Below are 72,089 nucleotides of genomic sequence, written 5' to 3'. Positions count from 1 at the left end.
ACATATGTATTTTGAGTTGTTTATGTTTAATCTTTAACTTACTCTTTGAACTTGTACTAATTAATAATGAACCTATTGATATATGATCTTCATTAAGTAAATAATTTGATATTCTAAAAATACTGAATAACAAATTGTACTAATATCTCAAATCAAATCCAAACTTGAATATCGTAATTTTAAAATTATACTCACAAATATCAAATTAGGTGAAATTTTATTTTATTTTCTCGATCCCTTGGTGCAGGGAGCGACTTTATCAGGCCTTTTACTAGGGTACATGGAACAGGTAATTTTGCAATCACCTCAACTCTTAGCCAAAATTACTTCATAATTTCCAATATAATTTGGGAAATTTATATATTTTTATTTATACAGGGGAAGATTCTGAAAGAGCATCCACCAATGAAATTATTTGTATCAATATCAGGGGCCAAATTTAGGGACCCAAATATTTGTAACATTGCATACAAAGATATGATGAAGGTTAAATCAGTCCATTTTATTGGAGAGAAAGATTGGCTCAAACTTCCTTCACAAGAGCTTACAACAGCTTTTGAAAATCCTCTCATCATAAGGCATCCTCAAGGACACACTGTGCCAAGACTAGGCAAGTGAATTTACAAATTTATCTAGTCTTTTATTTGTTGAAACTTTTAGAAGTTGATATGAAGTATTTGGACATTGAGAAAACTAAAGAAAATAGTTGAATAGTTCCATCGAACGAAAAGGGGATGGGAGATCTTTTTATATGATTTTTGGGCAATCTTTTCTCTTGAGTAAATTTTTTGGTTAATTCTATCTCAAGATTTATGCGCTACGCTCTGGATGTCTAGCCTTAGACATGAACTAAGGTGTTAATTAAGAGTCACACAATTCATTTGATTACTAGCAAGGAACTAAAAATTGACAAGAGTAGATTGTTTAGATGGTACGCACCATCTACCTCCAATTCCGAGGTTAGGAATTTCAGTCACCAAAAAAGTAAAAAAGGTGAAAACTCGTAGGAAGGGGTAAAAAAAATAAAAAATTAATAGGATTAAAATATCTTTCTATCTGTTTTTTTTAAAAAGTGAGTATAATTAATGTTACAGTTTGATACAAAACAGATGAAGAAGCTATGGAGACATTAAAAACTTGGACAAGGGAAATTGACTTCTATTCCAATGAGAGTTGTGTTGGTGGAGGACCAAATGAAGCCTGCAAACATGTTAACATTGAAAATGGTGTGGAAGAAGGCAAAAAACTAGAGATGCCTAATGAAGTAGAGATCCAAAAGGCTCAAGAATAATAGTTCTCAAATTGTCAAAAACTCTTCTCTAGCTATTATCTTCTATTTTTACATTACAAATTGTCAAGTACTCCTCTCAAGTTAGTTTAAAATAAATATATTATGCATGTAGAGACGACTTAACATAGTATGCAACTATTTCTATCTATTTAATTTCCTATCAATTCTCTAATTAATTTTATTTTAATTAGTGTGCAATGTGTTTTTTCCCTACTAGTTTTTATTTAATAAAAATCTATGGTAGATCATCACAAGTAGCCCGTCTAGCTCAGTTGGTAGAGCGCAAGGCTCTTAACCTTGTGGTCGTGGGTTCGAGCCCCACGGTGGGCGTTTAACTATTATTTTGCTTTACATATTTGGCCCTTTACTAAAATTAGATGTTTTGATTTACTTTTTTTCATTTTTTTTCCCGCATACTATAGTGGTCAAAATCAGATTTAAAAGACATCATTTTTTTGTCCCATATATAGAAACGTGGTGGGATTTGATGTTTATTACGTCTTGAGATAGCTAAATATATAGCTTCAAGTTAAATTTAGCTAGCAAAAGTCAACAAGAACAAAAAACTGGACTTCTTCAAGCACAAATTCAGATGATCATCTTTAAAGTATTGAATTATATATCTAGCGAGCATACTTAACCTGAAATATTTCAATCTTTACATGTGATTGGGGTCACGTGGATCTTTTATTTTTATTTTAAATTTTCATATAGAAAGGTAAATTTTTAACAAGTTGGATATATGAAAGCACTTAAATCATATCAATGAATAAATGCATAGTAATTTCCTTGATCAATTTACAACAACAAATTAAAAAAACTACATATTTTTTTTCAACTTTTTAAAATTTTACCTGAATATGTAAAGCAGAAGATTATGCTTTTGATGCTCTTACAATACTATCTGCGCACATCAAAATGCCAATAGAATAGATCTAAAGAAACTGTTTCTCAACAAAAATCATCAAGTTTTGAGCTGCCATGAACTTGGTCCTCCGTTTTAACTTGTCTAGACTAGCACATATGGACATTCATGTATTGACCATTAAAAATAGGATTGCTTCTCATCATGGTAAATACAACTTAACGTCATTGTTATTGTTAATTTCGTAATCTGAGCCACATCAATGGCAGAAATCTTTCAAGTAACTCAGAGAAGAGAAAGGAAACCAAATTGTTTCATTCAGTGTAAAAATTGTGAATCAATGCAAGCTTAGTATTTATACTAGAGTTCCTATACAATTATATCCAGCTCATCATTTTGTTAGTTACAGATCCTAACAGAATTTAATCATCTAACTAACACTACTAGCTAACTACCTCATCAGTTAACTAATTCCAATACTCCCCCTCAAGCTGGATGCTGTAACAAATTAAGCATTCCAAGCTTGTGTAGCAGGTATGCATGTTGACTTCTGCCAAGTCCCTTTGTTAGCACATCTGCCTCTTGATCTTTGGTTCCAATATGATGAGTTCGTATCTTCCCTTCTTTAATCTTGTCCCTCACAAAATGACAATCTATCTCTATATGTTTGGTCCTTTCATGAAAGATGGGGTTAGCTGCAATCTGCAAAGCAGCCTTACTATCACAATACACACTGACTGGTTTCTTTACTCGAACTCCCAATTCATCAAACAACCCCAATAACCAAACCACTTCAGAAGTTGCAGTAGCTAAGCTTCGATATTCTGCTTCTGCAGAACTTCTGGAAACAGTATGCTGTTTCTTTGATTTCCAGGATATCAAAGACTGTCCAAACTTAATAAAGAAGCCTGTGACTGACCTTCTTGTATTTGGACATGCAGCCCAGTCTGCATCACAAAAGCAACTCAATGAATCATCTGCATTACTGCTCAACAAGATCCCTAAACCTGGTTCCTGTTTTATGTACTTGACCACTCTTAAGGCTGCATCCCAATGTGACTTTTTTGGTGTTTGCATATATTGGCTAAGAGTTTGTACAGCAAAGCTTATATCTGGCCTGGTTATAGTCAAATACAATAGCTTTCCAATTAATCTTTGATATTCTGTTACATTTGTCAACAATTCATCACCCTTACTTCCAGTGCATTCATCATGCTCTACTGAAGTGAATTTCTGGTTCACATCTATGGGGGTATTTACTGGTTTTGAACCTCCTAATCCCAACTTTGATATAACTTCAAGAGCATATTTCCTTTGGTTTAGCATGATCCTTTGCTTGGATCTCAAAATCTCTATGCCAAGAAAAAATTTCAGTTCTCCCAGGTCTTTGACTTTGAAACTTCTGTGTAGAACCTCTTTAGTTTCATGTATGACAGCATCACTGCTACCTGTGATCATCATGTCATCTACATAAACCAGTATAATTACTATGTCACTGCCCATCCTTTTAGTGAACATAGAGTAATCATATTTACTTTGGCAATATCCTGCATCTACTAGAGCTTCTGTCAATTTGATGTTCCACTGCCTTGAAGCTTGTTTCAGCCCATATAGAGACTTGTTCAGCTTGCATACCTTTTTTTTCCCTGTCTCTCAAAGCCTTGTGGGAGTGCCATATAGACTTCTTCATCTAGATCTCCTTGCAAGAAGGCATTATACACATCCATTTGACATATGTTCCACCCCCTAGATGCTGCCAGTGCTATAATGGACCTAACTGTAACCATTTTAGTTACAGGGGAGAAGGTCTCATGATAGTCAAGTCCCTCCTTTTGACTATATCCTTTTGCCACTAGTCTGGCTTTGTATCTCTCTATCTTACCATTTGCATGGTATTTTATCTTGTAAACCCATTTAGACCCAATGGCATGTTTACCTTTTGGAAGGTCAACTATATTCCATGTCTTGTTGTCTTCTAAAGCTTTGACTTCTTGTTTCATTGCCTCCACCCACTTGCTATCCTTAGATGCTTCTTGAAAGCTATGTGGTTCAACTATTTCTGAAAAACTGGCCAATATTCTTCTGCATTTTGTAGATAACTTGTGATAGGACACATAGTTGGATATAGGATATAACGATGTGCACTTTCCTTTTGAAGTTACATAGTCCTCATGCCACAATGGTGGTTTAGGGATTCTTCCAGATCTTCTTGGAGCTGTTTGTGTGTCTTCATGATGAGGTTCAACATCCACATATTCAGCTCTTTCATTTCTCACATTTTGATCTCCATGTGCATCTGCATGCTCTACACAATCTTTAGCACCAGTACCATTTCTCACAGTACTATCAGGATTTTCAGCTTCATGTGTATCTGCAGACTCCACACAACCTTCAACAGCATCTGCAGACTCTACACAACCTTCAGCAGCAGCACCATTTTGCACAATACTTTCATGATTATGATCTAGTATCTCATGATCTGTCAGTGGTGAAATATTATCCTCCCTATCATGAGATGGGGAACATACCAAACGACTGCCAGAAGAAAAAGTAAAAGGAAACAAATGTTCCTTAAAAATAACATCCCTACTCACAAAAAACTGCATAGTCGCACAATCAAGCAGCTTATAACCCTTTTGAGTAGAAGAATACCCCAACAAGATGACAGGTTTGGCCCTGACACCAAATTTATCAGACTTCACCAAGTTGGTGGCATAACCAAGACAACCAAAAACTCTCAAATGAGTGATGGAAGGGACTTTATGATAAAGTAATTCATAAGGAGAGTGACCCTGCAGTACATCAGAGGGAAGCCTGTTTAAGAGATATACAGCACCATGAATACATTCACCCCAATATCTAGCAGGAATGTTGGCCTGAAATTTGAGTGCCCTGGCCACATTCAAAATATGTCGATGTTTCCTCTCAACAATGCCATTTTGTTGGGGAGTGTAAACACAACTACTTTGATGAACAATACCATAAGCATCAAAAAGGGTAGAACACTGTTTGTTAAAAAATTCAGTGCCATTGTCTGATCTAATAGTCTTCAAAACAGCATTAAACTGAGTCTTTATTAGGCACAAAAAAGACTTTAATACAGTGATTACCTCACTTTTCATTTGCAATAGATAGACCCAAGTGTATCTAGTGTGGTCATCAACAATAGTAAGAAAAAAATGCTTCCTATCATGAGTAGGGGTTCTATAGGGACCCCAGACATCAAGATGAATCAACTCCAATGGTTTAGCACTTCTAGATACACTATGAGGAAAAACTAGTCTACTCTGTTTAGCTAGAGGGCAAATAGGACAATCTGCAGTTGCAGCAATATCTGAGGAATTCTTGTGAACTAAACCAAGCTTGTGCATAGCATGTAAAGAAGGATGACCTAGTCTTTGATGCCACAACTCAGTAGCTCTTGACTGGTCTACTGACAATGATGGTCTTAGTGCACCATTAATGAAACATGTATCCTTGAAAATTTGCTTGACAATGTAAAGACCTCCCACTTCTTTACCAATCCCCCTCACCCTGCCATTGTAAAGATCCTGAAAAATGCAAAAATCAGGAAAGAATGTGACAGAGCAAGAAAGGCTCTTGGTTAATTTGGAGACTGAAATCAAGTTATACTTGAAATCTGGTACATGTAATACATTATCCACTCTCAAATCTGCTAAAAAATCTGCAGAACCTATGTGAGTTATATCAACAATCCCTCCATTTGACATATGAACCTGCTCATTACTAGATCGGGAAAGTTCAACTACATCTTGCAACATATGGATTGAAGATGCTATATGATGAGTAGCTCCGGAATCTATGATCCAAGTTGGAGATCCAAATTCAGTTAGCAAAGAAGTAACAGTACCTGCTAAATTGATGAGATGATCAGAAAAATGATCATTTCTCTCATTCAAGAGCTCTTGCATCTGTCTGTACTGCTCATCAGAGAACTTAGGTCCAGTCCTCCCATATGATTGCTGGAGATACTTGTATTGGTCATCTACAGATGCACCCTTACTAGACCCTGTATATTCATCAACCTCAGATCTTCGATGATCATTCGTAACATTGTTAGCTGAGAAATTACGTTGCTTATCAAAACGCGGATTAAATGGCTTCTTATCAAATTGTTGGGGGTAAGGTTTTTTATCAGCATTTGGAGGATATTGCTTCTTCCTAACTTCATCAGTGGAGCTCTTCTTTGAGTCATCAGACTGACCAGGACGCCCTACCAACCAATAACAATCACCTTGAACATGACCACCTTTACCACAATAATCACATCTGATAAATGGTTTTTTTCCTTTATAGGCAGGATTTCTACTGAACTGCATAGCCAGTGGTTCTCCCTTACCTGGTAACGCTGGGAATGGACTAGATCTCTGACTCTCATCTTCACTAAGCATGACATAAGCTTGGTTTAAGGAAGGCTCTATGGTTTTCAACAACAATTGACGACGTACCTGTTCATACGATTCATTCAAACCGCTAAGAAATTGAAGTAGCCTTTGCCTCTGCAAATGCTCCATGTATTCCCTCGATTTTACACAATCACATCCAGGTGTAGGAACTAAAGCATCGTACTCAGCCCAGAGCTCCCTCAATTTGGTGAAATATACAGCAATAGAATCAGTTCCCTGCGATAGTGTAGCAATTTCCCTGTGCAATTGAAAAATCCGAACTCTGTTCACTTTATCAAATCGCTCTCTGAGGTCTTCCCAGACGAGATGTGAATTAGATGAATACACAATTCCACTGAGGAGAGAAGGAGAGACGGTGTTCATGATCCATGATAATACGATTGCATTGCAGGTTTCCCAATCTTCATGCAATTCATCACTGAATTGATCCTTCCGGCAAGTGCCTGTAACAAAACCTAATTTTCGTTTAGCTTGCAACGCAATTGTCATGGAGCGTCGCCATAAACCATAGTTTTCCGATCCCGTCAATTTCGTCGGAATAAGCACCGATCCAGGGGTATCGGAGGGATGAACATACAATGGATGTGTATTTGTGATTTTCTCAGCGACTGATTGAGATTGCTGATCAGCGACGACTGTTTCTGATCGTGACTCCGGCATTGTTGAAGAACACGATCAAGCTGATCAAAGATGAAATACGATCCCAGTTACGATTGCTCTGATACCATGTTAATTTCGTAATCTGAGCCACATCAATGGCAGAAATCTTTCAAGTAACTCAGAGAAGAGAAAGGAAATCAAATTGTTTCATTCAGTGTAAAAATTGTGAATCAATGCAAGCTTAGTATTTATACTAGAGTTCCTATACAATTATATCCAGCTCATCATTTTGTTAGTTACAGATCCTAACAGAATTTAATCATCTAACTAACACTACTAGCTAACTACCTCATCAGTTAACTAATTCCAATAGTTATGACCGTTGTCCATATTCTGCTGCGACTCTTCAACAGCAAATGTCTTCTTGTTTAAAATTTTCTTGTCACAATAACAGAAATATAAAATCAATTGCACTATTCCTAAAGTCAAGCCAACACCTGTTGAAATCTGCATAACAACAAAATTCACTAATTAATACTACTAGTAATTCATACAACATGTGAAAATTCTTTTTGATATGAGTGACAGTTAGTTTCAATCTCAGGATCTTTGTCTGCTCTGACTCATCTAAAAGTATACTTTTATTACTGATTTAATTATATTCTCAACAGTAGGAGAGATGTACTTACGCCAATATATGGGTCCATTCCTAGTATGGCATAGATAAACCAGCTAGTGCAAGATAGGATAGCGGCAAATGATAAGAGAAATGGCATGTACTCCACGCTTTTGGTCGTGATCACTAGTCTCTGAATAAAAATATATTCAATTCGTTGTAAAGGAATGATTATAAGAAGGAGTATTTGAGAGTGCTTACAATAATAGACAGAGGAGCTGCATACATAACGATGGAGAAAACTGTGGAAGCAATACCACAAAAGAGCTCTCTAATTTTTCCATGAAAAACAAGCACTGAGATAACCGCAGCTGCAGCAAAAGCAACAAGGACTAATACAAATATTGCTAAGATTTTTCTCTTTTGCTTATTGGGTGCATATAATAAAAAGATAAGCACATATATTAACTCAATTGTAGCTCCAGTCCCGTTGATTGTTGTAACCAGAATATTGTTTGATGTTATAAATGGCAGACCATACCTGCTCATTCATTCATTCAATAACTTTATTAGAAAATAATAATTACAAAGGAAAATTCTAAAGTGACAAAATTAGCATATGAAAATATAATTCATTTAAATTTGAAAGATTGATCCACCTATTTATTAGCTCAGCCAATTTCAATGCATCAAAATTTGAAATTTGCTACATGGGTATAGATAGTTACCATGCAGTAAGCAAGCAGTTCAAAAATGCCATAACATAAGGTATTCCAGAGAATCGTTCTGTCGATTTGTTCTTGATGATCCTCTTGAATGTATACCTAAATTCAATTAAACAAAATATATTTATAATTAAAATTATTTATATTACTAATGTGTATAAATTATAATAGAAATAGTGATCGTGTTGTTCAGAATTATACTTACGTGGGTACTAAAAAGAGAAAGAGAGAAGCAACATTTCCTGTTAATTATCAGAAAAAAAGAGAAGCAAATGAGAAGAAAAACTCAACCAAAAATTAATTAATTAAAGAGAAAAATATACAAAGCAAATAAAATATGGAAATGAATTCATTAAAGTGAAATAAACTCACCAAGAATCCCAAAAACAAATTGTACAGTGTGTACAAGACCGCTCATATTGTTGTGTTCCCTACAAGCTATGAGCAAGTTAGTTTTTCAGTTCAAAAACTTGTTCAATATAAAGAGGAGATGAGTAATAGTAATATTCTAAGAGGTCACATATTCTAATAGTAATGTTTTAATAAAAATAAATAGGAGTAATTAAACCAAGAATATGGAGTACTTAAAAAGGGTAAACTCACCAATAATTATTCATAACTATAGAGGAAGATTGCATGGCTTATTATAAAGATGTCATCATTATCATACATGACTAAAAAAGTAAAAGGCATGATATATAAGCATGTTTTTTAACTTTGTCATATTTATATTCTTCAATTTTGGATTTGTATAAGTAAACACTTAAATTTGTATAGAGTTGAACAAATAGACATACACATCCTACTTGTCATTTGAGGTGGCAATTCATATCCTACAAAACATCTAGCGTGGCCTACTACTTGTATTATGTCACGTCGGACGCGTGTGCCTACTTATTCAACTTTATACCAGCTTAAATATTTTTTTTGTGCATATCCAAAATTGAAAAGCATAAGACCAAATTAAATGACATATTTATGTATCAAGTCAATTTCAAAAGCAAATAACCTAAGTAAAGAAGGGAAGTTCATGTAAATGGAAATGATGAGTTTAAAACAGAGAATGAAGAAGAATGGTGATTTGATTTTGACATGATGTTCTTGGAAGAATAGCCTAATAGGTACACGGTGATAGATAAGTTTGTTGAATTACAGATGACAGAATTGGTGCATTGCTATTGGCCAGTTTAATAGTTAGTTGGAGTTTGTTAGGAAGTTACAACTCAGCTTGAATGGTCACGTGGTTTGCACTTCTGTTAGTTACAATAACTATGATCCTCTATATATAGAGGTATCTATGTAAAATGTTAAGCAAGAAAAAGATGTGAGATTCATTCCAATTTTCATATCACAAATGTAATGCAAGATGTTTCAATAAAATACAATTTTACTTTCTTTTTCCCGTAGATTTCACAAATTCTTTATGGTATCAGAGCACTGATCGAAGGGCTATTGGAAGCTGTAATCGTCGATCATTGCAGCAACAATAATAATGAAACCACAGAGTTCAGATACAGAAGATAATCCGCAGACAAACCATAATCATCCACTTCATCTTCAAACCTCAGATACTTTTGGCGTTGCCTTGATTCCTATGAAGCTCACAAAGCCAGAGAACTATGGTGTTTGGAGTAGATCCATGCGATTGGCACTTCTAGTAAAAAACAAACTGGGATTTGTTGATGGTATATGTGCTAAAAGCTCATACAAAGGAGATTTGGCAATTTGATGGGAGAGGTGTGATGCAGTTGTATTATCATGGATTAGTGCAGATGTAGCACCAGAACTGATGACAAGCATTGTATATGCTTCTAGTTCAAAGAGAATATGAAGTGATTTCAAGGAGAGATTTGATAAATCAAATTTGACTAGGATTTTTCATTTGTGGAAGGAGATCAGTGTATTGACTCAAGGAACAGAGACTGTGACCTCTTATTACTCAAGGATGAGAGATTTGTGGGATAAGATAGATGTAATGGTACCTTCTCAATCGTGTGATTGTGAAGAGTCAAGCTCACATGTTGAACATGTCAAACAACAAAGACTGTTGCAATTTTTGGTTGGGCTGAATGAAAGTTATGCACAGATGAGGAGTTCTATCTTACTCAGTCCTTCTGTTCCCAGTGTAAACCAAGCCTATGCAATGGCAATTCAGGAAGAGATTCAAAGGAAGCTAGGACAGGCAGAAGGAGGAAAGGAACTTTTCACAATGATGAAAGGAAAAGGCAATCAGTCATATAATTACAACAATCAGAATCAAATCAACAACAACAAATTTCAAGCTAAGAAGACACAGGGCCAGACTTCACAAGGCAGGAGATTGGGATTGGTATGTGATCATTGTGGGTATAAAGGTCACACTAAAGACAATTGTTATAGAATTGTGGAATTTCATGCTGATTTAAAGAGTAAAAGAAAGATGTCTGTGAATAAGGCCTATGCAAATACCTCTACTTCTCTGGAATCAGACAAGACTGAAGCTGAAGCACCTAGATCTGGATCATTGTCCCAAATCTATTTCCCAGGAGGTTATTTCACAAAGGACCAATATGAGCAGGTTGCCAAGATGATGGAGTCTCTTTCATCATCAGGAACCTGTAGGGCCAATGCAACAACATGTATGAATCATTTGCATGTAAGTGCTAATGGTCATACAGTAAAGTGGATTGTTGATTCCGAAGCCACACATCATATTACATACTGTGAGAATCTGCTAAGTGATTGTAGAAAATTATCAGAATCCAGTTGTAATAAGGTACATGTACCAACAAGAAGTAAAATTCATGTAGAACATGTTGGCAATGATGTGATTTTAGAGAATTACAGGTTGTAAAATGTTTTACATGTCCCAGACTTCAGGTTTAACTTATTGTCAGTCTTCAAGCTGACTAAAGACCCGAAATGCATGGTGTCATTTTATCCTGATTTATGTGTAATGCAGGCTCTCTCTACTGGAGAGGTGATTGGGATTGGTAAAGATGAGGAATACTTATACATCATAAGACATGATGTCATACCTATTGTTGGAGCAGTGCTAAAAAACAACTGCTTAGTAGACCATAGACTTTGGCACCTTAGACTAGGACATCCTTCCTTGAAAGTAATGCAACACCTTCCTATGTTGCAGAATAAAGTTGATGAGGCAGTGCAAGAAGACTGCATGATTTGTCCTTTGGCAAAGCAATGTAGGCTTAAATTTCCATCTAGTGTTACTCAAACTTTAAAAATGTTTGAGCTAGTGCATTTAGATATTTGGGGACCTCATAAGTGTTATGACCCTCCTGGTCATTTCTGTGTCTTGCCTTTTATGTGTTGTTTAGAGTGTTCCTATAGCGACCCCAAGTCATTTATGACTTGCTGGGACTGACAATTCGATCACCTGGTCGTTCGTTTAGTTATGGTGCGAATTTTAGTGTTTTGGAGCTTATAATTTTTAACGATCATTTTCTATCAAAATTTCAAAAAGATGACATTGTAATTCAATTCTGACGATTCCATTAGCTCCAAAATGTCAAGTTTTCTTTAGATTGGCCCTTTTTTTGTGTCCCGAGATTTCCGATATTTTTTCGAGCCCTTTTGTGGATTTTGACTTAAAATGACATTTGGGTGTGGGACCCACTTTTTGTCAAGATGACCTCGTATGGAAATTTTGACTGTGCTATTGAATCCGAAATATTGAATATGGTATGGTTACATATCTCGTTTGCATGCACGGGGTTCCGAACAAGTTCGGAGCACCCCGTCGAAGTTTTTAAGTTTTAGGGAAAGTGTAGAAAAATCTGTACTTTTGAAAAACCTTAAAAACCTCATCTCTCAATCGAATTAGGCGATTCAAAATGCGGGAGCTTCGTATTTTCGGTGGCTTCGTTGCACAGTGTTCGAAAGTTGTCGGGTGCACCTAGTTCGAGGTAAATTTTACTATAAACCTGACTATTGTACCCTTTTTCGAGCTTTTATTTTTGGCATCCTTGTTTTGGTCATATCTTACTCATTTTAGCTCAATTTTGGGTGATTCGAAGACCCACGTGTTGGGAATTATCGTGGCTACGTCATGGAATGTTCAAGGAGTGTTGGGCACCATTGGATTTTTGTAAATTTCAAGTTTAGACTGCTGCTTGTTTTCTTTTAAGTTGATTAAAGTGTGATTTTCTTACGTGTTGGGTTTTGCTGTGTTTTGTACCCCCGAATTGTGTTCCATTTCGGAACACAAGTTCGGGATACTATTTAGGGTCTCTTGACAGAATCAAATTCGGACAGTTCGGTGTGGGTTCCACGATTCCCATTTTGACTCCAAAATTGACCTGTCTCCGTTTGTTGTAATTTTGGTGTCTAAACGACCATAATAATGTTGTGAGTCTATTTTTGGTAGTGTGGCAGCGTTTCGAAGCCATTCGAAAAGAAAATGCTCCGGATGAGTGATTTTAGAGCGCACGTGATCGGCCTACAGGTAGGCTACGACTTCCCTCTCTTAGATTGAGCTCGAGAGTGTGAATGCATGTTGATTAGTTGGGATTTGGATTGATAGTCATTGAATCATGCATTGGTGTTTAGAAATCATGTTTCGGCCTCTTTCGGGAATTATCGGGTAACTGTGAGCATGCTATATGTTACTAATTGACCTTCCTTGCTATGTGGAGTGCTTGAATGCTTGATTACTGTTTATCTGAAGAATGTTGGGCCTTAGTTTAGGTTTGACTAGGGCTTGCCTTAGAAATACATGATTCGGATCCGATAGACATTAGTTTTGCCCCGACGTTGCTCGGCCAACTTTGATCTCTGTAAACTGGTGTAACAGACTTGAGTCTGATAGTTTGGGCCTTAGGCGATACACTTGCTCCGACGATAGCCATCCTTATTTTCCCCGATGTTACGGCTTCACGAGTTACGTCGACGACACTAGTTCTGCTTCGCTATTTGAATTTGATTTTTGATTCAGTTCCAAGGACTTACATTGATTGGCTAAGTGTGAACGATGTTCCACAGACATTTATGAGCATGTATCAATTGAGACACTTTCAGCAGCTACATTAACACATTTATAGAGCATCCGGTTTAAGGTCCGACCTCTATCGCCCAGATACTTATATAGAATAGAGTTGTCAAAATGAACTTGTCCAACCCTAACGGGCAAGAGATTTAAATGGGTTGGGACGGGCTAACCCTTTTAATTAAAGGGCCGATAAAATAGCAGCCCAACCCAGCTCTAAGCGGGCGATAGGTTAGGACGGGTTGGCCCTTCAACCAAAAAACTGACAATATTTTCCTCTTAGAAAGGATACGAACGTTGATCTTCGATGGACACGACATCAATACATACATAAATTCATTCATGAATTACACATACTTCATTGAATATTTACAAAACAAATACATAATAGCCAAGAATCAAGATACAACATTCATAAGATTCATCTGAGTAAAAAAAATTACATGATAATTATTTTCATAAACAAGACAATAAAGGAGAAGTGAAAAATTAGGCATAAAAACAAACGTAAAAGAGGTCAAAGGTTCATAGTTATAATGGAGTAATGAACTTGGGCTAATAAGAAAATTTAGTGGGCTAATGGCCCTAAAATGTAAAAGATATGTAAAAAATATAGTCTTGATTTTATATTGATATTTTAAAAATATTTATTGACAAAATCTTAACAAGTAAAACACTACTTAAAATATATATAATTAATATTTTTAAAATTCACAGCCTGCGGGTTGGCCTCTGAGGCTTGCGGGTTGGGCCTACGAGGCCAGCGGACCAAATGAGGCTGGGCTAAAAAGCCTCGTTCCTAAACGGGCTGAAAAAATTGAGCCCAACTCCATTAAATTCAAGGGTTGGGTTGGGCCGGCCTAGCGGGCCAAACCCATTTTGACATCTCTAATATAAAGCATCCGGTTAGAGGTCCGGCCTCAGTTACTTGATACGTGTGATTGGTTACTTGAGTACTTTTGGTGAGCATCCGGTTCAAGGGCTGGCCTCCGTACTGTCAGATTCTACTAATTGGGGTTGAGGTTTTGGTTCGATGTTCTCCGTTCTTGGGTTCCCATATGCAATTCTCTTTAGTTATAGTTATTCTGTGTACTCGCCGGGCTTATGGGGGTCCATTCAGGTTTTAATTAAACTTGCGCACGAGTGTACTTTCTGGGCTTATGGGGTCCAGTTAGGTGTAGTTAGCTTATAGATTACTTTAGTTAGTTCTTTCTACACTCATGTGCATTCTATTGTTACCTAGATTTCCGTTCTTGACCTCTGTTTGTGTTATTCCTTCTTTTCATATTGCCTTTACTTTTCAAGTTCAGTTGGCCTATGATGCCTACTGGGTACCTGCTGTTTTGGTACGTTACGCTCTGCATCTGTTTCGTGATGCAGGTTCGAGCACCAGTGGCCAGTGTTGATCCAGTTTGGAGTAGTCTGATCCGGAGACGGGGGTGAGCACACGACGTTTTGTGTTATTTCAATCTTCATCTGTATATATAGACTTGTCTTTTACCTTTCGAGACAGTCCAATCTTTGTGGTCCACTTTTGGGACTTGTACTCATTTTGTTAGTAGCTCTGTACTAGTGACTTCCAGGTTCTGAAAGAGATCTTTATTTGTATATATATTTTTGTTTGCTTCCGCCTGTTTAAATTGTTATCTTAAATTTTGCCTACTCTTGTTTAGTTTCTGCCATTAGACCCATTACTTGTTGTTTCGGGTTACAGGTTGGCTTACCTACTGATGGGTTATAGTAGGTGTTATCATGACTCGAGGAATCAGGTCGTGACAATAGGGATCCTACTTATGATAGAAAACATTATTTTCTGACTATAGTTGATGATTTTAGTAGGTTTACATGGATCTTTTTACTGCACACTAAGAAGGATGTAGTAGTTGTATTGAGAAGCTTTATATCCATGATTTGTATTTAGTTTGATTGTGTAATAAATGTTTTAAAATCTGACAATGACACTAAATTCTTTAATAATCAAGTGAATGATTTGCTATCTTCCTTAGGCATCATACATCAAAGTAGTTGTCCTTACACCCCATAACAAAATAATATTGTGGAAAGAAAACATAGACACATTTTGAACATAGGCAGAGCCTTAAAGATACAATCTCATGTTCCTAGTAGATTTTAGGGTGAATGTGTACAAACTGCAATATACTTAATTAACAAATTGCCTACAGTTGTCCTTGATGGTTATTCTCCTTATGAAAGACTGTTTGGAAAACCTCTTAGATTGGATCACATCAGAGTATTTGGCTGTTTATGTTTTGTTGCTACATTGCCTAGTGATGGGAAGTTTGAAGCTAGAGCAAAGAGAGTTGTTCTATTGGGGTTTTCTTCCACACAAAAAGACTATAAGTTATATGATCTTAATGCAAAGGTTGTGTTCATCAGTAGGGATGTTGTTTTCAGAGATGAAGTATTTCCTTTCAAGGTTATGCAACATCATGATGAAGGTCCATATCCTTTGTTTTCTCCATTTCTAAATGATACAGATGGTGCTCTTGATAATCTAGATCAGGTCCTCCCAATATATTCTTCCTTGCAGCCTCATGCTGAAGATTCTTCCTCACAACCTGCAGACCCAAGAACTGAAATGTCCAGCAAACCATGTGTTGAGTCCCCTATTGCTGATGACTTAGAAGATCTACAAGATGAACCTCATGCACATGGTTCTATAAAGTCAGTGCAAACTACCCCCATTGGTTCAAGAAAGACTATTAGGACTTACAAGCCTCCTCTGTGGATCAAAGACTATGATGTTCCCAAAAAGTCCAGTCCTCACTCTATCACTAATCATGTTTGTTATGATAATGTATCCACAGGTTATCAATCTTACTTACATGTTTTTTTAGCAGTTGTGGAGCCCCAATCTTTTAATGAAGCATCTCAAGACAAGTTGTGTATTGATGCCATGCAACAAGAAATCCAAGCTTTAGAAGATAACAATACTTGGACAATTGTTGACTTAGCACCTGGTGAGAAAACAATTGGTTCCAAATGGGTATACAAGATAAAGTACAAGTCCAATGGTGATGTGGATAGATACAAGGCAAGGCTAGTTGCAAAAGGGTATACTCAAAGAGAAGGTCTTGATTATCAAGAAACTTTTTCACCAGTTACTAAAATGGTTACCATTAGGAATGTCCTTAGCTTAGCAGCTTCCCATGGTTGGGATTTGTCCCAAATGGATGTCAGCAATACTTTCTTGCAAGGTGATTTACTTGAAGAAATCTATATGGAACTTCTTCTTGGCTTCTAATCACAGGGGGATCTAAGGTGTGCAAGCTGAGGAAGTCATTATATGGTCTTAAATAAGTATCTAGACAATGGAACATCAAGTTCACTGAGGCATTATTGATGGCAGGATACTCACAAAGTACTCATGATCACTCTTTGTTCATTAGAAAGGAAGGAACTGACATTGCATTGATTCTAGTGCATGTTGATGACCTTCTAATAACTGGGAATAGTTCTAAGATGATTCAAGAAGCAAAAGACACACTACACCAAAATTTCAAAATGAAGGACTTAGGAAGTCTCAGATATTTTTTGGGGATTGAAGTTTTGAAGTCAAAAGAAGGGCTGTTGTTGAATCAAAGAAAGTATGTTTTACAGCTTATTTAAAAAACTGGACTAAGTGGAGCAAAGACTGTAAGCACTCCTTTGGAATTTAACCACAAATTGACCAGTATATAATTCGATTAGGACATTGGTGGTTATGATGATTCAGACTTAGAAGATGTTACAACATACCAAAGATTGATTGGTAAACTGTTGTACTTAACAATCACCAGACCTGACATTTGTTTTAGTGTAGAAGTTCTGAGCCAGTTCATGCAACATCCTACGATTTCTCACTAGGAAGCTGCACTAAAGGTTGTGAGATATGTCAAAAGATCTCCAGGACTTGGGATAATGCTCAAAAGAGGGAATAATGTTACGAAACTTACTGGATATTGGTGATTCAGACTGGCTTCAAGCCCCAACACATGAAGACCAGTCACAAGTTACATAATACAACTTGGAGATTCTCTTATTTCATGAAAGTCAAAGAAGCAACAAACAATAAGTAGGAGTTCAGTTGAAGCAGAGTATAGGAGCTTGGCAGCTCTTGTTGCAAAACTGATCTGGTTAGCAGGATTACTAGATGAATTACAATTTCTAGTTGACATCCCAATCTCAGTGTTTACAGATAGCAAATCAGCTATACAAATAGCTCAAAACCCAATGTTTCATGAACGCACAAAACATATAGACATTGATTGTCATTTCATTCTAGAGAAAGTGAAATTAGGCTTTATAGATCTTAAACATTTCTGCACTACTATGCAACCAGCAGACATTCTCACAAAAGGGTTAGGTGCTACTCAACATCATCTCCTTATGACCAAACTTGGTGTGTTAGATATCCTCCACCCTTCAGTTTGAGAGGGTGTGTTGAATTACAGATGGTAGAATTGGTGCATTGCTATTGGCAAGTTTAATAGTTAGTTGGAGTTTGTTAGGAAGTTACAACTCAGCTTGAAAGGTCACGTGGTTTGCACTTCTGTTAGTTACAATAACTATGATCCTCTATATATAGAGGTAGCTATGTAAAATGTTAAGCAGGAAAAAGAAGTGAGATTCATCCCAATTTTCAGATCACAAATATAATGCAAGATGTTTCAATTTAATACAATTTTACTTTCTTCTTCCCGTAGATTTCACAAATTCTTTAAAGTTGATGGCCTTGACAAAGTTAGAAATTTCATCAATATATATATATATATACATATATATAATATAATTTTTTGACGAATAGTATCCAACTGGCCACCTTGAGTTATATATATGGCTACGCCACTGATTGATGGTGGCGGTGATTGGCGAAAGGAGGAGGTGGAGTTATGCAGGTGGTGGTGTTACTATGGTGGTTTTTAGTTTTCTAGATATAACTCAGATCATTTAAGAAATTTTTGGCTTTTAAATTCATTTTTTATGTTTGAAAGTGTTTAAAAATACAAAAATGGCTTTTAGAGGCTAGAAAGTGAGTACTCCGTAAAAATAAGTTCAAAATTAAAAGTTAGATATGACCAACTTATGACTTTTAATTTATAAGTGGCTTGAAAAAAGACAATCCAAACACTTGATTAATCCAAACAACATTTTTATATTCAACTGAAACGTGAAACTAATCAAACTTAATAATGATAAATCTGTTAATCCTTAATAAATAATCATTAAAGCATGCAAAACTCACTGAAGCATAAAAAAAAAAAAAAAAAAAAAAAAAAGAGCGAAAAGAATAAGAAGAAAAACTCACTATAGCATGAATAGTTACAAATTGAAAAATTAAATATGAAGAATTAGAGTCAAGGATAAAACATGAAAATTTGTTCAAATATTCAAATTCTAATGATCTATAATTTGGGGTTTCAATCATTCACAAAATAACACCTAATAATCAATAGCAACTTCAACAATATAAACGCAAAAAAATAGATCGGGACAAACTTTATATAATAAAAATCAGAAAAATAAAACAGGGGAAAAAATGAACCTTTATTGAGCCAAGATTTTTAAACAAAGCCTCTAAAATCAGATATCTGTTGCTCAAATCGAATTACGTCAACGTGATAAAAGTTCCTCGATTGTGTAAAATAATATAACACTAGTACTTTTTTTTCTCTGTTATACGTGTGTATTTATATTGTTCCTCTTTTTTCTTCTTTTTTTTCTGTATAAGTTGTGATTTGGTTGAAGATTCATTAGGGAAACCTAAAGGTTTTTGGTTTGAAAAATTTTAGAGGGAAAAAACAGAACGCAGGATTAGGGGGGAATTAGTTTTAGATTAGGACTTTTCCTCCTCCATTTTTGTTTGTTTATTTTTTTTTTGTCTATTTAAAAATATAATATAATAATATTAGCTAACTATTTGGCACTAATTTTTTTTTAAATAAAGTTAATAACTAGACTAAAAAAATTGTTACTTAGAAAATACGAAATTACTATCTTTATTTATTAGGAAATTTTACACAAATCACGTAGCGTAAAGAGCTAATTGCATTTTATAATTATCCTACTCTTGTTCAAATTACAAAAGTCAGTTAAATTTGGTGGAATCCGGATATATCGCGTCCCAATTTCGAATACATCCCGATAATTGTGTCTCGATTTCGGATACATCACTCAACATCCCGATACATCGCTTAAAGTGATGTATCTGACCGATACATTGCGTAAAGTGATGTATCCAAAAACAGAAATTTTTGTAATTTTTTCAAATAGTAGAAAATTTTAGAGAATATGATAAAATAATAATGTAATTAATAACCGAAGCTTCTTCATCAAAAGTGCATGACCAGATCATACAATGTATTAAAGAAATTCATGGAATATATATAAATATTTAAACCATAAACATTAAATAATCTTCAATCTAAGCAACCACACATTGTGAACATAATGCATAATCATTCACATTTCATTCAGATGTCTGATCATTCTTGACATACTTTTATGCTTTTACAATATTATATTATTCAAGTACATCAGAATGTTTATAAAATCTAAAGAAACAGATTTTACACAAAAATCACCAAGTTTTGAGTTGCATATTGAACTTGATTTCATACTTGTCTAGACTTGCTCATGAAAATTTGATTGCTTCTCATCATTGTAACACTTAACATTATTGATATAGCCATTGCCCATATTCTGTTGGGACTCATCAGTAGCCGTTGTCTTCTTATTTAATATTTTTTTGTCACAGTAAATAAAATATAAGATCAACTGTACTATTCCTAAAGCCAAGCCAACACCTGTTGAAATCTGCAAAGTACAAAATTATTAATTAATACAAGTAATTCACAAATGTCCCACATATTAATTAATGTTGATAGTTAGGGGTGTAAATGGACAGGTTGAGTTAAAATAGGATTAGTTCATGATCTGTTCAATTTTACTTTGGATTCAAATGGATTGGTTAAAAATCGGGCTGAGTCATGACTTGTCCAATTTGACCGATTTAATCTCAATAATTTTAAAATATTGTTATTTACCTTTTATAACCATAATTTGAATTTCAACTCAAGAAAATAAAAAAATAATTACAAATTGATAGATAAATCCTAGAAGATATTAAATAGATAGTAATTCATACCTTCGATATGAGAACATACATTACACCAACGCAAATAAAGAGACTTAAAACAGATTTAAATTGAACTCAATTGAAGATTTTATAAAATAAGTTGAGGCTTGAATGATTTGAGATTGACCTAATTTAAATTATCTTAAGCCCAACCTATAAGATTCTGACAAATAAATAGGTTATTTATATTTGAACTCATTTTGACACCGTACTAGAAATTGGATTCAATTTTTAACATATATGATGAATAGGAGAGATGCTAGGCGCAATACTTACGCCAACAAATGGGTCCATTCCTAGCATGGCATAGGTAAACCAGCAGCTGCAAGATATGACAACAGCAAATGACAGGAAGAATGGCATGTACTCCACACTCTTGGTCTTTATTACTAGTCTCTGCACAAATTAATCTTTCCTTCATAAGTACTCTTTGACGAAATCAACGAGAGGGAGTTATTCAGATAGTAAAATATTCCTCATTTATAACTTTAAAATTGTGAGTTCAAGTCAAACATAGCATAAATATTGTACAGATTAATTAATACTAGTAATAATTTTTGAATCTATAATTAAAAAAAATACAATGAATTAAATGATGAAAGCATAAATACTGGATCCACCTAGTTTAAATATTGAATCTACCTTGCGGTTAGAAGCAAATTTAGGATTTGAAATTTGAATGGTGACTTAGAGAAGGAATCATTGCATAACATATACTTCCTTTGTTTTAATTTATTTGCCAATTCTTTTTTCTTTTTAGTATGTTAAAAAACTCTTTTTGTTTTTTCTCAAATTTTAGAACTTTTCATGCATGTTTATAAGATTACAAGATTAAATGATAATTTGATATTTTTTACATATCTTTAGTTCAAGATAAAAAGTTTTCTTTACCTACTTAAACTCCGTGTCAAGTAAAAATCAGACAAATAAAATGAATACAAAGAGAGTATTGAGAGAGCTTACAATGATAGACATAGGAGATGCATACATAACGATGGAGAATATGGTAGCAGCCGTACCACAAAAGAGTTGCCTGTTTTTTCCATGAAAAGCAAGCACTGAAATAACCGCTGCGGCAGCAAACGCCAATATAACTAATATCAACATTGCTAATATTTTCCCCTTTTGTTTATTGGGCGCATATAAGAAGAAAATCAACACGTATATCAACTCAATTACAGCTCCAGCTCCATTTATTGTTGCTATTAGAATATTGTTTGATGTTATAAATGGCAAACCGTACCTATTCATTTATTAAATCAATAACTTCATCAGTAAACATTTGACACAATAATTACAATGGAAAATTACAATTTAATCTATGAACCGATCGAATTGTTTTGAATAAGGCAAAATTTTGATTTTCTTAAATCAATTGATTAATCTCAAGATTTCATTTTGGATAGCAGTTGTTTCGAATATCACAATTATAGTAGTTATAAATAAAGGTCGCCAAATATGCCAATCTGAACTCGATATTTTTCACATAAATATATCAAAATATAATTATTAAAAATTTAGCTAAAAGTATCCGTTTGATCATAGATATTTACAAAAATATTTGAGAACAAATTTGACAAATAGTGAATGATCACACGATTGGTTATCATATGACAAATGTTTTTGACAAATAATAAACATTTTTAAATACTAGAAAAAAAAATTAGAAATCAGGCTAAATTCTATTGTTTGAGAATTTTTAAAAATTTAAAATTTACTTTAAGCTTTTATATTTTATAAAAAAACATATTACTATTTATTAGTTTCAACTTTACAAGTTTGAGAAAGGCCGACACCATAAAAGCATTTAATCAACTTATGTATTGTTTTTCTTCCGTTCTTTTTATTTATTTAATTCCCAAGCATATAAAGATATTTTTCATAAAATAATATTTAGGAATCTATGCCCAAACGCAAGCATTACAATATAAGTTTGATAAAAAGGCAATTTAAGAACTCAATAGATTGACACTTTTTTTCCTTTTTGGAGCATAGATAGCTACCATGCAGAAAGCAAGCAGTTGAGAAATGTCATAACATAAGGTATTCCAGAGAACTGTTCTGTTGATTTGTTCTCGATAATCCTCTTGAATGTAAACCTAAATTCAATCAAACAAAACTATATTAAATTTATTTATATTATTAGTGTACATAAATTATAATCGAGTAACATTGATTTATCATTTGAATGAATATCTAATTTCTCGAAAAAGTCTCACTGATTACCTATAGTTAAGTATAAAATATTTGAGAAAAAAATATAACAATGAATTTTATTTATTTTTTTAAAAAAAAATTGACTTGGCAAAAGATAAATTGACTAGTTCTCTTGAATTAAGAAATTCATTAATTAGTCATCAAAAAAATACAAAAAGCAAGAATTTCAAATTTATAATATACGAATCTAGCTAGATTTAAAGTGTCAATTTCAGCAAATACGAAACTAAAAAAATTCTTGATTTTTTTAAAACGGTTTTTCATCATAGATAAATCAACTATTTCAATTTTAATTAAAAAAAAAATACTCGTTTGACTCCATATAATATAAGACGGAGAAAATATATTATGTCTCTCTTTACAAAAACAACCCCCCCCCCCCACCCCCCCGAAACCCCCTTTCTTTTTGAAAATTAAATAAAATTCTGAGAAGTATTTTTGAGAATTATTCTTACGTGGGTACCAAGAAGAGAAAAAGAGTAGCGGCATTTCCTGTTAATTAGTAGGAAAAAAGAGAAGCAAAATGAGAAGAAAAACTCAACCAGAAATTAATTAATTAAAGAGAAAAATATACAAATAAAATAAAATATGAAAATAAATTAATTTTTAAAGTGACATAAACTCACCAACAATCCCAAAAACAAATTGTATAGTATGTACAAGACCACCCATATTGTTGTGTTCTCTATTAGAGATAGTTAATTCTTTAGTCCATGAACTTGTTCAATATATATAGAGGAAAAGAGTACTCTATGGGCTTTAAATAATATTTTAGTCAAATAAATAATTAAAGAATCCAAGACACTATAAAGTGAAAACCTGACCAATAATTATTCAAAAGTATTTCAGAGGAAGACGATGCATGTGTTACTATAAAGATGTTATCAATTATTATGATCATGCACGACTAAAAAAGCAAACAAATTAAAGGAAAAAAAAACTTTTCAAAGATTGTGAAAGTCTGGTTTATATTTTTCTAAGAAAATAACAACACTTATTTTAGTAATAAAAGTGTTTTGATCAAGCTTTAAGTATTTCTGAATAGTGATAAAAATATGTTTTTCAATTTTCTTAAACAGAGACTGAAAAAATTAAAGCGTTTCTAAAAAAAAATGATTTATTTTGGACAAGATTACATATATATTCATATTAAAAATTTACCTTTACTAAATTAGTTAGCAGAAAAAAATATTGGTTGCACAAAATTCAGAAATATTTTATTAAAGTAATTTTTCAAAAATAAAAAAACTTTTTCGAGCATATCAGATTTAGTCAGTTTGGCCAAGGCTTTTTAAAATTTGTCCTTTTGAATTTTGTTGTTGTCAGTGGTGCGGAAAAAAAAAATTGTTTATGGTTAATCAATTTGAAATACTTTTTTCAATATTAAAATAACAATTTGTGTTTAATTAATCAATCTGAAAGACATGTTTCTCAATATTAAAATAACAATTTATGCTTGGTTAATATTTCAAAAAGTATTTCAATTTTTTCTTACTTTTTCAGCTTCTTCTATTGCTCAGAAACATTTATTTTTCACGTAAGAAGTTGACGAAATACCTCATCTCCATAAAAATGAATATATATACGTATATATATAAAACAAATTGTTGAGGAAGTTAAAAAAAAAAGAAATCAAAATCTAAAAGTTAGTAAGGCATGGTTTCCAGAAGTTAGTTAGAGTTAGTTAGAAGATTAGGTAAGTTAGTTACAAAGGTATATATAAATACATATGCTTATTCATTGTAAAAATATACTTCAAGAAATATATACTATCTTCATCTTCTACAATTCTATTATCAATCTTGTTTAGTAGTTAATTTCTTCATGGTATCAGAGCCAGTGATTGGAATATAAAGAATTCATCTGCGTATTACTTCTGAAGATCTGGAGATCAGAATTTGTCATCTGTTTAAGACTTCTGAAGATCTGAAGATCAAAATCTGACTTAAATTGTTTGTTGTTTTTCCGCAATTCAATTCAAAGAAGAAGGAAGATTGTTAACATGACTCAAGGAATATCTGAACAAACAACTGGAGACAGCAGTACTGATGGAAATCCAAGCTCTGTTCCGGCAATGTCTATGAGTCAAGGGGTCGATTACAGTCATCCATTGTTCTTGAGTCCTGCTGATATCAGTGGGGTAAATCTGATCTCATTTCAACTGATTGGAATTGAGAATTATGCTTTGTGGAGTAGGTCGATTAAATTAGCATTACTCGGAAGAAACAAGATTGGTTTGGTAGATGGATCTTGTAGAAAGGAAAGTGTGAGTGCAGAATTAAGAGGCCAGTGGGAGAGGGTGAATGCTATAGTCCTCTCGTGGCTCCTAAATTCAGTATCAAAAAGTCTTCTAGGAGGAGTGGCATTTGCTTCATCAGCTCAAGGGGTATGGAATGATCTAAAAGAAAGGTTTGATCAGTTAGATGGGTCAAGAACCTTTAGCCTGCATAAAGAAATTGCAACCTTGCAACAGGGTACTGATTCTGTGTCAGTATATTTTACTAAACTTAAAACCTTGTGGGATGAATTTGAGGCGTTAGTGCCACCTCCTGAATGTGATTGTGAAAAGGCAAGAAGTTTTGTTGATCATTTAAATCGATAGAAATTGTATCAGTTCTTGATGGGATTGAATGAGTCTTTTGGACAGGCAAGAAGTCAGATTTTGTTAATGAGTCCTGTTCCTACAGTGAACCAAGCTTATGCAATGGTTATAAATGATGAGTGTCAAAAGATAACTTCTAGCAGGACAAGTGTAGGATTAAGTTCTGTGACTGATTCTGGTGTAGACCCTATGGTGATGTATTCAAGAACAAGTGGAATCTCCAGTACTCAAGGATTGAACAAGTTCAAGAAGAACTTTCCTGTTGTATGTGAGTTTTGCAGATGCAAAGGGCATACTAAGGATCAGTGTTACAAATTGATTGGATACCCTTCTAATTTCAAATCCAAAAGAAAAATGAGTACTAATACAGGAAGTGGAGCTTACATGGTTGGGACTGATGTTAACAGTACAAGAAAGACTTGCTATGAGGATGGTTCAGATGGATCAAACTTCAACTATGGAAGTAACACAAATGTTCCTGTGAAAAATCATATAAGTAACATAGGTGATTGTTCAAGTCAACTGCAGGGGTGTAGTTTCACCAAAGATCAGTATGATCAAATTCTGCACATGTTAAAGCAGAATCAAGGATGTGGACAAAAATCAGAAGATACAAATCCAGTACAAGATCTTCAGGCTAATATTGCAGGTAAAACTTTGTTAGTTTCTGAAAATAATCAGGTCTGGATTATAGATACAGGGGCATCTAATCATATGGTATCTAATTTGGATATGCTTACAAAACATTCCGTTGTTAAGGTTAAGGATCCAAAATCAGTTTATCTACCTACTGGTGAAGTGTCTTATGTGTCTAATACTGGAGTGTGTCACATATCTCCAAGGAGTGTGATTACTAATGTCTATCATATTCCAGAGTTCAAGTACAATTTACTCTCAGTAAGCAAATTGACTAAAGAGTTAAATTGCTCAGTCACTTTCTTCCCTCATTTCTGTGTATTTCAGGATCTTTACACTGGCAAGGTGAGGGAAGTTGGTAAAGAGGATAATGGGTTGTACTTGCTGCTGAGGAACTTAACACAAGATCACTCACTTGTTGCGTCTGAAAAGAAGTTAGAAGTTCAACAATTGTCAGAAAAAGAAGTGGATGTATGGCACAGGAGGTTAGGACATGGAGCATCACATGTGTTAAGTAAAGTGTTTCGTGTTAATTCAGAAATAATGAACAAAGTGTTGAATGAATGTACTATTTGTCCTAGTGCAAAACAGACCAGAACTGTGTTTCCTATTAGTAGTATTAAAAGTAGTCAAGTGTTTGATTTGATTCATTTGGATGTATGGGGACCATACAAACAGCCTACATTTGATGGTAATAGATTTTTCCTTACAATAGTTGATGATTTCTCAAGAATGACGTGGGTTTTTTTGTTAAAAAATAAGTCAGATGTGTGTGTAGCCTTAGGTTATTATCTGAAATTTGTTAAAACACAGTATGACAAAGAGGTAAAAAAGGTTAGATCTGATAATGGAACTGAATTCATGAATTCAGTTTGTGCTGCTTTGTTTAAAGAAAGAGGGATAGTACATCAGAGATCCTGTCCTTATACACCTCAGCAGAATGGGGTGGCTGAAAGAAAGCATAGACACCTCTTGGAAGTAACTAGGGCTCTAAGGTTTTAGGGGCATATTCCTTTAAATTATTGGGGTCAGTGTGTGCTTGCAGCTGTCTACCTGATAAATAGGATGCCTAGCAGAGTTCTGGGAGGTAAATCTCCATATGAGAAAATGTATGGAAGCAAGCCAATATTGTCTCACCTTAGAGTATTAGGTTGCTTATGTTATGCTAAGGTTCTAACTGAGAGTGATAAGTTAGCATCAAGGACAAAGGCTGCAGTACATATGGGATATTCAGAAACTCAGAAGGGCTATATTTTGTTAGATTTGACTTCAAGTAATTTCTTTGTGAGTAGAGATGTGGTATTCAAAGAGACAGTGTTCCCTTTCATGTCTGCCTTAGGTAAAAGCAAAAAGGGTACATTTGTGAGTAGTATGGATGGTACTATGATAAATGGAGAATGGAAGTTGTTGTGTGACAACATGATGAACAAGCAGAATAGTGAGAATATTTGCTTACAAGAAGAGCAATGTAGTCAGGAGTTGAACAGAAACTTGGATGGCAACATTGAGCAAGAGACAGTGAAAGAAACAGTTCAAGATAATGAGTCTGTTACTACTGACTCTCAAACAGTGGTACATAGAAGGTCTACACGAGGAGTACATCCACCAGTTTGGATGAAAGATTTTGTGTCACTAAATATGGGCAAACCGGTGAAGTATCCTATAGCTGACAGTGTTGCATACAATCACTTGTCTAAATCTTACCAGGAGTTTGTTGCTGCAACTTCTGTTCTAACTGAACCTGCATCCTTTGTTAAAGCCAGCAAAGATCCTAAGTGGATTGAAGCAATGCAAGCTGAAATAAAAGCTTTACAAGATAACAAAACTTGGACACTGGTTGATTTGCCAAAAGGAAAGTCTGTTATTGGATGCAGATGGATCTATAAGATTAAATACAAGTCTAATGGAGAAGTAGAAAGGTTTAAAGCAAGACTGGTGGCCAAAGGATATAGCCAAAAGGAAGGCATAGATTACAAAGAAACTTTTTCCCCTGTGGTAAAAATGGTTACTGTGAGAGCTATTTTAGCCTTAGTAGTGTCCAAGTGTTGGCATATACATCAAATGGATGTATATAATGCTTTTTTGAATGGTGATTTAGAGGATGAAATATACATGTCTGTGCCTCAAGGTTTTTCCAGCCAGGGGGAGAATGATTATAAGGTGTGTAGGCTAGAAAAATCATTGTATGGGCTTAAACAAGCACCAAGACAATGGAATCATAAATTTGCAGCAGTTCTACAGAAGCTGGATTTCAATCAAAGTCAGCATGATCACTCTTTATTTACAAGAAGGACTACTGAAGGAACTACAATAATCTTAGTGTATGTTGATGATATTTTGGTAACAAGAAGTAGTTTAAAGCTAGTAGAGGAAACAAAAAGGTCCTTACAACTGAGTTTTAAAATGAAGGATCTAGGAGAGTTGAAATACTTTCTTGGAATAGAATTTGTAAGATCAAACAGTGGAATAGTTATGCATCAAAGAAAATATGCACTTCAACTCATTTTAGAAATTGGTTTGTCAGGAGCAAAGACTGCTGGAACACCTATGGATGTAAATATGAAGTTGACGTCAAGGCAGTATGACGAACAAACTAGACAAAATCAGGAGGAGCCTCTAACAGATCAAGTTACTTATCAAAAGTTGATTGGGAAGTTGCTATATCTAAACATGACAAGACCTGACATTTCTTTTAGTGTACAAACATTAAGTCAGTTCCTACATCAACCAAAAAAGTCTCATATGGATGCAGCACTTAGAGTTGTCAAATACATCAAAAGGCAACCAGGTCAAGGTATATTACTTTCCAATAGTTGTAGTAGTGAAATTACAGCTTTCTGTGATGCAGATTGGCCTGCATGCCCCCTTACCAGGAAGTCTGTAACTGGATATGTGATTAAACTTGGAGAGTCTTTGATCTCTTGGAAAGCTAAGAAGCAAACCATTGTGTCAAGAAGTTCAGTTGAAGCTGAGTATAGAAGCTTAGCTTCAACTGTGACAGAGTTAGTTTGGTTGGTAGGCATGCTGAAAGAGTTGGAGGCTGAGGTACACTTACCAGTTCAAATATATAGTGATAGCAAGTCTGCTATTCAATTAGCCTCGAATCCAGTTTATCATGAGCGTACTAAACACATTGAGGTGGATTGCCATTTCATTAGGGAAAAACTTCAAAATGGACTGGTTAATATTGTCTATGTTTCAACACAGCATCAGCCTGCAGATTTGGTAACTAAAGGTCTCAACAAGCCGCAACATGAATATCTATTGTCCAAGCTAGGTGTCTTAAACATATTTGCACCACCTAGCTTGAGGGGGAGTGTTGAGGAAGTTAAAAAAAAAGAAATCAAAATGTAAAAGTTAGTAAGGCACGGTTTCCAGAAGTTAGTTAGAGTTAGTTAGAAGATTAGGTAAGTTAGTTACAAAGGTATATATAAATACATATGCTTATTCATTGTAAAAATATACTTCAAGAAATATATACTATCTTCATCTTCTACAATTCTATTATCAATCTTGTTTAGTAGTTAATTTCTTCACAAATAAACATTTTTTACTTTTCAAAAGTTAAATTAATTCATTTGGAAAGTATTTTTAAAAAATATTTGATAATTAGATTGCTTTTGAGCAATTACATAACTAAGTTTATCAATCTATTATAACCAACAATTCAAGACAATTTACTTCAATAACTATATGTTTATTTTAAGTCAATTTAATCGAAGTCCTATGTAAGTGTCAATTATTTAAATACGAATTAAAAAAATAAAGGAAAAATATAACGAAAAAAATAATAAGCCTAAACTGAGTGATGTAGCACATTGAATGCGAAATAACACTTACATGTATACATTTTATTTTAGGATCAACTAAATGAATTTCATTATCTATTATGTTACTTTATTTAAGTGAAACTTCTTTTTATTTCTAGCTACATGTCCTATATACATGTTGATTCTGTTTTGGTTCATACAAATCTATGAGCCTAAATACGCCTTGAGTTAAAATTTAAAATTTATAGATTTTGAATTTTAGAATACAATTACAATTTACAAGTGCTAGCGTATTGATTTTTATATATTTAATTAGTGATATTTTAGATCAAAAATATAGAATTTTATATATTAAAACTATTGTCTTATGTTGAACTCATAATATATTGTAGATTTTACACAAATTCTATAGGGTTTATTTGAAAAGCCACTAGGTTAATTGAAATTAGTGTAATCATTAGGGTCGTAATTATCAGTCTAGTAATTACACAACCTAATAATTATGTTGACCTATTTGTTTGTTACATTGTAATTATAAGTGTACTGTTGGATTGCACAAGTATATCATAACGCTATATTGAATTTTAAAAATAAAAAATAATTATTTAAAATTAAAAAATTATATTAGACAAATATGGATCTTTATAAATGATATAATATTGAATATTTAAGATATATATATTTTATTTTGAAAAATATATTAATTAATAAACATATGTTCTTAATTAATATTATTTAAAAAGTTATATTTTTCAATTTAGTGTATTTTAATTAAATTAATCATAAAAACTAAAAGTACAAAATTTCTATGAACATCATGAAATGCATGTTTGATAAAAAGATTAATATTATAAATATAATGTCATAAAATTATAAAACATTTGACAAAAAAGATAATTTATAAAGTCTAACTTAAAAAAAATAGCTTGCAATGTAAAATATTGAGTCAATACTCCTAAAACTAATGAAATTGAAAATATAACATAAGTTCTAAATTCAAAACAAAAAATTTAACATATTACTCTTATGTCAAATTTCAACATAACATACATAAATATGATTTAAAAGAAAAGAAAAATGTAAGTCTATATCTTTATTCAACAATTAATTCTATTTTAATTTAAAAATTAGAATACCAACAAAATTATACTAATGATTTTTTTTAGATAATATGAAAATTACATGAAACCACATGAAGTGAAAGTTGCAAAAAAAGAAAATGAAATATAAATAATATAAAAAATATTAGAATAATAAAAACAGAAAAGAATTAAAAATAATAAAAATAAAAGTACATTAAAATGAAAAAAAATAAAAATAAAAATAAAAGAAAGAAATTAAAAAAATAATCAACTTGTAATCACACCATGTAATTACGCAATTCACAGCCCCCTCCCCTTCCCCATGTGAATTGGAGAGTGTAATTACATCCTGCCAATTACACTCAATTACATGTTGACTAGGTAGTTACATGGTCAATCAAACAGGACAGACAATGTATTACACCAAATTACACCAAATCCAATTACCTGGGTGAATTTCCAAACAAACTCATAGTATTAAGAGCTAATTACACCGTGTCTCTACTCATTTCAAATTACAAAAATCCATTAAATTTGGTGGAATCCAAATATCCCAAAAATGTCCCGATACATCGTGTTTCGATTTTAGATACATCTCTCAATGTCCTGATACATCGCATCTCGGTTTCAGATACATCACTCAATAGTCCGATACATCGCGTACATCCCGATATATCGCGCAAAGTAGTGTAACCGATTGATACATTGCGTAAAGTGAATAAGTGATGTGTCCGACCGATACATCGCGTAAAGTGAATAAGTGATGTGTCCGTCCAATACATCGCGTAAAGTAATGTGTCCAACCGATACATTGCGTAAAGTAATGTCCCGATACATTGAGTAAAGTGATGTATCCAACTGATACATCGCGTAAAGTGGTGTATCCGATTGATACATCACGTAAAGTGATGTATACAACCGATACAATGTGTAAAATAGGGATTTTTGTAATTTTTTCAAATGATACTTTTTTTAAAAAAATATAATAAAATATGTTGTGTATTTAGATAATTTTTCCTAATATATTATACCCTACGCCACTGTCTAAACAAATGTCGCAACTTTGGTAATTAACGAGCCTAGACAAATGTAAGTTTAAATTATTGTTAACACATCGGTAAATTTTAAAGTATAAATATGAGGCACGTGAATTTATAGTCTTTTGTAAAATTATACCATATTTTTTGTACTTATATTTTAAATTGATACTAATATTATCAGCTAACACTCAAGTTTTAAGAAAACTAAATATTGAATTTGGTTAAGGATTGAGTTATTTATCTAAGGAACAATTGTCATTAAATACATTTTTCTTTTCATTTTAATGATGCATTACAATATTTTACAAATTCTAGATTCATCCCAAAAACAGAGTATTATTGTATTATATTATCCCAACAATTGATATAGTTTCAGAACTTAAAATTTGTAATTTTCAATTATAAATGATCATGACTTTTTTTTTTGCAAAGGCCAAATTAATTCCAAGACATGACCTTTCCGTTTCACGTAAAACTAGTGGAGTATTAGAATATTCAACTTTTTAAAATATTTGCTTCTTTTTACTAATTAATTTATACTCCTACATAAAAATGATAAATCTATTCATATTGATTTTTAACTTATGATTTTACCCCTCTTGCCCTTTGGCCTTGGATATCTGGGGGTTGATTTTTCAGATGGACACTCAAATAATAGTTATTCCATCTTAGAAAGTCATCTTATTTTTTTATTCGAATTCTTTGAGATAATAACAATTTGTTGAGTCACTATCTAAAAAATCAATTTGAGATATATAATATTCAAATTTATTTTATAAGGAAAAACGATTTAGGAAGGATATATTATTAAAGGAAAAGGAGTGAAAATAACACAAACAAAGGGAAAGAGAAAAGGACAAGAAAAAAAAAATGAGAGGGGAAATAAATACTTCTAGTATTATAAAATTCGAAAAGAGATTTTGAATGGACGGAATAAAGACACGGAAAAGAAGAGATAAAGGCAAAGAGAAAAAGATGATGAAAAGAAAATATAATATAAATGGAAAAAAGAAAAGGGAAGATATATATATATTAAAAATGAAATAATGATATGTTTTTTTTAATAGAATATCCACCACTAAAATTTTACGTAAAGTTAAGACTTTTACTTTTTCTTTTGTTACACGTTGTATACCTATCTTTGGCATTATTATTACTGAACATTTATTTAGTTGATTTACTTACATTTTGTTTTTTATACTTTTCTTTGATTAAATACAATAGGTAAATGGCATGTTCATTTCTTTGAGGTCACTAGAAATCTTTGATTGGGGTGTGTTTATTTATTTAATTTTGTATAAATTCAAATATTGTTTGTATATATTCAAAATTGAAAGACATAAATCATAACAGCTAAACTTAAATAATATGTTTATTTATTATGCCCTTATTATAAATATAGGCCATTATGCATAGAAATTTCTCAAATGAAACGCATTAGAAGGTGTTGGAGGAAGCTTGAACCCATTTTTTGTGGTAATGAATATGAGTGCGATTAAAATTTTTGGGTATCGGACCTTCCACGTTGGTGTATTTACATGAACAAAGCTACAATATATATTCTATATTTTGGATGAAGTCAATAACTTTTGTTTAGATTTTTTATTTATATTAGAAATTTATGAAATATGTATTAATATTTAATTGAAAATTTACTAACTAAAATGAGCTACGACTTTTGGTAACAAATGTTAGAAAAAATAATAAGAAACATAATTGAAGAAGAAGATGGTTTTGAGGCGTGTAATCACTTTCTTTAAAGAATTATTGGCTATATATATATTGGGGTAAATACAAACAATTCTCTTTAGGATAGAACCAAATCTTTTGTTTAACATGTAGATTTTTTCTTAGGCTACTTCTAGAGTCTTTATATTTATAGAACTAAGTGATCACGACTTTTTATAAGAGTTGTGTTTTTTCATGAACAAATAATTTTTAATAAAAGTCACATTTTTTCATGAACAAATGACTTTTCATAACATTCTTTCATGAACAAATGTGCATGTTCAATTTAAGACCTCTATGTATATTACAAAATATTCAACAACAAATCCAAAACACATTAATTATAAATTATAACCTCACATTTATGTATATATTAAAATAAAACAATTTACTATATCTTGAAGCTTAATAATTCCGTGCATGAATCATATATATTGTAAAAAAAAAACTATGTCCCAGAAAAGTAAAGCTCGCCCATATTTCATAGCATAATATCATTAAAAGGCAGTAACAAAACGAAAATCACTGTAATTGTGATTAATAAGCTTAATCTTCACCCTTTCTTTTTTTTGGATCTTGCAGCTAATTTTTACGCACCACACGTTTTAAATCTGAAAAAGTCAGTTGTCATTAGTTATATTACTATAATTTCTTTGACTAATAGCTTTTGTTGGCTAGCCAAAGTTTTATGCCATTATATTGTCTCAAAACTTTTGAAAAAGTAATACTACTAGACTCTGATAGTTAGTGAGTTCCACATATTGTACTAGGGATATTTGATTATGCAAATATATGAGCTTTCACGTCTGCATACTTTTAGAGTAAATAAATATAAAATTAGTACTAATTTGTATTTTAATACCATCTACTGTGCTGAATAATTGGGGGTTTTCAGATATTATAATTAAACAAGAAGTAAATTACGAAATATAAAAATACAAAAAATTTTACAGTGGGTTTCTATCCAATGAAGTAAAAGACTACTTATAAAAGCGAGTTGCTCAGATGGTAAGCAGTAAATTCCTAGTTCGAGTCATAACAATTGAGTCAAAACAAGGGGTTAAAAAAAAGAAATTACTGACCCAATTATAGCAACTTCTTTCAAGACTACACTCCTCCTAATGGTACTTTATTATTATATGAGAATTCAGTGTTTTCAAAAATGTTTTTGGGATGAGTCTCAGGGCGAGTTTTGGGTTGGGGCGTAAATTAAAGACGTATATTCATAAGGCGTAAGTCTTAAAATTTGAGGCGTAAACTCTAAGCATAAAAACGTACACCCGGGCATTTTTAATTTTTTTTGCTTTAAATCATATTTTTATTATTGGTGTAATGATATTTCTCAATAGTAATTATAATACTTTTTTTCTTCATTATTGATTATTAATACTTATCTCAAATAAAAATCATAAATTGAAAGGTTTACTTTTTCTTATTTTATTAGTAATAAAACTATAAAATTGAATATACATGAGATTACGCCTCGTATATTCTTGGGACTTACGCCCCGTGTCTCGAGGCTTACACCTCGCCTGTACTGTATAAAACGCCTCACCTCACGCCCCGCCTTTTAAAACAATGTATGAGATAAATGGTGATAACTGAATTTTCCTTGGCTTCTTTCTCCAAATACCATTGAATATGGTTAAAGAATTAATCCTACTTGGACTTGATTTCCTTATATGTTTTGATCGAGCTTCACACATTTCTCCTAATTTCAAAGTTCTTTTCTTTTTATGCTCAGTATCGAAATATTTTTATATTTAACTCGTATTTCTTGATCCATGTGTTAAACTCTTAAACCCAATTGCTTTAAAAAAAATCTTGCACTTGAAATAACTTCTGATCTTCAGTACATCTCAAGTCATTTGCAAAACGACTTGGTTCTTTCACTTCTATAACTCAATTTTCACTTGTTAGTATAAGCAGTATACGTTCTAGCGACCTATTAAGGATCCTATTCTTTTGTAGTCGTTTGTCAATTATACATCTACTAATTTCATATTAACAGTGACCTAACATTTAATTCTCTAAATATTTGTAAATATCATCAAAACTAATGTCATTTAAACTTAAAAATATTATGGACAATCCATCTTTTTAAATAAATAAATAAATCCCCCTTTCTCTTTTTACGGGGTCATTATACGTCTATGCATTTTTCTAATATATGCAATACCTTTTTATATATAGACATTATTCTTCATATTATTTTGAAACACTCGTGCATCAAAATCAACCCTTTTCCGCTTTGGGATTTTCAACTAATTTAAATTCACATCATAAAGTTTCATTTGAGAATAAATTATATATAAAACGCTCTTTATCAAATACAATTTCATCCCTAGAACTCAAATTCTATTGAAACCTCCGATTAAAGACGAAAAAAATACTTAGGACCACCACACACTTAACTTTTATTTGTCTCGATCACAAATTTGTTGATTACAACTCCAAATTACATACGCAAAAGTATGTGATCTTTATCTCACAAGCCATGACATACATGATTGAGGGCAAGTGTATATATTATTTGGGCACAATTGCTCACAAGTAGGATAAAATAAAAGTGAGATGCATCACAATATGATATTTCTGTGATGACTCGTCCTTGCACCAAACAAAAAGGATAAGGTGTAAAATTAATAGAAACATCACGAGTATATTACTATATTCATCAACTTAAAAGTTTCTTATGTGATATGCAATTTGATGCATTATTAGACACTAGTGCTAATCATATGACAGAAAATAGGATAAGATGTTTATTTTCCCCGTAAATTAACCATTCCTTTAAGGCTTTAACAAAAAGCAAATGACATCACTCAATCTTTTTATAGTCCACCTTCAACGCAATTGCCTTTTTCCCCGGCCCAATTTTCTTAAGAACAAAAAGCCATATATTTTTTCAATGATCGTAGTGTTCAGATCAGCTTTTGTGCACTTCGACTTGTTTATGCTGAGTTTTGAATATGAAACCTCAGAGTTCTCAACCACTTCATTGATCACTAGGTCACACCCTTAGATACAACAAAAAGTCATGATATATAAATCGTATTCGTCTCGAAGTTATTGATAAATCACTAAATAAAATTATTAATAAATTTTATTAGTTAGCTATAAATATCACTCTTTATATAAAATTACAAAGAGTTTCGATTAATGTATATACATTCTAAAACTCAATACTTATCAAATAACAGGATTAGGTGGACCCTTTACACGTACGTATTCAAGCAACTAATTAATAAAACATGAAGGAACTAGATATATGAGACCTTATCTGCATAAAATCGTGACAGTGAGTTAAAAAAGTCCATTACTTTACAAAGAAAATCGACGATGTTACACTTATACGTACAATGGACTAATAATAGTGCTCGTTTAATGTGAAGTATATAAAAGTAGTATCACAAAATATATCGTCAAACCTCATTATAATAACAATCATGTTATAACAATATTTCATTATAACGATCTACATATTTTTTATTAGAATCGATTTTTCATGTTATATTTTACTTTTTTATAATAACATTTTATCTATTATAATAATCATATTCATATAGTAAAACAAATATTTAAAAATGAAGTTTTCAGGCAAACATTACTAATATAACGAGATTTGGCTGTACATAAGCTTTTGTATTAACTTATAAAATTATTTGTATTTATTTAGACATCATAAAATGTAAAATAGCATTAAATGGATTAAAAAAATCAAAAGACAAAAAGCCCTCATATCAAGGCTAAATAGTTAACAAACTTATTTTATTTATAAAAAGTTGAGATGTTTTCTTAAAATTACATATTGTATAATTAAAAACAAGCTAAATTCGCTTTTAAAATTTTCTAAATTACAATTCATGTATTACTATCCTTAAACTCATTATAAATTTCTTAACTAATTCATATATTATTAATTTCTGCTCAAGCTAGTCATCCCTAAAAATTAAACAACACGACCCCTTGTGTTCAAGATATTTGGACATAAAGGAACATATCAAATATTTGCATTTTGTTTATGTTAAAAAAAGAAACATCCTAGTGGAAGTGTTACGTATTTTCTTGGAGGACTAAAAAAAAAATAAAAAAAAGATAATGCGCAGATAGCTCTGTGTATGATTGGTGAGTCTGCTACTTAATTAGTTTAATTTATTCACTCATTTCAAATAAAATAAAATGTTGTACAAGCAAACTTCATATATTGCTAAATAATAATACTAATTTGCTATGATATTAGAAAGTAGAAAGAGGCAAAGTTAGGATTTTATTTATATGGGTTTTGAATATTATTATGGCTATTTCAGACGGCAATAATTGAATTTTAAATTTAATATTTTTAAGAAATTTTTTAATGATATATTATTTGAGCAAAAGTTACTAAGTTGACCAAACATGTATATGAGCTTTTAGCTTTCACTATATCAAGAATGATCATTAGCGATAATTAATTAGTAATAATAATTTAGTTGTTGCCAAATATATATTTTTAGTGACAATTAATACTATTTGTAAGTGTCGTTAAAGTCCATAACGACATTGGATCCAATCACGATTAAATAATGCCGATAAATGTTTTAGTAGTCTTTATTAATGTGCATGTTTACTGCCGCTAAAAAACTATTGTTGTTATAGTGTCTGCCAATTCGATCTAACCGTATTCGAGCTTCTAGCTCTGAAAATACAGATTCATTTGGATAATACTTCACCCAAAAAATTGGTACGTCAATATAAATTTATGAGTCAAATTTTAAATTTAAAATAAATAAATTAAATCCCAAATCATATATTCAATACTGATTTAAAATTATGACTTCTAAGCGGTTCAAATACAATTTAAGTATTCTTCTTTACGTAATAAAAAAACCACAGATTGTTTACTAATTAGTGGGGGTCTATGTCTGCATTTAAAAAAATAATGGCAGCGTAATCTTGAAATCCTAAAATTAATGTTTTTTTTCTAATGTTAAATAGGTTCATTTAATTTTAAAATTGACCAAAAAAAGTAAATCTACATAGATCGAAAGGGAGAGGTATTGGTCCATCATATCTCCTAAACGTATTAGAGAGATGTACCATCACTTTTAATTTTGTATTCGCATCATCACCACAAGAGACCAACTTAGCTCGATGAGGATACTCATAAAAAATAAAGAAATTCAACATAATTAAGACGAGTCCGAAGCTAAAAGGGCAATTTTTTTTCTTCAAAAAATATAAATCGTATATCAATTTTTTTTTAAAACCAAAAGGGAAAAATCGCTCTTGAGGAAGCGATATCTTTAGTACAAAATTAACTCCGTTTACACCATTAAATAAAATTAAAATCTCTGTCCCAACAGCGATTTCGTAAAAAAATATTTATTTTTTAAAATTAAAATCGATGCACCAGTAGCGATTTTCTTCATTTTTTTAAAAAAAATGTTTTGATTTATATTGGGAAAGTTTTTTTTCTTCTACAAATGAATTGGTTTATGAGAATTTGTATAGAAGCAAATGCACTAAGTGACAATTCAAAAAAAAGATTTTTTTTTTATACAAGTCGAAAATTAGTGTTTTTTATTTACGTTAATAATTAAGAGTACAATCTGCAGATGGAAGAGAAAATGAAAAATTATTTGTGGGTGCAAAATGCATGCAATATAAATGATAGAAGAGAACGAAAAAATAAATATTTGCTTACCATTCTATATTTTCAAAATATATTTCCAAGAGAATAATTTAAAAAGAAGAGATTTGAAACATATTACTAGTAATTAGGTCTTCATTGACATCAAAATTGGATTGAGTACGACCAATACCATGTTTTCCCATAATTAGGGGCGGCACAAGCTTATTAGTGGCCTAAAGCAAAAATCAAACGGGGCCTTAAACTTGAATTGTTAATAACTTTTATATAGTTGATTTCTTCTAGTTTTCAATTGATAATATAACCATTCTTATTTTAAATTATTTTTCATGAGATATAGTACTTCAAATATGTCAAATTTCTTCTAATAATTCATTCAATTTTCATGAAAAGTTTACTTTTTCTACAAACAATATTCAATATTTGTTAAAAAATAATAACTTATAACACATTAATTATTATTACAAATGAGGCCCCTTAAATTTGGGGACTGAGGCACATATCTTTTTTTTAACACTGTCGAGCCACCGCTGCCCATAATCAAGCTAGCTCGTAAGGAGAGTACGACCCAGACCCAAGTTCATATAAGAAGACCAAACAACCCATCCCCATGGAGCTTCTCGAAACACTTGATCTAAGTACATTAACCATCACAATAACTAAAGAGAAAAGGGCTTTTTTTTCTCAACAGTCTCCTCCTTACCCAGAGCAGAATACACGAAAATCCGAGAAAATGAAATTACAAAAAAACTGAAAACAAAATTCTTGCACTTGTAAGAAAAATATTTGAACAATATGATAAAAGAAATGACTTCACAGTTTATTCAAAATTCTTATTAGTAACATCCCTTTTGTTCCCTCCCCCGTCCTGCATTTCACATTTCTTGATTTTCCATAGTTTTCGCGAGAGAACCTAAGAATTCTTTGACCTGCATACATATGATTTTGATTAGATTTCTCATCAACGACATTTTACTTTCATTATTTCAACAACATAGACAACAAAAATTTGGTATAATGTCACATTCCAAACCTCTGAAGTATCCCCGAGAGAAAAGATAGCGTTACTCTCTTTTGGAATAGCCGAAACAAGAATTCCATAACCTTGATATCTCCCCCTCAAAACCTGGATTTACAATTACTCTTTAATCTCACAGCAAAAAAAATAGTGATGCTACTAATATTAATATCAACATGAGATTCTTTCGTTGTGTATTAGTTATGTACCTTGAATGCATCTTCATCTGTTCTGTCATCGCCAATATAGATAGGGAGCACATCATGACTGTTTCTAAAACCTGCATTGTTGTGCATATATTTTATACAAATGGATGGAAGTTGGAACAATCCTTTTTCTACAATTATTATATGTTTTTTCGGGGAGAGGAGGGTTGAGGAGATCATGGACCAAATCATTGATGTAACATACCTAGTGAATCAAGCAAAAACTCAACTGCTTTTCCTTTGTCCCAGTCTATTACAGGACGGACCTCTAAAACCTATCGACAGGCAAAAAAGGAGCAAGATTTCGACAAATTAGAACAATGTATGTAATTATGTTACCAAAATCAAGTAATTGAGATACCTTCCGCCCATGAGTTTGTCGTAGTCGAGGGTATTCTTTCAAGACATCATGTACACATTGGGCAAGAATAGGCCAACACTGCATTTAAAATGAAAACCATCATCACAAACAAATGGTTGCAAAATAATTCATAAAGGTAATGAACATTCAGAATTAAGGGACTAATAGAAACAGCAAGGAAATGAGACTCACATTCTCATCTACGTTACGGTAATGTACAGAGGCACAAAATTTGTGGTTCTCAACTTTTGCACCTATTACTTCTTTAGTTTTATCGACGAGGGTTCTAAAAACCTGCAAGGTAGTCTAGCTCGTTTAGTTCAAGTCTGATAACATTCTTATCTCTTTTGGTGCCAATTAGTACTATTTATCCATTTATATGCAACATATAGAGAAACAAGTAAAACACCTCATCTATCATAGGTAAAAATTCACGAGCAGGCTGGAATAGGTTAACTTCCTTGCCCTGCTCAAAACATTAATTAGAACCTTAGAAATGAGTAAAAAGGACGAAATGCCAATCTTTATTAGGCAATTGATGAAAATACGACTCTTATAAACTGTAATACCTGCTGGTCAGTAGATTTAATAAGTGAATCATTAGTGCACAACTCATTTCTAATTGGAAGCATGATGTCCATACCATGACTACCAGCATAATAGAGTTCGGTTAGTCCTACCAACTGATAAACCTGAAACAGGACGAACGTAAATCACAATATTTGCAACCTAGAAGAGGTCAAGAAAGTTGATGGTGTAAACACAAACGATGCCTGAATTACATGCTAATGAGAAAATCTTTACCTTATCACGGCTTCTTCCACTGATGATGGCTGTTGGGAAATGCTTCGCAACATCCCTGACAGCAGAACGCATCTGCAGAATTTGTAATTTCTTTTCATTGTGTGAACATCTTCAGGTAAGCTTCTTTCTTAAAATAAGGAAAAATCAGAGTACTTACATCAGCGGAGATAAAAGCACGGTCAGGATCATCTACAATTGGAGAAAGAGTCCCATCGTAGTCTAAAAAGATAACAATCTTTTTATTCTTTGCATGGTTTACAATTTGCTGAAAGGAGTTTAGTGCTGATGGATACTTGAACTGCACACAAATAACATGAAGAGAGAGACTTGATTATAATGTATCTGATATTCACTCTGGCTACGAAAATATAGACAAGTGTGTGAAACTAAGGGAAACAATGAGATATTGAACATACCATCCAAGAAGAGTAACCACATTTAGCATCATCAGAGAAATCCTCAACGCCTGCTTCCTTCTGAACCTTCTTACTAGGAGGTGACGAAGACTTCATTGCATCAAGCCAACCATTAGAACGAACGTCATCTAGCCTCCCTGGCTTCTTTCTCGGAATCATTAGAACACTAGTGGAGAATGAAAGCATTGATTGTGAATAAGTCAATCAGTTAGAATAAATCCACAACCTAGACTTGCTTAATTAATTATCAACAAAGGATCCGTAAGAGCAGAAGAAGCTTTCGCTGAATTCAAGTCGATTGAATCTCTAAGAATTTGACTGATTTTACTAGTTGAATTGTAGTACCTAATCTTTTTATCCCACCCTTTTGTCGATGAAAAACCACCTCTTTAGTGTTCTCTTATTACTACTCCTGAGTTTACTGCCCATCAAGCACCAGCTTCCTGAAACCTGGTCAATCAAAAACTTGCATGACTGTCAAATTACTGGCATAATTTAGCCAATTATATGAATCTATCAGCACAAAAATACCTCATTTCCGGAGCCAAATTCCAGTTTAAGCAACACAACATGCTTGACTTACAATTTTAATATTAGCTATAAGACTCTGTGCTTCCTACCTGGAGAGAAGAAAACAACGTATACATGTCATGGGTTACTTATATCCAAAAAAATCAGTGGAGGCAAGAATATTAACTAAACAATGGTATGGTCACACACAACATGGAGCATTAAAAGAAAAATGAATCTTGTAATATTAACATAGTATAGAAAGTGTACTCAATATTCCTTGAGTCAATAAGGAACCAGGATTAATTTTAGTGCTTATAATCGGTAGGCGTTTTGTTGGTAGACCAGAAGAAAAATAAACAGAGATGACATCTTACTCTGCACAACTCTCACAATCCATGTCCTTCAGGATGTTTGCTGTCTTACAGACATGTTTTTTTACGAAGTGTGAAAATTTTCGGTAAATCATAAACAGTAGTTATAGCTACCAATCGTCCAGTTTTATGGATTATGATACAATATATGAAACAAAGATTAGATGCATTTGAAACCTTTTCACCTTAGAGATCACTTACAAAACAGACAACTTTACATAATCGAAACTTTATCGAGTTAAAGCTCTCTATAACCACATTTATACCATTACAAACTTGAAAATTTGGAAAAAATAGCAGGGCAAAGATATGAACAGTATTCAACTGTAATGATTAATTGTTGTCTATTACAACAAAAATTATAAAATGTTGCAGTTGACTTGAAACAATATTAAAGGAAATGTACAATTCGCATATAAAGGATGGTGGCATAGGCAAAACATGAATTCTGAATATAGAATATTACACGATCACGTCACTTACATAAAGTAATTATATATAAACTTGTACAATAAACATTAACTAGTACTTCTTCTATTAAATATTTACATCCATCTAACAAACAGGGTCGGACCTACGTGGGTGCTAGGGGTTCACCTAAACCCCCTTGACAAAAAATTACACCGTATATATAGCTTAAATTTTCAATATTTTGGTATATAATACTAATTTCGAGCCACCTCAATCAAAGAAGAGAGAGATAGCTCAGTGGTACTGGACTGTGCAACTTGGGTCGCAAATGCTATCCCCAGTTTGCAGGTTCAATTCCTGTTTGGGTGTGCACTCTAGTTCACACATTTATATTTTTAGTTTCCGAACCCCAGAGTGAAAATCCTGGATCCGCCATTGCTAACAATAGATTTAAGGATTTTCTGCTGTCAAATATCACTATAAGCCCGGTTTTACTAGTACCAGGCACAAAAATGTCAACAACAAAAAACAGGGGTAAACCTTTGATCGATTGGTATTTCGCAAAATTTGGCAAAAAAACTTGCAAATTTGCGTACGCATCCACAATTAGGAACAAATTATTAATAATGATCAAGATGAGTTCGCGCAAGAATTTCAAAAAACACAGAAAAAAAAAATCAAAATAGTTGTATGAGAAAATGTCATTTAAATTGTGAAAAAAAAACGAAATATAAGTATAGTAGCTAAAATGTGAATAAATACCTGGTTGAAAGAGCTAAAAAATATGTGAATATCTAAAATCCAATGTCGATCTTCTAATTCGAAGCCCAAAAGGAACTGTTAGATACAAGAAGAGTTATACAAAAACAAAAACAAAAAGTTAGATACAAAGTGAACGAAAAACATGCAGATTTAAAAGAGATAAAATAAAAATGAATTTACCCAGAAATTAAATGAGAAAACCCTAAGAATTGGCAGAGATGTAACGGAAAAAATTAAGAAGGAGATTAATTAATTATATTTGGAGTGATAAAGGAAATGAAAGAGAAGATGAAGGATGTAAAAGGCCACGTATTTATAGAGTTTGATAGACGTGACATAGAAGTAACAAATCTCTTCCTCCCATTTTTTGAAATACTACTATTGTAGGCAGTGGCAGAGCCAAGATTTTTAATAAGAGAATTAAAAATCTGAAAAAATAGACACATGAGATAATCGAAGGGAGTTCGACATCTACTATATATACTTAAAAAATTATTTTAACCATGTATATATTATATAATTTTCCGTCGAATGGGGTTCGGATGAACCCTGGTGGCTCCGCCACTGATTGTATATATGCAAAACATATATATATAAGTCATAAACTTAATTAAGATGCCTAGCGGATGCGGTTATGTGGCGATAGGTTCATCCTAATTCAATATTTTCGATGCGAAATGTGTATAGGAGTGGAGGGTACTTATAAAACGACGATAAGTTCATCCTAATTCAATATTTTTGACTAGTTTCAAGTATATTAATAATAATAATAACTGGTTGGAGTACTTTGTATACTTATAAAAAGTTTCAGAAAAAATATAAAATAAGTAAAGATATCAAATAGTCAGGTTGAATTCATTAAATTTGGGTAGAAAAAAATGACAAATGTAGCTACTTTTTACATCGCTAATTAAAAATTAGTCACCCTCTTAAAACTTAACTATGTTTAGCCACTTGTATGACATATATAGTTGGAGAAAAATACCTAAACTAAATTTGGAAAACTTAGCTTCTTCTTATCCGTTTTTGGCTTCATCAAACCTAAATTACTAAATTCTTTCAAACTGTAACGGAAAAACAAAGAAGCAATGAACTCACTGTATTTGTTAAACATTTAAATTACTCCCTCCGTCCCCAAAAAATGTCATCTTAATAAATAATTTGTTCCAAAATAAGTGTTATCTTAGGAATTCAACACAAAAATTAGTATGTTTTCCATTTGTATTCTTATATTTCATGTATTTTAGTAAACTGCACATTGTACTTATTAATTTCTTAATGAATGTGATACATGTAAGATGACACTTATTTTGAGACAGAGGTTGTAATAAAAAAGGAGAGTTACGAAAATGATTTGGAATATGATACAATGCAAAAGTATTTAATAATTTCCATCACTACATGTGATGCAACAACTTATGATTGAAGCAACTGATATTAAATTTGTATATCAAAATTGAGTTATGAAAATAAAAAGAAAATCTCTTCTAATGTTTAGTCAACGTTTGAATCTTTCTAATGAAAAAAAGAAAGAAAAGATGATTATAATTTTAATATTAATGTTCTTGTGGCTACTTAGAAACCAGAAGGCATTTTCCATGTCTTTTTTATACGATGTCAAAGTTGACAATAGCAACGTACAGCTTGTCTAAAAATTCAAGGAAATTATAGTGGCGTTTGTAGTTTTATAACGCAAGGATTATTATATCATGGTTTTGTAGTTTTTTAATTGGGAACTCAATGAAATCGATGATCTTGTACTTAAGTTCAAACTCTAGCACATTATATATATATATTAGAGCTTCACGCTTTTTAGTTGAATTTATTTTTTTCTATCTCTAGAACTAGGATAGATTTCAAATCACAATGCCCCCAACTTTTCAATGATATATACTTTATTATATCTTCTTTTTTTTTTAATGAAAATCAAGAAATAAGCTCTCATAATGAAAAGTTTAATTGATTGGTCTAATTTGATCTAGCTAGCCATGTGAGAAAAGAAAATGTAGTATGTCTGGCCAATTTCCCAAATTGGTCAAAAGTCAATATACCAAATCAGAAGTAGGGATGTGCCCCCCACCACTCTTTATTCCTCCACCATGGAATATATATATAGGCCATCCATCCTAACGTTAAAGGATGTGATGTGGCGGATGAAATTGTTCCTTTTTTAATCACAATTTTTGGATTCGAGTCTTGAGTATAAAAAAAATTCTTGATAGAGATTATTTCCTTCTGAATGAGATTTTACGCAGTGTGATTTCAAATTAGTCGGGCTTCAATACGAAAAGCAGATACGTACTAATGGAAAACCAAAACAACCCCCCCCCCCACCCACCTCCATCCCACCAACCATTGATATATAGGGGGCAGGGACATCCCCCCCCCCCCCCCAACCATGAAAATAACATGGGAATATTAAAGTCACACGTGATTATGAGTAGTTGCGAACTTGACTTTGGTATCTTTCGTTAGGTTTAGTTGGGTTTTGGACCAGTAATCCTTAAAGGCACAATAAAATTAAGAAATTGCATGGCTCTCCTACAGTTTGTCGTCTAGTGATCGAATACATCGATAGTCTCTTAACTTTATCATTAAGTTTCATTTATATATTTAAATTATAGTATAGCTCAATTAAAAATAATCTGACATGTGATCAAGTGTTTCTATTAGATAGTCTCAATTAAAATTTTGGAAAAGTTAGTGTTGTCAAGCACTCAACTTGAATAAGTTAACGATATGAAAAGTCAATAGGCCATTACTATGACAAATTGACAATGTAGAGAAAGATCAAAGAAAATAAGATAAAAACGTCATTCTCCATTATAATTTTTTGTCAGTTGTAGTCATATTCAAAGCTCTATGCATGTTGCTCCCAGTAACAAGCTAATTATATATAATAAATAATAATAATAAAATATTTACCATATGGTACGTTGTCTACAATTTTGTATTTCAAACCTGCCAATCAGCTTCAGGGTTATACGTCCCAAATTTTGGTTAATTAGTTTGATTTTGCAATATTTAATTTGAAGGCAAAGACTTTTGACTGATTTGCCTAGTATTATATTCTCCCTAATATGTATGTGTATATCCTTGTCAAGTGCATCACGTGTGACAGAAAATTAAACGCATAAAAAATTGAATGGTATTTGAATTTTCTATATGGAAATATTTAACGGATGAATATAGTAAGTGACATTTTATATAAACTTTTACCACGAATATATACTATGTTTAAGTGATGTATAGTCTTACTTTCGATTTAGTGCAAACACAGAACATTCTCATTTTAGTTCTGAATTATTGCTCGCAGTGTATTAATCCACAATTTTCTACTTAAATCAGAAAGAAAAATAAACTTAAAAATCAAAGAACTGCAAGTTGCAACAAGGGAGATTATATGTCGATGTATTTCAATTATAATATTAAACATTAGGAAGTTTCAGTTTATGTCCCCAAAAACCAAGCTGACCTGAACAATGCTACCAAATTTTTTTATGACCAGCTTAAACTAAATAGGTTGGTAGTAACATATATAGGAATTTCCAGTTTTTACTATACTTTTCGATTTATTCAGCTATTCCTATTTTTTTCATGTAACAACAAAAAATTAATCATCTTGAGAGCTTCTGTTCTTGAGATAGTTCAGGAATATATTTTACGAAGTCTTCATGAGCTTGAATGATCAAATCATCATCGTCCCACTCGTCGCGATATGCCTCGGGCAGAGTCTTTTTGTTCTTTCTTGAGATAATGTACATTTGCTTTCTCCATTCTTCAGAGGGTGGAGATCCACACTCAGCAGCCAACCAATCATCGTAGTCAAACTGTAAAGATGTAAACTGTAAACTGTAAAGGCCCAACTTGAATGCGTTCACATGAGCAGTCTACATGGATTAATGACAGAAGAAGCTTACTACACTCTACTTCTTCAGTTTCAATTCCTTTCTCTTCTTCTCCAACTTAACTAAGATGGTGTAACCGACAACTTCTTTATGTTACGGGTAGGCATGAAGTGTTCCTTTGTTTCTACCACATTTTACCCCCATTCCTACCCCAGAGAAGCCCCCCAAAAAAGAAAAGAGCAAAAGAGACGACCCATAAAACAAAACAGAAACCTTCAACCATTCGAAAATGTTTTTTGGCAGATGTTATACCTGAGAGTCATCCATATTGTGAGTGTACCGTTTTGGAATGCAAGAGGCTGCCATGGATGAGTAGAAAGCTTCAATATCAGCATTCATATCTTCCTTTGATGGGAGAGAAATGCGACCAGATAAAACACCAGCGATCCACTTGCTTTGCAATTCACACAAGAAGAATGGTATAACCTGGTGCCAACCACAGACAAATATTTCGTTCAAGTCCGCCATTTAAAATGTAAATCCATAAACCCTCTAAACTTTACCTTCCAAGGCAGCCCAACAAATGAAAGGCTTGGTGCAAAGGCTGGTGGGAAAACGTGCTTGTAAAGTGGACCAACACGGTTGTCATCCACAGTCACTATCCCATTAGTTTCAAGGAAAGGAAAATGATATTTGTACCTGGGAAACAAATATTAGCAACATTCATGATACTTCATTCTACCATCAATTAGATTATCTTGAAAGATTACTAGCAATTATTTTCGATTACAAGCGTAAAGGTTAGAGATATCTCACTATGAATTAGGAGGTCTGTACTATCAAACTCACATAAATAATTAGTATTCATTTTAGCTGAAGATAACCTCCTTTTCTGTATCCACAAACAGAAAATTTTACACTCCTTTGGCTAAACTCACAATATCCAACCAAATCTGTGCTAACAAAACTGTCAGACCAAAATAGATAACAACTGGATTTCTGACGTACTTATAGGCTATGAAAATATTAATAGACATTCTTTTAAGCTTACAGTTAGGGGTCCTTTGGATGGTGGGATAAGAAAATATTAATAGACATTCCTTTAAGGTTATAGTTAGGGGTCATTTGGTTGGTGGGATAAGAATAATAATCCCGATATATCCCATGTGGTTATTTTATCTTGCGTTTGGTGATGGGTATTATTTAGTCCCAGGATTATTTTGACTCACCATTTTAGTATAAATGGTGGGATACGTTATCCCTTATAGAAGGTAAGATAAAATAATCCAATGGGATATCCTTATCTAGATTAAAGGGTACAGGGTTTATTTTGAGATTGGCGTACTCAAGAAGATTAACTACTTAATTTACTGTTTCTAACCTATAGATTAGAATATCCTTTTACGCTTACAATTATGAAATTAAACATATAATATGGGAGGTTCATTTTGAGACTGTCTACTCAAGAGCAGATCAACTACTTTATTTACTGTTTCTTGCCTTTGGATCCATTATCTATCCTATCATGCCAGTTCCTATTTAACTATCTGTTGACCTCATCCTTCTTTTGCTATTTTATAAGGTCAGTTCACCTCGCCATTTCATATCATTATGACCCTCAGAAAAACAGGCATGCATTACCCTTCATTTTCCTCAAAAAGAAAAAGAATAGGCTATCAATGTCCCCTTTCTTTCATTTTTTTTAACCTTGGGCGAAAAGGGAAGTTTCAATAAGACTAATCACTCACCCTGTACAGTGTAGGATGATGTCAGCAAGGATTTTGGACCCATCTTGAAAATTCACGCCACCATCACTGCCAACAGCTTCAATCTGCATCATTTAGCTGGTATAAATTTTCTCCTAATCAACTGATGATTCAGCATCAAGTGTTTTTTTCTTTTCTTTTTATGACCTAAGAAGATTTCATTAAATAGCATCCAGGGGATGCGAAGTACAGATTCAGCATCAAGCGTTGACAAACCTCCACATGAATATACAAGTTATTAACCACTTTACCATATTATGGAGCCAAATATTATCATAACCAGGCAGCTTCATCGGAACTCCACTAGTAGCTGATCTAGAAGAAATGTGGACCTCTTTAGCAACTTCAGCAATTTCCCTGGAGATATCAGTAGCACTTGCAGCACCACCTATCAGCACAACAACCTGGCAAACCATTTGTCATTTACTCTGAATATGGTACAAAGGGTAGTATGCCATGGGATCAGGCAAAAAGATGATACTATTTATTGAGATATATTTATCAAAGATTAGAAGCTGATATAACCAGTGAGCATTTTTCACAAGTCACATCTAGGCTCATATAAGCATACACGTATGTTCATTTTCTGTATACTCTTATCATTTCTAAACAGCTTTTTAGGAAGAAGGACTACTATAACTTCTACTAACTATCAATATTCATTTATGAAGAAGAGGTAGATTTAAAATTTAAAAGTTTTCTGTGTTTGTGGTGTCATCCCTCATATATCCAGTGCATCATGCAAAAGTAAGACTTGAATAATAGAATTGTTCAAGGACGTTCCGTTCAATAATCTATTATGTATAGCCTGAAACTTCATGTATAGAATATCATAGAACACTTTTAGTAAGTAACTAAAAGATCACTTCCAATAAGTAGAGCAAATTCATAATTGAAATAACTGCAAACATTTCAGTCACGTGAAAACAGTATTCGTTCAGAAACATCAACATCTTAAAGAAACAATGAACCTGACACATACTTGGTCTCGAAAAGGGTCAGGAACACGGTAGTTGTGGCTGTGAATTTGCTTTCCAGGCCAAACTTCAATTCCTGAAAGGCTAGAGGCCTCCAGTTAGAAACTTCAAAAACTGCATATTGACATAGTATGTCAATCGTTGTGGCAACTCACAGATAATGCTAATAATATAGTAATGACACAAAATGATGTTAAAATGGAAAAAAGAAAGAAAACTTCAACCACACTATCAAGTTGAAATAACACTATACTTGAATTTCAAAATACTTCACTGCTATGTTATAGGGTCATTCTGAACAAGACAAAAAATGGAAAAAAGGTGCCAATTCAAATAATAAATCAAAATTTTGAACTGCTCACAACATATAATACCATAACAGGAAAAAATATACTTATCCTATGTGTGCCACATGAGAGAAACAAAATTATGTCTAAGCTCTAAAGAAGGCTGAAATCTTTCCAACGAAAAAAGACTAATCTTTTATCCCCAGAATATTCATTCTTTGTCATGGACACTGCCATAACAATGGAAAGAGAAAAGGAGAAAGTTGATCTTTGTCATAAAAAGATCGACTTTGCTCGCCCGCAGGCTACAAGCCTACAACTTATATAACAGTAAGTAGGATGGAACTATTAGCTCAATGTACAAATACTTGAAATCTTCATACCAAACTTTATTACAAAAACAAAGATTTCATCAGCACTTTAGACTTATTCCCTCAACAAAACGAATCTATAATTACCACAAAGTGAAACATGACTACTGGAGATAATATTCTATTCAAGTATGAAGAACTAAAGATCAAAGTACAATTGGATGCACCCAAGGGCATGATCTAATGGTCAATGAAATGGAATCACTCTTTCCATTTGTCCTAGACTTGGGGGACAAAGTTATCAAATACCTGTTGCTCACATGATTAGTCGCAGTGCACAAAAGCTAAAAAAAGGTACAATTGGATTACTAAATACTTGATATCTACAAGTTAAAGAATTAAAGATCAAATTTTTCAATAAATTACCAGGAATATCAGCAATTCTTGGTTCAGTATAATGTCCATTACATATTACAACAGCATCATACTCCTCATTAGCAAACACAACATCATTTTCTCTCTTTCTACAACTAACCTTCCATTTCCCATTCTCCATCTTTCCCACAAACCCCACTTCCATCCCAAATCTCACAACCCCAATAATCCCAAAATCAACAGCAAAATCATTCAAATAATTCAACACCTCCCCATGACCCGGGTACCTTCTCGGGTCTCTACCGGGCTTTTTCTTGGCCACAAACGGGTAATCCCCAAAACCCATTACTTCCCGGGGAAGATTAACACGAAGAGATGAATAAAGACTTGAATGAACAATCTCCCGATTCGGGTCGATACCAACCGGGTCGGATTCTGTAGCGGGCGTGTAGACCCATGTGCCTCCTAATTGATTTTCTTGTTCGAATACAACTACGCTGTGACCTTCTCGTTGGAGTTCTCGGGCCGTAACGAGTCCCGCGGAGCCCGCACCGATAACGGCGACGTTTTTGGAGGAATTTTGAGGCATAGAGAGGATGGGAAAATGGGATAGAAGTGTACGAGTATAAGATTGATTTGAGGAGATGACACTTCCAAGAATCATGACTTGGGTAATATTTTAGTATGTCTTTTTTGTTTTGGTTGAGTGTTGTGTTTGTCTATTTTTGCATGTGGATTTGTTTGGTTGATTCCTCACCACATTCAATATTGGGATCCCTTCAATATTTCTAGTTTCATATTGCGTAAATGACTAAAATTTCATTCTTGAAATATAGTGATCAAAAAAAGGAAAATTAGTGAGATAATGGAGTAATTTTCCTACATAGTCACTCATCTAATAATAGCACTTTTGTTTTGTTTTAGGACTACAATATCACCCACCTTTACATATTTGGCTCAAAATATAACTTGACACAAAAAAAATCTTTCTCTCCTAGGTCACATTATTCCTTTTTTACTAATAATTAAAAAATTTAACTTTTTAAATCAACTCATATGATATACTCGGTAAAAAATAATAATTACATAACGCAAAGTGAACATTTTTAAATGACTCATATTTGTTTTCTATTATTACGGTTAACACTAATTATTTATTCTAAATCGTTTTTCAAATCATTCATTCTTTAAGTTCTTATAAAATGCGCAAGGCAAACATTAAAAACAAGTAAAAGTAAACAAAAAAAGAAAAAAAGTGATGTTAGAGAACAATTTTCACGTACTCATAAAAAATCAAGAGTATTATATCAACTAACTCTTTTTACGGATTTTTTTCTAGCAACTATTCCCTCTGACCATTTTTATTTATTCATTATGTTATAAATAATTATTCATGTGTTACTTGTTTACTTTAGAAAATCAAGTGATAATTTATTACATAATTTCTAATTCACTCTTATTATTAATTATAGTCATTTGCCAATGCATTTTTAAAAATATAAAATTTATTATTTTAAAAGATTAATATAGTAAAAAAAAATTTATTATTTCTTAAGAGATATGTCAAATTAATACTGAACAAGTAAAGATGTAAAGATGGAGTAGAAACTAAATTTTCCAAGTTTAAATTTTTTTAAAAAAATATTATTAAAAAAAGAATAATATGAGATGAAATCCCATTAAAAATGTGCACTTGCATATTCTTCAAGAAATTAAAGAAGGAGTGGTTTGAGAAATGTTTTAAGAAAAATAATTAATGTTAAATGTAATGATAGAAAAAAATTTGTTTATCTCTTATTATGCTAAAGTAAAAAACTAAAAATGATAAATAATTAAGAATTTTTTTTTACTGAATATAACATATGAGTTATTTTAAAAAGTTAAATTTTTTAAGAAAAAATGAAAATGTGACATGACATCCCAATAGAGAGAGAATAATTATTTTTTTGGTGTCAAGTATATTTTGAGGAAAATATGTAAAGTTGGGTGATATTATAGTCCTAAAACAAACATAAGTGATATTATTAGGTATTTATCAAACATGGGTGACTATCTAGGAAAATTACTCTGAGATAATGATATTTATATTTTAATAATTTATGTGAATGTATAATTTTTATAAAGTCAGATGAAAAAGGATATAATCCATTGATTCTTCTTTTGAGGATCGTTAACTTAAGAGCTTTGCTTTATTCTTGAATGATAAATACTTGTTGGAATTTTTCCATAAATGTGGAGCCAAGCTTGATCACAATCACGAAGATATGAGAACTTACGACTCACAATTTGGAAACGGAAATTCTTTTGTGCGTGGATCACTAATGAAGAGAAGATGTTTTCTATGTATCTCTTCCCTTTTGCTAGTCTTATGAAAACCCTTCCAATCAAACCTTTTAATGTTCCTTTAAGGTCGTTTGATTGGAACAAGTTATTCTAGGGTTAATTATCTCAGGATAAGTTATCTTATCATATATATGAGATAATTTATCTTATCATCATGATATAAATGATGAGATGAATAATTCAAGTACCACCTAATAACTCCAATCAAACGCATGATAGAATTATTATACCTTATACTTGACACTAAATGATTTCCTAATAGTATTAGAAGTTGCATTGAAATATATATTTACTAACGTAATATTATAATAATTAGCACCAGTGGTCTAGTGGTAGAATAGTACCCTGCCACGGTACAGACCCGGGTTCGATTCCCGGCTGGTGCAGCTTTTTTGGATTTATTTTTGTATAATTCCCCAGCAGCCATTTAAACGAAAAACGAAAAATAGAAACAAACCATTTCTATGTTAGGTGGATCCGCTCTCTTGGGCCTTGGCCCATTAACACTCATAATTTTGACACAAATTGCTGACTTGGAATATTGTTGTCATCTCATCCGCTCTCTTGGGCCTTGGCCCATTAACACTCATAATTTTGACACAAATTGCTGATTTGGCATATTGTTGTCATCTTCCATTAACCTTAATATTTGACATTTTACCTATTTATTTCCTCTATCTCTTCTACTCCCATTTTTCTATCTATTTTATTTTCTTACTTATTGCATTATAGATGCAAATACTTTAAATGGGCCGAACTTGAATGTTAGTGTGAAATAAGCTAGGTTCAAGTGTAAGATATGTAGAATTTTATGTACCTATTAATAAACAAACGAAACTGATTTTTCTATGTGATAAAATAAAAATAAAAGAAGGTGTCGAATTTTCTTTTCATAAACACACGCCTAAGCTACAACAGAGATATTGGACAACATCAATTATAATGACTTCATTTGTAAAGATCATTGCAGTACAAAACTACCCAAAAAAAAGCTCATTCTTCAATCAAATATCATAAGTTTAGCCATAAAAAACACTAGCTAACCGCACCTAAAATGAATCCCAATTGAATTCAAATTCCACAACAATTTCAACATCACCAAAGTCCAGACATTATAAGTTCAGCAAAATATTCTGAGCAAACAACACCGAAAATTAGTTAAGAAAAGCTAGAAGAATTCACTTTGCACATAATAAAACAATCAAATACCAAAAGTTCAGCCAATCTATTTGCCAAAATAAGAGTGAATTCAAAAAATTCAAGTTAGCTCTAATTAGTTACACTTAGTCTTCAAATGTGATTTGGGAAGAAATCATTGATAATTGCAGAAGGTTTCATCTTCTAGTGGTGTGGATTGTTGTTTTGAAAGGTTTCTCCAAAGAGTAGGTTAAGAGACTTGTTTATTTTGGAGAAATAATTACGGAAGTTTTTTCACTTTTGGAGGGAAATAATTACAAGGATCCGTAATAGAGTTGGGTTAACCCGGATGATATGGAGAAAATAAAACATATGGCGGTATGTAATTGGATGTTTTTCACTTGTCTAACACGCACATAACAATTATGTGAGGTAAAAAAAATATGTTAAAATGGAACATAAAAATTGGAGTTATGGAACAAGGTTAAGTTGGAGTGCCAAAATGAAATTTAAGCACAAGTTTAAGGGGTTGTACATGTGTTTGGCCGGGAATGAATTAAGCGTAATGTCCATTTATTTAACAAGAATTTAATAAACAATCAAACTTGATAATATAGATCTAACATAGAAATAAATGTCAAATGTTAGTACTCATAATTTTCCACAACCCAAAACTTATGATATTAGCTATGTATAGTATTCATAAACTAGCAAAACAATGAGAATAGTAGAACTCGTCGTTGCATTCAATAGCCTGCCTTCGCTCCTCATACGTTACTTGCCTCCAAAAAACCAAAAGTATGTCGTCCCTTTTCAGAATATATTATATTTTTTGGGCTTTATATACGACATAATTATGTATAAGATATGGTGCGATAATATGGAAGAATTATAGACTCTAAGCGGAATATCAATGATGTTTAACTACAAAAGAATGTTATTTTTCTTTTCTTGTAGCAAGAAATTTTAATTTCAGTTTTAGTCGGACAAATAAGCTCATTGTTCTTTGTGTATATTGAGATTGTAGTTTCTCTTTCAAATTTCGTGTATAAAATTTGATATTATCATATAATTTATATATCATTTTGAAAGAAAAAAATATGTGCAAATGGGATGACTCACATACGAGTCCACAAACTAATTTTATTTGAAAGAGGATAAGATTTGATAAAATTTTGTGAAGAGCATATTGCCAAAATGATGCACAATTAATAAGTAAAACACATCATATTTATTAGTTTGTAGTTTTCCATGATTCATGACTAATTACTTTTAACTCTTTCATTATCAATAGTTATACCCAAACTCATTAAGTATTTTTTTTTCTTCCTATTATTACAAGAGGAAGATGCCATGGGCAAAGTACTAGTGGCAACTTATTAATTAAAAAGGAAACTTTTCCATTTTAGAAGGGGAGAAATAGAAAAGTAAAGTAGAATTGAGACGAGGAAACTCAACCATGTATAACTAGAAATTATGGAAATAGTAATAGTAATTAAAATTTTAATTAAAAATTAAGATGAGAAGAGGAAAACTAACAATGAGGCAAAGTATAATTGAATAAATTAAAAATGAGAAGAGAAAACTCGAACATGATTCAATGAGGCAAACAAAGATAAATGATACATGAAAAAAAATACTTCGTATCTTTATATATCTAAAAGGAACAAAAAGATAGCAAACAACAACTCTGTCCTCATTAAATAAATACATTGAGTAGTACTTTAAAGTATAAATTAGAGTATAATCCTACATTGTTAGTATAATAAGAATAAATAATTGGAGAGACCAAAATAATTGGACAAAAAACAAGACACAAAGGTGTCACATGATGACTTGGATATACAGCTCAAGACAACTGCAGATTAACAACATAAACCCCATTATTATTATTTTATATAATTATTATACTAAAATAAGTGTACTACTCTTTGCTGCCCTTTCAAGTCCTCCAATAGACATATTTCCTTAAATTCTTGGAGATAATAATTAATTCAAATAAATTATGTATTTGGTACATAAGTTGACAATTGACATATACATATATACACTTATTTTTTTCGACTTAAAACTCACCTGATCAAAGGTCGGTTCATATATAAACTAAATTAATTATTCTTGATTAATTGTATAGTGTAAGTGATGATCAAATGTCAAGCCACGTCACGTCAGCTATGTTGTTGTTTTTTTCCATAATTATTGGTATGAATATGAATATAGAGGATATCCAATAGGGAAAAACATTTTGATCTCTTATAATATCGAAATAGAGAAAGGTAAGATGTTTCATTATATATACTTCTAAGTCCATCTGTATTTGTGGTGGAGCAGTAAATATATTTTCATTCTTAATTAGAGGTTGCGGGTTCAAGTCTTGGCTCTTGAGTATGGAGTCACTTGTGTTATGAAGCAGATTATTCTTCAATGTAAAACCATCCGACGTAAATTGAAATTTAATGAATCTCAATACAAGTATTAAACATCGCATGAGAAATTACATTAAACGTATACGTGTATATACCGTTTGATTTTTTATTATCTTTTAAACTTGATTAGTGAGTCACCAGTGATGCCATCTTTGTTGTTTAATTTCTATTAAGGTGTCCTAAAATAAGATGTAGATAAGAACCTTAATTTTAAGTCGAAAAGCTAATATATTATATATTTATGTTATAGTAACTAACATAACGACCCTTTACCAAAATGAGTCGAATTAAGTCGACTATTGTTTTCTTGATAAAGAAATTGAACTCACATCAATCCTTTCTAGAAGATTTCTTGTACGCATTAAATTCTCATACAAAGAATTTACCAAATAAAACAAGTGTTCACCCCTTATAATTCTGTTTCATTTTCTTCCCTGGTCGATCACCAGGACTTCAAAATTTAATGCATGCACCATGGATGGAGTTGCTCTTTTCTTAATTAAAGATTTTGGTTTAAATTTTGAGTATGAATTTTCACGATATTATTCTATGAAAGCGGGCGATGGAAACCGTTTTCTCCCGAAGCTAGACGAAGCGATTTTTGATGTAATCAGGCTTCAACGCAGATATCGAATAGAAAAATAATCCAATAAATGCATTATTATTCTTATTATTATTAGTAGTAGGGGAAAGGGTCAAAATTCCCTTAAACTATATGAAATGAACAATAATGTCCTTCGTTTATAGTTTGACTCAAAAATGCTTTTGTCATCAATATATTATTTGGTTCAAAAATGCCCTTGCAATCAATACTTTGATCCAAAAATACCCCTATAGTTACTAAATGGGTCAAAAATGCTCTTTTCCGAACAAATATTATTTCTTTTCTTTCTAAACAATCTTCCTCCCAATTAAAATATTATTAAAGAACCATATTCTTGTTTTCTTTCTTTTAAAGTCACTTTAACAAATAAAAATGTAGAAAATAAATTTTTTCTTCATTTTATCAATTAAAATAAAATAACTTCATGTATCCTTTCGACGAATAATATATGTCATATATATATAACTATATAAGATCATAGTATATCAATCATTAATTTTTATTTATATAACGATAAAAAATAATTATAATAAAATGAGAAATATTTTTTTTGAATTGAAGTAGGATAAACATTTGTGAATCTAAAAAAGTATTATTAGAAAAAGAATGTATTAAAAAAATAATATATTTATTTGGAAAATAAATATTTTTAACCTATTAAATAACAATAAGGGCATTTTTGAATTAAAGTACTGACGACAACGATATTTTCAAACCAAATCATAAATAAATAACATTTTTATTCATTTTACCTAGTTTAAAGATATTTTTTTTTACCCTTTCTCCCTTTTATTGTTAACCAACCACTCGTTGAATTTATGTGGGGAAAGACATCTATTTACAAAAATTCAATCTCTCACTAAGAAAATCATTATTAAAACCCTAATTATTGGCTTGGACTTCAATCATTTTCAACTAGTGTATGATTGGATCAGCCATGTGTTGGCCCATGTCTAGAGATTGACTCTTGAAATTGGTGTGATAATTCACAAAAAAGATTTGATACTCCAATATATATTGCACCTATATAACCTTTTTACCTTTAATGCTGAATAATATTGAGCACCATAACATGAGGATGGTCAATTATTTTGTTGTGTTTTATAAATGTGCCGACATAATAAAATGGCTCAACTCCACGTATCATGCCTTAGATGTTTAACACGTCGATTAGTGGGAGATGAAACTAGAGTCTTTTGACTAAATATATCTGTATCGTTTCAGTTCGTTTTACTTGATATATCTTTAATTTAGAATTACTTTCTTTTCGTTTATATATTTAATAAAAAAGAACAGATGTCATTTTACTTGTCAGTTTAAAACTAATGAGATAAGTTACTATTTATATTTTTATACCTTTTTTTTTATTTTTATCATTACTTTTACTTATACATTTTATTAGATGTATTATTTCTTAATTTTTCAACTTGAATAAATAAATTCGGATATCTATTTTTAGTAAAATGATCAAGTAAAAATGGAAGGAGTATTAAATAAGTTGTTTTCACGTGAAAATAATGAAATATATATATATACACTAGCTCTAATATTAATCTTATTTTACATAGTATCATTGCACTAATTAGGTAATGGATTTAGCTTATAGTATGTTTTAAATATCATTAAAAATTTATACAATTAGAATAGTACTAGTACACTTTCCCTTTCCCTTTACATTTATTTCCTTATTTTGTCTGAAGACTTTTCTTATATTACCAATAAAATAAAATAGCACACGTGGTCTTGTTTTATAAAAAGACTTATTAGAATTAATAGAAAAAAATTAGTGATTAGTTGATTGGTTATCTAAATTTTCACATTGTTGATAAAAAAATAATACTCTATATTATAATTTCCTTCTCTAGTTTTCCTTACGCTTACCTCCAATTTTTTAAAACAAAGACTTATTTTATAATTAATAATACTGACTTTATTTTCTACATTAAAAATCATGTGTGTTACACAAAATAATTCATTTTTATATCGCACGTAACTATCTAATCTAATGATGACAAAATTGGATATAAAGTATAAAACTCATGAGTCATGAGTAACTATAGTTTAGGTCGACAAATTAAATAAAGATTATTTCTTCGTATTCAATCCGTCAATCCCAAAGTTTGATTTATCCATTAAAAGTCAGAAATTAATATATATACATGGTTGCAATTTATTTGCCCAACAAAAATATACGATATATATAAGAGTTCGTAATCAACGTGTCAATTGCTTCTTTTTTTTAAGGTAATAAGGTTCAACACCTATGTTTCAACTAATACTATATATTCCATTCTAATGGTATTTTTATACATTGCACCATATGCGTTTTGTTTTTCTATTTCAATACATATATAATTATGGCACCTCATTTTTATCGGTTCATGCTACTTTTTTAGTTTATCTCAGTCAAGTTCTCTTGCTCGATCGATGTTGTAAAGTGGCATCACTTCAATCACTATTGGAAATTATAAGGTTTTTTCCACCGCGAATTAATGATAATTTTATATTGTAAAATATGACTAAAAAGCTACCTAGTGAAAATTAAAACAATATTTTTAGCTTTTTTTTTAATGCAATCATGAGTGGGAGAGTAAAGTGGCAACATGTCACATGGGCACGTCAATGGGGTATAGGAGTACAAATAGTGAACATTAATTGGATACACCCTTATTTTATGCGTATTCAAAGTTTAAAATGTATAATTATTTTTTAATGTGGACATAAAATTTAAATAAAAATACCCTTCAATCAATATATGAAATAATTCCAGTACATTTTGTCAGTTTTGAAAAATTCTCTTTCACGAGGAATTTTCAGTACAATCAATTGTAGAAACATGAACGTAATTCTATAACTCTGTCTTTGAGTTTTCAATTATATAATCACATATTTCATGATTCTTTTTTATTTTTCGGTAACAAAGTTCATGATTCTGTTCTAAAGTTCTCATTTTTATAAAATAAAATAACAAACTTCCATATGTGTTGGTATCTAAGAAATAATTCAGTCCAAACTCCAAAGTAAAGGATTTAATATTATAATAAAGTCTTTCATTATTATTAGGGGGATCGGTCCTAGAGAGAGGGTGGCTCGATCTATACCTGAAATATATACCTCGTAGCTCTCTACCTAAGATCATGTCGTTAACTAGTTAAAATATTGAAATTAGTTAAGTTTTAACAGCAGTAGCAAAATAATTTTAGGAGTTGGGACTACGAATATTAATTATATATAGAGATTTATGATTTTATTTATGTTTAAATCTAATAATTTATCAAATACCATTTTTTTTCTAACCATTGAGGCATTGACTAGAGTCGACAAAATAATAATTATATTCCCCTAATCAGTCAACCTCTAAGTTTTTATTTAATAAGTGGTTGCAAATTTTATTCCAATAGACAAGAATTCACAATCCAACGTGTGTCAATCTCTTATTAAGGTCCAACAAATGTTCCAACTAAAACATACACTATTTTACTCCAACGACATGGAATATTTTATATCTCTTTTGCTATATTTGGTTAATGGAATTAAACTATATCTAAAAAATATTTTCTAATTTTTTCATATTTTAATTGTCCATATACTTTGGAAAAAGATTTTCTCAAAATCACATTTTCCTTAAAAGTCTCAAAAATAACTTTCTTAACATTGAGTAGCTAGGGGACAACTTCCACGATCATCAATAAATTAGCTTTAAGGTTTTTCTCAGCCATCCAATGTTCTTTTTTCCCTGTTCTTACGTCCAACTGAATAACCAAATTCACAAAATTGTACTTCTATATTGATCAACACAGTTTAAAAAAACAAAATTAAATAGGAAGAAATAGTAATTAATTAAAGGGAAAAAGGTTTGAAATATATCTGAACTTTGATCGAAATTGATGTTACAATACCGAACTTTGGAAAGGACCTTTTAACCCTCCGCACTATTTAATAGTGTATTTTAAAGGTATATATGTACCCACGTGGACATCATAAATATTGCATTATTATAAATAGTAATGTATCCACGTGGGCACATATATACCTTTAAAATAAACTATTAAATAGTGCAGGGGGTAAAAGGTCCTCCATAAAGTTTGGTATCGTAATAACAATTTCGGTCAAAGTTGAAGTATTTTTCAGACCCTTTTCCCTTAATTAAACAAAATGCTTACACATGATGGTATTTTGATATATAGAAGTTTAACAAATAGAATATCTTTCGAGGAACCTTTTATATACACATTAACAAAGAGTACTAAATTTTTTATCGGAATGAGTTAATTGTCATTGAATCTGATGTCATTATAGGCTTTTGAAACAGTATTTCTTACTTAAAATATAAGTGAGTTTTTTACTTTTATTCTGAGGTTTGTTAAGTAAGAAATATTGTTCCAAAATTATTTTTAAATAGTATATACCAACCAAAAAAACATTAAAAAAATATTTTTGAAAAGTATTTCTCACTTACCAATATTTTTAATTTTTTTTACAAAAACATCACTTATTTTCTAAAAATGTGCTTTCCACCAAACACGCCCTCTATTTCTATATATTGCCAGAAGTGGCACCTCCATTTTATATATTGTTTCACTCTACTTTTGCACTGTCTCATCAAAGTTCTTTTTTACACTATATGTTGCTTATATTGTCATGGTTCGATGCACATCTTTCATCAAAAAATTATATGATAAATAAAAATTAAAATATTAATTATTATAAATGTATAATTAATTTTACACACTTTAAGTATAATTAAAATATATATATATATATTCTTTGTCAAATTTCTAACTTTGTTACTATCGTCCACAATCACCTTTTCGATGAGTGGGAGTAAACATGTCACATGGGACGGTCAACACGGCAAAGGGGAACAAATAGTAAAAATTGGATGGATTATCTACTTAAAGTATACTACTTTCTCATTTTTCAATCAGTATTCAATGTTTAGTCGTTTGGAATGTAATAATTAGAAATAATTACTCTTTTAAGTAAAACAAAATTTATATTTTAAAAATAAAATACTATAAAAATAAGGAATCACGGAATCTATCAACAATCTTATCCATCTTTATATCTCTCCAACCATAAATATATGATTTTTGTGCTTTGACTCAATAACCAAAACAAATAATAATAATAATATATCTAGTAAAATTCATTAAGTGAGATATGAAAAGGATAAAGTGTACATATACTTAATTACTAACTCGTAGAGTGTAACGATCCAAACCGTCGTTAATTAGGAATCAAGAAGCGTCAGGAAACTTGGGGACCTCAACCCGCCAGAGCGGGCCAAATGTCGCTAGGGCGATGACGCTTTAGCGGGATAAGTGGCCGCCAAAGCAGGATGGACGGGACAAAATTTAAATAACGCGGAGTCTTATTTTCTCCTTTTTTCAAAAACCCCAGAAAGAGGCGAGGATCACCCCAGAAACCCCCAAAAGGCTGCTCTAAGCTTAAGAAGGAAGGATAAAGAGATTTCTAGCGTAAGGATGACGATAGCTCGCGAATTTCCGGTCAAAATCCACCGTCTCGTCGTTCGAAATCCTGGATTGGAGCTATAATCCCTCTGTGAATGCTTGGCGCCTAGGTTGGCTAGGTTTATTAATTGAGTAGTTATAAATCTGTGATTTCCTGCGTATTATAATGGTAATTAACAGTAGAAATCATGCGTAAGATTTCGTGCACCGAAAAAAAGATGATTATTCGTGTAGTCCTAAGTTTTACATCAGACGTATACCATAGGAGGAAGTCCTATCCCATGAACTAGGGTTATGTGATGGTTGATTCCCTGTTTTGTGAAATAAACTTGTTTATGTCTTCGTGATATGCATGCATGTATGGAATTAGGGATATTATGGATCGTACCTAATAAAAAGACTAAATATGTACAATTGCATGCCATGAACCTAATACTTGATTGTATGACTATAAGTATGTGTGTTATGAATGTGATTGTGATTGTGCTGATGAGATCGGATGTCATGTACCGACACATTAACATGCATTGGATCGGGTGTCACATTCCGGCACACTAGCATACACTAGGATCGGATGTCACATACCGACATACATATTGGAACAGGTGTCATATTCCAACACAATAACTTGGATCGGGTGTCACGATCCGGCACACTAACAATATGGGCATGGGTTCCATGAGAGGACCATTGACTTGTCATATATGCGTATTAAAAAGAATATGGATATGTCCATTGTTCTCGAATTGATAACTAGATTGCACAATATATATAAGTGTGTGTGTATGTGTGTGTGCGCATACGTGGATTGTTGGTGTCGTAAGGTAATTAAGTATATTCGTAATGAATGAACTCTGAATAGTCAGGCCCAAATTGGGAGGTGGTATGGTAATTGGTAAGTGGGGACTAAGGGTCCGGTGTTATCTTTATTATTTAGAAAAGTGGTCATGTGTATTGTCGTTGAGGATTGGAGTGGTGTTATGTTGTAGTGTTAATAGTTGGGTTTCCCCCCGGAGGGGGAGTAGTATTGGAGTGGTTAACAAGCCTTGATAAAAGTACCATGGGGTCAAGGGTTGAGTGGTGACGTGGAAGAAGTATGGGCGTGTCGTGAGTGGTTGGCCGGGTGGTAGTGGTTATATCCGGAAACTCCTCTAAGAGATAGAAGGGTTAAGCTATGATCAAGGATGGATCGGGTAAGGGGTTGGAGTCAAGTGTACTATTATGAGTTAAAGTATCTGGAAATAGTAAGCGCAAAAAAATATAAAGATGGATGAGTGAACAGTCTTATTGCATGTTTCTTGCTAGTCGATTTCTTATATTATGCAGTGGGCATCGGGTTGACCGATGATGTCTACCAGTACGTGTGGTTGTACTGATACTACTCTTGCTATGCCTTTTTGGCATAGTCTGGTTGCAGGGTCAGTGATGTTTCGTAGGTAAAGACAAAGGCAATCTCCAACAGCTTCTACTTTTTCTTCCATGTGGTGGGAGATGCGTCATTTATAATTTTGTTATACCTTGTACTCTTAGTAGCTCTTGTACCTGTTTAGATTAGATCCCTGGAAAAGTTAATTACTTTACAAGTTAACTTTGAATTGTTTTTAAACCCTTTTATTTATTAAGTCTACATAAATTTCTTCTATTTTTAGCTTTCTTAAATCTTCCGCATACTTTAAACGGGTTGAAAATCGAGGGTTCTCCTACTTAGGTGTTAGAGTAGGTGTCTGCACGTCCCGATGGGTTGGATCGTGACATAGAGATAAAGACGACATTAAACCCAAGTAAAATAGGAATAAAACAATATTCAATTCCCAAAACAAAAGTTATCCAAATTCAAACAAATCGACCATCAATTTGATCGGAGTTTCGAACTAATATGAAACTATAACCATAGGAATAAGTTTTGGTAAACATGTGGGGCGTTAGAACTGTGTAAAGTTCTTAAAAAACATAATTGTGATGATAATGGGTTATTGGAAGATAGTGGGATTTGCTGAAGTCGAAGAAAGATTCAATTAGTGTTGTTATGAGATATAAATGCGTTGGACAAAGACGAAACATTAAAAACATAGTGGTATACGCTTTAAAATTTTGTCGCAGTTATCTCAAACACCAATTCATGCTTCATGTTCTCTGTTTTTTTTTTTTTATCTGTTTGGATTTCCCCTTATTTTACTTTGAGATGCTGCACTTTCCACCCCAGTCCCCATGTGTTTACTTTTAAATACCGAGGGAAAAATCTTTTTTGTCAGAAAATTTGGTCAGAATGATAAAATAACATATTTTACACTGTTATTTTATCTGTTTGAACATTTTTATCCTTTTAATTTTCATATTTTTTAATTAAAAAATGGAAAAAAGATGAGTTTCTTTTAAAATAAAAAAGATATTATAGATTTTTAAAATTTCTGGCCAAATTTTCTGGTCATTCAGCATTACCCTTTCTGGAGAATGTATTTATCTTTTTTTATTTCTTTTCACTAACAAGTTGATTTTTATTTTTTTTCTGTTTCTCACCCGATGCTCAATATTCATATTGAAGTGATGGAGTCAGTCTTGTATTGAGATAAAATGCTTCCTAACAAAGGAAATCTTGTATTCAGAGGACTCAAATATGAAACATCTAGTTAAGAATGAAAGAGTATTTATCATTTCACGTCTCCACCACAACCCTTGTAGATAAAGTTAGCTTTATGTACGGCACTCTTGGTGCACATATAATTGTTTCATGGGAAAAGGGCATGATATACCACTAAACTTTGTTATTTAGAGTTGATATATCTCTCGTTATGAAAGTGACTCATATATATCCCTATTGTTATACAAATGGCTCACATATACCCTTTTCCTCCAACGGGAGTGAAAAAAGTTTTTTAATTTAATTTTTTGATTATTGTTTAAAAAATAAATATAATCCATATGGGGTATATTTGATCCTCCTCACAAGTTTATTTTTTTGCTTTTTTGTTTCAATGACTAATTTAAATTTTTTATTTTGATAGTCAAGTTTATTTATGTTTCTCTATTTTTCTTGTAAAATTTATTAAACGTGCTTCAATTTTATTTTTTTTACAAATACATAAACTAATTACAATATAGCCGGAAAAAATAGTTTTAAATTATAATATAGCTATAAAAAAATTAGTTTAATTTTTTTTTCTTTACACTAAAGAATGAAAGAAAAAATAAAATAAGAATAAAAAACTCAAATAATGATAATCAAAGAAGTCATAAAACAATTTATGTATGAAAAGATTAAAATTTACCTTGAACTTTGCTAGAAGGATCATATATACCACATGATTTTAAAAAAAATCAAAAGTCAAAAATATAAATTTAAAACTAATTTTTTCACTTTTGTTAGATGAAGGGTATATGTGAGCTCCTTTTATAACGGTAGGCAATGCCGTCTTAACTCCTAGGCCACTAAAGTCATCGCTTGGGGCCCCATATATTTTGGGGCCTCCATTTTTAAAAACAATTACTTAAATATGTTATTTTTTTTAAAAAAGTATATGTACTATGAGTGTTATGATTTCTACTAAGGAAATTGCATATGAGATGAAAATAAACCTGAATTTCGTAAGAAACAATTTGATGAAAATGTGGATAGCGAAATCACAAAGTCCCTTGAAGAACCTTTTAGAATTGATTGTTTTATATATGTAGAGTAGATCAAACTATTTTTTCACTTCAAAATAGATTTGAACCAATTGAAGCATATGGAAATATTTTTGATTTCTTATTTAGTGGTAAAATATTGAGATCACTAGATGATGAGAATTAAAAAAAAAATTGTCTTAACCTTGAACTTTCTTTATCATGTGATAGTTATTCTGATATTGATGGTTTAAATTCATTTTTTGAATTAAAAGTGTTAATGGAAATAATGCAAATAGAAGATAATGATCTAATTAAAATACTCAATCAAATAAAAAGACTTGATTCTTTTCCAAATACACATATTGTTTATAGAATTGTTAACAGTTCTTGTAACTGTTGCCTCAGCCGAAAGAAGTTTTTTGCGAAATTAAAATTGATTAAATCTTCTTTAAGATCAATAATGTCTAAAGAGAGATTGATGAATTAGCTATATCATCATTTGAAAAGAAATTATTAAAACAAATTGATTATAATATAGTACCTAATGACTTCACATCTAAAATAGCTAGAAAAGTAGATATTAAATAAAAGTATATATATATGATGAAAAAAAATATTAGGGCCCCTCTCTTAAGTTTCTCTTTAGGCCCCCAATGTTGTTGAGTCGGCCCTGACAGTAGGGGTATATGTGAGTCATTTGTATAACAATAAGGGTACATATGAGCCAACGAAATGTATATTAGTTCTAAATGACAAAGTTGAGAGGTATATCAGACTCTTTTCCTTATTTCATTAACTTATAAATGGGTGGATTATGTTGAATGAGATAGCGTAAAAACATATGAATTCAAAATTTGAATTTTATGAATTCTCACATGATTTTAAGTTAATATATAATAATAATAATAATAATAATAATAGTATATTTTTTAGTAAAATTTTGGTAAAAGTTATATTATCGTGAATTCATAGGTTATGCTTCTAGATCCGTCACATCTAATCTCAGCTGAAGACAAACATCATGGCGTTAAGAGTTCTTAATTAAAGGACAATCTAATCTGGAATAGTATGTTTTTGTTAGAGTATTAATTAAAGTATCATTATTATCTACATAATTATTATTCATTTACACCGACCTATCTTAAACTGTCTATCAGTTGATTTGATCCACATCTTTTATATATTCTCCTTATTAATAAGGGAAAATTATATATAACAGCAAACTATTAATTCAAATTAAATGCTATAAATATAGTTTGATTTAATTGTACCTCATAGCAAACTATTGCTATTTCACCTCTCTCCTGGTGAATCTCGCTCGCCACTCTCGTTCTCTCCCTCGCCTCTCTCATTTTTTATACAAACGCAAGTGTATAAAGTGCGTTTGTGTTTGTATAAAGTGAGAGAAACTTGTATATATACATATATTTTTGTTTCCCTCTCTCCCCTCTCCCAGATCTCGCTTGCCACTCTCCCAAATCTCGCTCTCTCACTCGCCTCTCTCACTTTATACAAAAAACGCAAATTGTATAAAATGTGTTTGTGTTTGTGTTTGTATAAAGCGAGAGAAAATTATATATATACATATATTTTCGTTCCCCTTTCTCCCCTCTCCCAGATCTCACTCTCTCACTCGCCTCTCTCACTTTATACAAAAACGCAAATGTATAAAATGCGTGAAAATTGTATATATACATATATTTTCGTTCCCCTCTCCCAGATCTCGCTCGTCACTCGCCTCTCTCACTTTATACAATTGATCTTTTTGTATATGTATACCAAAGCAGATAATACAACTGCTTTCTTTTGTATATGTATAGCGAAATATACATATTTATGTTTGCTATGGAGCGCAATTATGCAAACTTTGCTATAGCATACAAATATGAATTTTGTGTTTGCTATATGTGAAAGTTGCTCTATTAATAATGCTAATTAATTTTGTTTAAGAAAGGCCGACCTTGTTAAATACTTCATCTGTCCCTAATTACTTGTCCACTTTTGAATTGACACATTTATTAAGAAAATAATAATTGATATAGTGAGTTTACCATTTTACCCCTATTAATTATGAAGTAGATGAATTAAAAACTAGTTCTACCATTTTCAAAGTAATTAATTGAGGGTATAATAGGTAAACATTTTTTGTCATTTCTTGATTTGTCAAAATGGACAAGTAATAAAGGACAACTAAAAAAGAAAATATGGACAAGTAATTAGGGACAGAGGGAGTATTATTCTTGGAACATGTGTTACTCCCTCCATCTCATTTTTAATCACGAGTTTATTTAATTTAAGAAAGAAAAATGGATAACACATAATTTGCCTCTAAACTTGTGTTCGACGTGTTACAAATATGTTATGTATAATATTTGAATGATTAAAATATCGTTTAATTTAGTAAGGTATATAAGAATAATACAAAATAAGATGTATTAGTAATGTTGAAATTCTTTTTTAATTTATTCACCATTTTATTTTGTATATATAAAAAAACATGCCTTTACATGAATCTTAATAAAATTATTTGTATACGAAAATACCTCCACATTTGTTTAGCTTTGTTTTTTTTTAAAGGATTTCAAGAGCAGTTATATCTTTAATCAATATTTATTCAAGTATTAATTATAAACTGACATTATTAATGTTCTGATTTACTACTTTGTAATATATAACTATATAAGAATAACAAGTGTTAATTATATTGATATACATAAAAAACACTATCAAATAAAGTATTACTAAATAATATCAAAACTAATATTAGTATTTTATTTTTAAAAAAAAAAACATCCTTCCTTAAGAACATATCATTCCCACTAAAAAGATATTAAAATTAGCTAGAGTGTTTCCAAATAAAAATGTGGCGATATTCTGAACATATTAAAAAAGAAAATACTTATATGAAAATTTTAAGCCACAAATATTAGTTTCTCTTTAGAAAATTATAACATTATTTCCTCTTCTAACAGGACTTGGCATAAAATTGGTCCTCCTCATCACCATACAAAGTAAATATGGAACATGTGATAAAATAAAAACGTTATTTTTTTTCTAGATAGAAACAAGAAAGTACAAAAAAAATCTCTACTAGTATTTGCTCTTTTTGTTTCGTATATTATAACATTATTATTGTTCATAATAGGTAAGTCACTTGACATGATTTTCTGCATGATGTTCTGATTATTACGATCCCATACTATCTGTAAAATTATTTTGTTGTCTCTTCTACTTTTATTACGTTTTTTAAAAAATTATTTATATCTTGAATCGAGGATTCATCAGAAACAAGTTCTCTAGCTCACCTCTGAGGTAGAGATAAAGTATGTATACACTGTACTTTTCCCAAACTCTACTACGTGGGAATATATTTTGTATGTGGTTGTTGTTGTAGGGGCATGTGATCGAGTTGATCTACAACGATATGGACCATTGAATTATATTCCAGCAGAGGAGCTATCCAAGAAAGACGTTGTACCATTTTTATTGACAGTGATGGATGGTTCATAAAATGAAAATTCATGTACTATTTTTTAGTTCTTTAACGAAAAAAAACAAACTACTTGATTGATTGATAAAATGTCATTTGTATTCACTCTTTAATGTAAAAGAGTGTACACTGAATCTAGGGACGAATTGGTAAATAGCTATAAAACGAGTAGTGCTAATTGGCAAGACAGAATTTTGGCACGAATTGCCAAGACACGGGTAAATGACGAAAATGTCCCTTTGCCTCCAAAACCACTTGTATTTCCCTCCAAAAAAGAAAACCACTTGTATGAGGCTTTTGTTGGCTACCAAATGTACGAATGGGACCCATACCCTAACTATTTCATTTTCTTTCATCTTCTTACTCTTTTTCATTCATTTTTAAAAAAATTCCTTCGACTTTCTTTTTTCCTCCTCTACGTTACTTCATTTGTCAGAGTTATAAAGAATTTTTAAGACTTGCCCAAAATGTCTAATATGCATATTTTACGGTATTATTTATTTGAGAGAAAAAATAAAGTGAATGTGGCGAGAAAATTTTGAATTAATTTTTGAATGAAATGGAAGAAATTGAAGGTAATGAAATTACAAATAAAAAAATCGTAAAATTTTGCCTATTAATTTCTTGAACCTTTTATTTTTCTGTACGTATTTTATAGAATGATATATACGAAATATGAGAATTTAGATATTTTGTTTTGTGTTTGTTTATAAAATATTATACATTGATTTTTTAATATAACTCTTTTCATCATATATAAAAAAATTTAAATTAAAAAAATGTTATAAATATTTTTTAAAAAAAAATCATTGTTCTATTCATGTATTTCTCTTTATAACAATCAAGTTATTTGCATTTACTTCGTATTTTAATTTATATTTTTATTTTAAGAATGTCAAGAATGAATTTTCATGTTCAAAATAACTTATGTCTTTTTAATTGATTATTTTTATTTAAATCAAGCATCATCAAGACATAGTATATCACAACTAAATTTTTAACTTTTTGTAAAAAAAATAAAATCGTTGGAACGAATTTATCATATTTCTTAGAAATAATTAAATTCTTAGATAATGCATACATTTTTTGAAGGATCCTATATATAATTAGATCAATTTCTTACATTATCATATATATTCTAATCGACCAAAACCAAATAGAAAAAAAATTAAAAATATTAAAGTGATAAAAAAATTGACTTAATTTCAACGTTTGAAAAATCAAATTATC

At 31.7% G+C, this 72,089-nt stretch overlaps 5 protein-coding genes and 2 non-coding genes across 7 annotated transcripts in view; 3 read left to right on the top strand and 4 right to left on the bottom strand.

Annotated features, from left to right (window-relative positions):
- LOC125838114 (uncharacterized) overlaps nucleotides 1–1,293 on the top strand; it is a 2,862-nt gene extending 1,569 nt beyond the window's left edge. The window contains exons 4-6 of the mRNA XM_049517169.1: nucleotides 248–289; nucleotides 379–610; nucleotides 1,110–1,293. Coding sequence (XP_049373126.1) covers nucleotides 248–289; nucleotides 379–610; nucleotides 1,110–1,291 — 456 coding nt within the window. The 3' untranslated portion in view covers nucleotides 1,292–1,293. The remainder of the gene's footprint in view (nucleotides 1–247; nucleotides 290–378; nucleotides 611–1,109) is intronic.
- Nucleotides 1,294–1,548: 255 nt separating this feature from the next.
- TRNAK-CUU (transfer RNA lysine (anticodon CUU)) lies at nucleotides 1,549–1,621 on the top strand. The gene has a single exon. It is a non-coding gene; the product is annotated as a tRNA-Lys (tRNA).
- A 737-nt stretch (nucleotides 1,622–2,358) lies between these two features.
- Nucleotides 2,359–8,942, bottom strand: LOC125838098 (bidirectional sugar transporter SWEET1-like). Its single transcript, XM_049517154.1, has 7 exons — nucleotides 8,897–8,942; nucleotides 8,730–8,766; nucleotides 8,528–8,623; nucleotides 8,061–8,340; nucleotides 7,873–7,992; nucleotides 7,561–7,690; nucleotides 2,359–2,390 (listed from the first exon to the last, which is right to left on the bottom strand). Exons 1-7 carry the CDS (start codon nucleotides 8,940–8,942, stop codon nucleotides 2,359–2,361), a joined length of 741 nt encoding a protein of 246 aa, XP_049373111.1.
- Nucleotides 8,943–19,908: 10,966 nt separating this feature from the next.
- Nucleotides 19,909–23,610, bottom strand: LOC125838095 (bidirectional sugar transporter SWEET1-like). Its single transcript, XM_049517151.1, has 6 exons — nucleotides 23,493–23,610; nucleotides 23,322–23,358; nucleotides 22,653–22,748; nucleotides 21,613–21,892; nucleotides 20,926–21,045; nucleotides 19,909–20,327 (listed from the first exon to the last, which is right to left on the bottom strand). The coding sequence occupies exons 1-6, from the start codon at nucleotides 23,536–23,538 to the stop codon at nucleotides 20,136–20,138; spliced, it is 771 nt and encodes a 256-aa protein (XP_049373108.1). The 5' UTR covers nucleotides 23,539–23,610; the 3' UTR covers nucleotides 19,909–20,135.
- A 16,594-nt stretch (nucleotides 23,611–40,204) lies between these two features.
- Nucleotides 40,205–42,785, bottom strand: LOC125838082 (probable trehalose-phosphate phosphatase F). Its single transcript, XM_049517137.1, has 13 exons — nucleotides 42,693–42,785; nucleotides 42,507–42,611; nucleotides 42,162–42,327; nucleotides 41,903–42,043; nucleotides 41,746–41,817; nucleotides 41,511–41,633; nucleotides 41,351–41,407; nucleotides 41,134–41,235; nucleotides 40,942–41,019; nucleotides 40,786–40,855; nucleotides 40,584–40,654; nucleotides 40,390–40,482; nucleotides 40,205–40,285 (listed from the first exon to the last, which is right to left on the bottom strand). Exons 3-13 carry the CDS (start codon nucleotides 42,318–42,320, stop codon nucleotides 40,232–40,234), a joined length of 1,020 nt encoding a protein of 339 aa, XP_049373094.1. The 5' UTR covers nucleotides 42,321–42,327; nucleotides 42,507–42,611; nucleotides 42,693–42,785; the 3' UTR covers nucleotides 40,205–40,231.
- A 4,832-nt stretch (nucleotides 42,786–47,617) lies between these two features.
- On the bottom strand, nucleotides 47,618–52,446 carry LOC125838065 (flavin-containing monooxygenase FMO GS-OX-like 4). Its single transcript, XM_049517122.1, has 7 exons — nucleotides 51,834–52,446; nucleotides 50,815–50,885; nucleotides 50,084–50,236; nucleotides 49,815–49,897; nucleotides 48,630–48,765; nucleotides 48,379–48,552; nucleotides 47,618–48,048 (listed from the first exon to the last, which is right to left on the bottom strand). Exons 1-7 carry the CDS (start codon nucleotides 52,444–52,446, stop codon nucleotides 47,836–47,838), a joined length of 1,443 nt encoding a protein of 480 aa, XP_049373079.1. The 3' UTR covers nucleotides 47,618–47,835.
- Nucleotides 52,447–54,440: 1,994 nt separating this feature from the next.
- TRNAG-GCC (transfer RNA glycine (anticodon GCC)) lies at nucleotides 54,441–54,511 on the top strand. Its single transcript has one exon. It is a non-coding gene; the product is annotated as a tRNA-Gly (tRNA).
- Nucleotides 54,512–72,089: the final 17,578 nt, after the last annotated feature.

This window comes from Solanum verrucosum, unplaced genomic scaffold, assembly GCF_900185275.1.
Source record: "Solanum verrucosum unplaced genomic scaffold, falcon-dt-bn FXZP01000079.1, whole genome shotgun sequence".
Taxonomy (NCBI): domain Eukaryota; kingdom Viridiplantae; phylum Streptophyta; class Magnoliopsida; order Solanales; family Solanaceae; genus Solanum; species Solanum verrucosum.
Note: the sequence above shows the minus strand (reverse complement) of the source record. Positions and strands in the feature narration are given on the sequence as shown.

Coding starts and splice junctions, on each gene's coding strand:
- LOC125838082 (XM_049517137.1), bottom strand. CDS start 42,320: ATGATTCCGAGAAAGAAGCCAGGGAGGCTAGATGACGTTCGTTCTAAT. Junction 41,818..41,902: donor GTGCTTTTATCTCCGCTGAT/GTAAGTACTCTG, acceptor CAAATTCTGCAG/ATGCGTTCTGCTGTCAGGGA. Junction 41,020..41,133: donor ACCGTAACGTAGATGAGAAT/GTGAGTCTCATT, acceptor TTTTAAATGCAG/TGTTGGCCTATTCTTGCCCA.
- LOC125838065 (XM_049517122.1), bottom strand. CDS start 52,446: ATGATTCTTGGAAGTGTCATCTCCTCAAATCAATCTTATACTCGTACA. Junction 50,886..51,833: donor AAGAATTGCTGATATTCCTG/GTAATTTATTGA, acceptor CTAGCCTTTCAG/GAATTGAAGTTTGGCCTGGA. Junction 50,237..50,814: donor CTGACCCTTTTCGAGACCAA/GTATGTGTCAGG, acceptor ATGGTTTGCCAG/GTTGTTGTGCTGATAGGTGG.
- LOC125838098 (XM_049517154.1), bottom strand. CDS start 8,942: ATGAGCGGTCTTGTACACACTGTACAATTTGTTTTTGGGATTCTTG. Junction 7,993..8,060: donor CAGCTCCTCTGTCTATTATT/GTAAGCACTCTC, acceptor ATTTTTATTCAG/AGACTAGTGATCACGACCAA. Junction 7,691..7,872: donor GAATGGACCCATATATTGGC/GTAAGTACATCT, acceptor GTTGTTATGCAG/ATTTCAACAGGTGTTGGCTT.
- LOC125838095 (XM_049517151.1), bottom strand. CDS start 23,538: ATGGGTGGTCTTGTACATACTATACAATTTGTTTTTGGGATTGTTG. Junction 23,359..23,492: donor ATTTGTTTTTGGGATTGTTG/GTGAGTTTATGT, acceptor ACTAATTAACAG/GAAATGCCGCTACTCTTTTT. Junction 21,046..21,612: donor CATCTCCTATGTCTATCATT/GTAAGCTCTCTC, acceptor TAATTTGTGCAG/AGACTAGTAATAAAGACCAA.